General features: G+C 35.8%; 5 protein-coding genes across 6 annotated transcripts; 3 read left to right on the forward strand and 2 right to left on the reverse strand.

Annotated features, from left to right (window-relative positions):
* The first annotated feature begins 16,463 nt into the window (after positions 1–16,463).
* LOC142623484 (protein STRICTOSIDINE SYNTHASE-LIKE 5-like) lies at positions 16,464–21,504 on the forward strand. The gene is made up of 4 exons (XM_075796911.1): positions 16,464–17,033; positions 19,684–19,991; positions 20,267–20,399; positions 20,997–21,504. Exons 1-4 carry the CDS (start codon positions 16,575–16,577, stop codon positions 21,273–21,275), a joined length of 1,179 nt encoding a protein of 392 aa, XP_075653026.1. The 5' UTR covers positions 16,464–16,574; the 3' UTR covers positions 21,276–21,504.
* Positions 21,505–23,149: 1,645 nt separating this feature from the next.
* Positions 23,150–27,311, reverse strand: LOC142623587 (isovalerate--CoA ligase AAE2-like). Its single transcript, XM_075797026.1, has 2 exons — positions 26,886–27,311; positions 23,150–24,794 (listed from the first exon to the last, which is right to left on the reverse strand). Exons 1-2 carry the CDS (start codon positions 27,204–27,206, stop codon positions 23,349–23,351), a joined length of 1,767 nt encoding a protein of 588 aa, XP_075653141.1. The 5' UTR covers positions 27,207–27,311; the 3' UTR covers positions 23,150–23,348.
* An 8,965-nt stretch (positions 27,312–36,276) lies between these two features.
* Positions 36,277–38,878, forward strand: LOC142624091 (uncharacterized). Its single transcript, XM_075797593.1, has 2 exons — positions 36,277–36,799; positions 38,143–38,878. The coding sequence occupies exons 1-2, from the start codon at positions 36,405–36,407 to the stop codon at positions 38,375–38,377; spliced, it is 630 nt and encodes a 209-aa protein (XP_075653708.1). The 5' UTR covers positions 36,277–36,404; the 3' UTR covers positions 38,378–38,878.
* A 1,123-nt stretch (positions 38,879–40,001) lies between these two features.
* Positions 40,002–44,390, reverse strand: LOC142626042 (isocitrate dehydrogenase [NAD] regulatory subunit 3, mitochondrial). Of its 2 annotated transcripts, none has more exons than XM_075799812.1 (4): positions 43,679–44,390; positions 42,594–42,821; positions 41,811–41,889; positions 40,002–40,622 (listed from the first exon to the last, which is right to left on the reverse strand). In XM_075799812.1, exons 1-4 carry the CDS (start codon positions 44,183–44,185, stop codon positions 40,348–40,350), a joined length of 1,089 nt encoding a protein of 362 aa, XP_075655927.1. In that variant the 5' UTR covers positions 44,186–44,390; the 3' UTR covers positions 40,002–40,347. The 2 variants fall into 2 exon arrangements, with proteins under 2 accessions (XP_075655927.1, XP_075655926.1); XM_075799811.1 differs by having other exon boundaries at positions 42,594–42,833.
* An 8,205-nt stretch (positions 44,391–52,595) lies between these two features.
* Positions 52,596–57,471, forward strand: LOC142626313 (serine acetyltransferase 2-like). The gene is made up of 10 exons (XM_075800136.1): positions 52,596–53,083; positions 53,889–54,086; positions 54,177–54,236; positions 54,357–54,452; positions 54,746–54,770; positions 54,873–54,967; positions 56,011–56,177; positions 56,276–56,349; positions 56,900–56,959; positions 57,202–57,471. Exons 1-10 carry the CDS (start codon positions 52,817–52,819, stop codon positions 57,231–57,233), a joined length of 1,074 nt encoding a protein of 357 aa, XP_075656251.1. The 5' UTR covers positions 52,596–52,816; the 3' UTR covers positions 57,234–57,471.
* The last annotated feature ends 3,477 nt before the right edge of the window (positions 57,472–60,948 follow it).

Below are 60,948 nucleotides of genomic sequence, written 5' to 3' on the forward strand. Positions count from 1 at the left end.
GAAATTTTTCTTACAAGCTACAAATTTGCATGCTTGTTTGGTCTTCGTTGTAGGGGAGTATTTGCCATATAGAGCTTAAAGTGAAAAACTCTTTAGTGTTTTGAGTATTTAACAAGTTATAGGGAATAGTGGTTTAATTTTGTATTTATAAAGAATAAATAGTGAATTTTGGATTTAGGTAGCGTTTGCGTTTTACTTACCATGGGACCCATGGCTACAATGCCATGAAATAAACATGCAAAAGTTCCAGCTGAAACGCATGGATGAAAGCTTGAACGCACCGTTTCATTAACGTTGTGCGTGTGCGTGTACTATTCATGGACACAATCTTGAAAGGAAACACGTTGCTACACTTGTACTATTCACTCATCTAACCCACAAAGCAGAGTAAACACAAAACGATATGTTCAGGGCAACGGCTAATTTTCGCATTATTAGGTTTCTTCCTCTCAACTACCATGGTAGAGATGTCTTCAATTTTCTTCAATACTCCGTCCTCTTCCTCTTCCTCTTCAATGAATTGCACCTACCCACCAACTAATAAACCATCAAAACAGAGGAAATAGGGTAAGTGCAAACCCATTACGCGGAACAAACGAACCCGATCCCCTCTGTTCTTCCTTCGCTCAAGCTTATCTTCTCTCCGCTTGGGACGTTTGTTGCCGCCACTATGGGTCTTTGCATTCACGAGTAAGTTGTGTCTAATTTCTCATACTCTTTGATTTGTTGGTGTGTAGTTATATTATTTTCCATGAGGCTTCAATCTGTGGTTTTGTGTTTAACATTTGTGTATGGTTTTTGTGTTTTCCATGACACTAATATGTGGGTTTCTCTCTCCTTCATGTAATTTTGTGTGTTTCTCTTCTTGCCTATGTTGTATTTGGACTATATGTGCGTTTAATTTGCATTTTTCATTTAGGCATGCATAACCTATTATGATATGCATACAAACTGTTTGTTGAAATGCCTCAATAAGTATAGAAGGAAGTTGTAGCAAAAATAGGTAAGGGGAAATCAAAGGACGGTGGTAATGAAGTGAGAACTGGGTGGAAAGAACCAACGGAACCAAAAGCTTTTTGTGATTTGTGTGCTGCTTAAGTCCTAAACGGCAAGAGGAATGGAGGATTTTTTAGAAAGGAAGGGGTTGATGTAGTGATTGAGCAGTTGGGTGAAATGGGAAAAGTGGTGACTTACATGCAATTTAAAAACAAATGGGATCATCTGAGAAAACAGTGGAAGGTTTGGAAGAAGTGTTTTGAACATGAGACTAGGTTGGGTTATGATTCTGTAACTAGGAAGCTTGAGGCTAGTGATGAGTGGTGGACCTGAAAGCTTCAGGTTAGTTCACTTTACATAATTGTGAAAAACTCAACTGTCTACAACTATATTGTGTTCTAACTACCAGTTGTCCACATGTAGGCATTAACCTTTAAAAACAAACCTTTGCTAAATATTAGGTCCATGGAAATCATGTTTGAAGGTACAGTTGCAAAGGGGAAAAATGCATTTTGCACGAGTGGTGAAATACCAAAGGAATGCATCGAAGGGTCTTGGGACTCCACTGATAGCAAAAAATTTGTTGATCCCCAATGTTAACCCTCTGCAAATGTTGACCCAATGGAGGTTGAAGGCCCATCATCGTCGAAGGGCAAGACCGGCAGTGAATAAGGGGAAAGGCTTGACAAGCGATGTCCACCTTTTCAGGAAAATTTGCAAAAAACCAAGAAAAAAGCGTTCAGTTGTGCAAGCGGTGTCCACCTACATGTGGACAACCGGTAGTTAGAACACAATATAGTTGTAGACAGTTGAGTTTTTCACAATTTTGTAAGGTGAACTAACCTGAAGCTTTCAGGTCCACCACTCATCACTGGCCTCAAGCTTCCCAGTTACAAAATCATAACCCAACCCAGTCTCATGCTCAAAACACTCCTTCCAAGCCTTCCACTGTTTTCTCAGATGATTCTATTTGTTTTTAAGCTGCGTGTGAGTCACCACTTTTCCCATTTCACTCAACTGCTCAATCACTGCATCAACCCCTTCCCTTCTCAAAATTCCTCAATTCCTCTTGCCATCTAGGACTTGAACAGCACACAAATCACAAAAAGCTTTTAGTTCCGCTGGTTCTTTCCACCCAGTTCTTACTGTATTACCACCGTCCTTCGATTTTCCCTTACCCATTTTTGCTACAACTTCCTTCTATACTTATTGAGGCATTTCAACAAATAGTTCGTATGCATATCATAATCAGTTACACATGCCCACATGAAAAATGCAAAGTAAACTCACATATAGTCCAAATACAACATTGGTAGGAAGAGAAACACACAAAATTACACGAAGGAAAGAGAAACTCACATACTAGTGTCATGAAAACACAAAAACCACACACAAACGTTGAACACAAAACCACAAATTGAAGCCTTATGGAAAATAATATAACCATACACCAACATATCAGAGAGTACGAGAAATTAGACACAACTTACCCGTGAATGCAGAGACCCACAGTGGCGGCAACGACGTCCCAAGCAGAGAGAAGGTGAGCTCGAGCGAAGGAAGAACAAAGGGGATTAGGTTCGTTTGTTCAGCGTAATGGGTTTGCAATTATCGTGTTTCCTCTATTTTGATGGTTTATTGGTTGGTGGGTAGATGCAATTCATTGAAGAGGAAGAGGATGAAGCATTGAAGAAAATTGAAGACATCTTTGCTATAGTAGTTAAGAGGAAGAAACCTAAGAATGCGAAAATTAGCCGTTGGCCTAAACGTATCGTTTTGTGTTTACTCTGCTTCGTGGGTCAGATGAGTAAACAGTACACAGTGTAGCAATGCGTTTCCTTTCAAGGTTGTGTCCATGAACCGTACACTCACACGCACAACCTTAATGAAACGGTGCGTTCAAGCTTTCATCTATGCGTTTCAGCTGGAACTTTTGCACATTTATTTCGTAGCACTGTAGCCATGGGTCCCACGGTGAGTAAAACGCAAACACTAAAACGCTGCCCAGAAACGCAATCCAAACGCTACCTTAATTTTGGAAAGCAAGACAGTCTAGGGTACAATAATTGGTTTTCGGTATAGGTGAGATTCGAATATTATATTTTCTATTCAACAATAAGAAACTTTATTAATTGAATTAAGTAAAACCCATAAAATGACTTTTGTTAATAGGTGCATTCGCATATTCGTTAAGAAAATATTTAATGAGCTTATTATATTGAGAAGTAACGAAAACAAATAAACTATATATATATATATATAATAGAATTTCAAAAAATAATTATTATCATACTAATAGACTTCATCAATTAACTTAATTGAAATTTAAAAATAAAATATTTGTTTAACTAACTCAAAAGCGACTCCCCAAAAAATATGATCTATTAAAATAACAATAACAATAACAATAACCTCAGTCTTAAACAACATTATGAGACACTTGATAACCAAGCCTTTATTTTATTAAATTATCAAGTAGGAGCCGGCGTGGATACTGGACAGCAAGGAAGTCAATACCGTACTGGAGGCTATACCGGTTTGGCCACCGGTACGATATATTTCGGATACCGGTCAATACCGGTGTATCGTTTCGAGTTTACTGCTATTTTATATATACACACACACACACACACACCAAAATCTCTACAACCATGTTTATAAACATATAATATTTCACTTATATTATAGTAAATATAAAAATTTATCATAAAACATTACCTCAATTCAGAACAAATTATTCATAGTTTTAGACTTTAGTATCAATTAAAAGAAAAAAAACACAATATAAAAAATAAAAAGCTTAGTTGTTCATTGCATACTAAGAAAGCAAATAATACTAATAAGTTAATGTAAACAAATTACAATTATGCCCTTACAAAAATTCAAAAATTACAAAACTAAAAAAAAAAAAAAAAGTTTTTTTCTGTACCGGCCGGTATTGCCCGAAATTGGCCGGTATGATCGGTACGCGGCCGGTATTTTTTTGGGTACAATATAGAAGTGTACCGGTACCGGTGCACTGGCCGGTACGGTATGTACCGGCCGGTACGGCCGATATCGGCACGGTATCGACCACCCTGCTGGATAGTGCATGCCATTTGGGCATGAAATGGTTTCCACCTAAATCATTGTTAAACTACAAAGATTATAACCAATCGTATTATTATTTCTTACCTTAATAACAAATAAATAATTACGACCTTGATATTGACATTGTGGAAAACTTTTCTTAAAAAAAAGAAGAAGAAGAAGAAGAGGAAGAAGATGACGACGTGAAAACTATATACATAATAGGATCTTGCTAACAAGTTAATAAATTATTTTTAAAAAATTTTGAAACTATTTTCATAAAATATTTAAAACAATTATTTTTGTCTTATAAAAAAATTATTTAAAATAGCTCCTATACAAATACTCTAAGCATCTATTAAATTCTTCTCAAGAAAAAAAAAAAAGAAAAAAAAAAGAGCATCTATTAAATAATATAATAAGTTGAATAAAACATACCTCGTGGTCAAACGTTGCGTCATACACTAGAGAAGATCAAAAACTATCTATCCTTCTGTCATGAAGTTTTAAACGAAGGGCGTTTCAAAAAAAAAAAATTAAACCAAGGCTAAGTATCTTAAATTTTAATGAAATTTTTTTTTTAAAGAAACTTTTAATTTATAGCGTCTATTTTTTATGATAACTATTTATTATTATATTAAGACACTTGTGGGGGGTAAAAAGATCCTGATGGGAACATAGGCCTTTTGGGCCGTGTTAAGGAGGGCCGACCTGACCCTGGGTTTAGAAGTTGTTGATACTATGGATCAGCCCATGCGCCGAGGATCCGAGGACCCAGCCGAGGGTGAACTTACCCTCGGATGAGCACCAAAGAACTCGGGATTTCATAGTAAAGGTTAGGGGATGGCACGGTTAAGGCCAATGGTTAAAGGGGGAAACCCTAGAATGCCCCAGAAGCACCGGTGTTGAAGAAATGTCAAAGATAAAGGCTGCTACCTCCACATTAAAGACCCTGCACCTACCACCCTGGCCGCATTAATGGGGAGGTGACACTTGAACAGTGGAAGGGAAACTTCTAGTTACTGTTCAAAGGCACTAAGAAAAGAAATATCTAGGCTAAGGGAGGAGTTGGGGCAACACGTGTATAAAGTATTAAAAAGAAGAGTATTTAAGGGGAGATCTAGAACAGAAATAGGGACGGACTTCTTTGTAACCTGAAAAAAGAAAAGAAAGAAAGAAAGATATAATATAAGAATAGCCCTTGGCTTACGTCCGAGGAGGACAATTTTTGCAATATTCCTTGTTGTTTCCAATTATTTACCACCCTTAGTTTGTTATTTGGTTCCCACCCATTCCTAATCTAGGTTTCAAGCCCACGCTCTACAAATTCGTATTGTTTAAGGCTCATTGGGCCTGAGCCCATAACTGTTCTTGGGTCCAGGTGCAATTGTGCACTTACAATTGGCGCCGTCTGTGGGGAACCTAGTCTAGAAGAGGTAGAGATATTATGGCAGGCTTAGGCTCTCACCATGCAGAGTCACAAGGATCACAACCGGAAGATCATTTCGAACGTCTCGAACATCGTAGGGATCGTGAAGGAAGCGTCCATACAGAATACCCAGGGGCTAGCCATGCTCATGGAGGAGGTAGCACTGCTCACGATGAGGGTTCTAAATCCATGCAGAAGGAAATCAATCGTTTGAAGAGGAAGTTACGCCGTGCTAAGCGTAAGGTTTCCCCATCCTCGTCTAGTTCTTCCTCAGAGAAGGATAGGGAACTTGGCTACAATTCAAGGTCATATTCCCCCACCAGTGCAACATCCTCTGGTGAGGAGAACGACCAGCCAACCCGTAGACGTAAGAAGCTTCGTTCTAGGGGCTTAGGCAACGATACCATGAGTAGGGCGTTGCACCAACTCTCTAAATCTCCGTTTTCACGGAGGATTGAGAAGGGAAGGCTTCCCAGGAGGTTCACCCAGCCCACGTTTACCATCTATAATGGCCGGACTGATCCGGTGGAGCACGTAAGTCACTTCAACCAAAGGATGGCAGTGCACTCCCACAACGAGACCCTGATGTGTAAAGTCTTCCCCTCCAGCTTGGGACCGGTGGCTATAAGATGGTTTAACGGTCTCAAATCGGGGTCTGTAGGCTCGTTTGGGGAACTAACTAGGGCATTTGCTTCGCGGTTCATCACGTGTAGCAGAGTCCCTCGGCCATTGGACTCGTTGCTATCCATGGTCATGAAGGAAGGGGAGACACTGAAAGCATACTCCGACCGATACTGGGAGATGTTTAATGAGATAGATGGCGACTTTGATGAGGTGGCGCTTAATACTTTTAAGGTGGGTCTCCCTACTGACCACGACCTAAGAAAGTCCTTGACGAAGAAGCCTGTCCGCAGCGTACGCCGTCTTATGGATCGTATTGATGAGTATAAGAGGGTAGAGGAAGACCAGCAGCAGGGGAAAGGAAAGGAGAAGGTTATCCCGCAGGAGAGAAGGGATTTCAAGTCGGATAATATCACAACAAGCCGAGGAGGGATTACTTCGGACAATCCGGCTTTGGCAGCACCCCGAGTCGTAAATGCGTGTTCCGAGAACCGGCAGTGCATCGATTATTAGAAAAGGTTCGTAAGAGCCCTTCTTCGGAGATGGCCCGGCAAGATGGCAGGGGACCTGCTAGAAGAAATCAAAACCTTTTACGTGGTACCATCGAAGGATGTGGGCCACACTACCGAGAAGCTGTCGGACGTGGAACCATCTAGAGCGGCTCGTCGGTGAGGGAAAGTTAAAGCGGCACTTGTGTCGGCCGGGCGGGGTTAGTCAAGTTGGTTCAAACAATCGGAGGAACGGTTCATCTCGGCCAGCATTGGGAACAATTAATGTTATCTTATTGGCTCACACAGTAGGGGGCTCGGGTCCGCTAGGGTTATGGCGGTTTCCCATCCGCAGGCCGAGGATGGGGGTAGCAGGCCGAAGAGATTAAAGAGCAGTTTACCTGTCTTGGGTTTCTCCGAGGAGGATAAAATAGGGACTATCCAGCCCCATGACGATGCTCTTGTGGTTACCCTCAGAATAGCGAATTATGACGTGAAGAGGGTGATGATAGATCAGGGCAGCAGTGCAGATATCATGTACCCTGATCTATTTAAGGGGTTAAGGTTGGAGTTGGAAGATTTAACTCCTTATGACTCACCTCTTATTAGCTTTGAAGGGAGGGCCGTGGTGCCGAAGAGACAAATCCGTCTACCCGTTCAATCCGGCACAGAAACGGTTGAGGTAGATTTCATTGTGGTTGACGCGTACTCTCCATATACAGCCATCCTCGCCAGGCCATGGCTGCACGCTCTGGGAGCCGTCTCCTCTACCTTGCACGTTAAGGTTAAATTCCCCTCGGGGGAACATGTTGAGGAAATCCTCGGCAGCCAGGTAGTGGCCAGGCAATGCATATCGACTGCAGTACTTCGTCAGTCAGAAGTCGAGTTATCAACCTTGCCCATCCAGGAGTCATAGCAATCAACAGCTCCGGAGGCACCTGGAGCGATGACGGAAGATGAGGCTGCTTGCGAGGAGTTAGAGAAGTTTGTGATAGCAGATGATCCAGAGAGGTTCTTCCAAGTGGGCATACTTTTGCCATACCAAGAGAAGATGGAGTTGTTGGAATTCCTGAAGGACAATGTAGATGTCTTTGCGTGGGACCCTTATGAGGCTCCAGGCGTAGATCCGAGCTTTATTTGTCATCGTTTAAACGTCAATCCGGCCATCGTTCCGAGGAGGCAACCACCTCGGCGATCTTCCCGAGAGCATTCGAGGGCACGTGAAGGAAGAGGTTCTTAAACTCGAAAGGGCGGGGGCTATCAAAGAAGTTTTCTACCAGAATGGTTGGCTCATCTTGTTGTCGTTAAGAAGAAAAACGGCAAGCTTGGAGAGTATGTGTGGACTTTGCGAGTACGAACAAGGCCTGTCCTAAAGATTCGTTCCCAATGCCACGGATTGATCAACGTGGTAGACTGCTTGTAGGACATCCTCGGATGAGTTTCTTGGACGCCTTCAGGGGTTACCACCAAATTCCACTTGGCGTTGGAGGATCGAAGACCGCTTTCATTACTCCAACGGGAACTATCATTATAAGGTCATGCCATTTGGGTTAAAAAATGCGGGGCTACTTATCAAAGAATGATGACCCGAATGTTTGAACGGCAAGCGGGGAAAAACATAGAAGTATACGTGGATGATATGGTGGTAAGAGTAAGACGGTATCTTCGCACATGACAATTTGGCCGACACCTTCCAAATGCTTTGAAGGAAGTATAAGTTGCGCCTCAACGCCTCCAAGTGTTCTTTTGGCGTGGGATGCGGAAAGTTCTTAGGATATATGATCACTCATAGGGGCATAGAGGTGAACCCGGTGCGAGTTAAGGCTATTCGAGAATTCGGCCGCCTCGGAACCCGAAAGGAAATTTAGAAAGCGGCGGAATGATTCTGCGTTGAACGAGATTTATTTCTCGGTCGGTGGCCGGTGCCGTCCTTTCTTTCGATTCTTGAACAAGTGGAAAGGGTTTCAATGGACCGAGGATTGTGAGTCGGCTTTCCAACGAGCTTAAGCAATATCTATCTCGGCCACCCATTTTATCTCGCCCGAGGTGGACGAGGTGTTATTCGCTCATCGGCCGTGGCTATTCATGCGGTGAGTCTAGTCCTTATAAGGAATGAAAATGGAGTGCAGAGGCCGATCTACTATGTTAGTAAGTCCTTGAATGAAGCCGAGGTGCGCTATTTGCCCTTGGAAAAAGCACTTCGGCTAATAGTCCACGCCACGCGCAAACTTCCTCATTATTTCCAATCTCGTACGTGGTTGTTTTGACCCGGTTGCCGCTCGAATTTGTATTGCGTAGTGCTTGATTATTCGGCGAGTGGCAAAATGGGGAACCATTTTGGGAGCCTTTGATGTTAAGTACAAGCCTCGCACCTCGGTGAAAGGTCGGAGTCCTCGGCGGTTTGGTGGCGAGTTTGCGAACCATTGATAGAAGAAACTTCAAAAGAAGCACACATGGGTGGAAAAATCGAGTTGGTGTGATCACGGATGTATCACCCTCGGTTTGGAGAGTTCACGTGGATGGGGCTGCTAATCAAGAGGGTTGGGTGTTGGGCTTGTTCTAGTGTCCCCTGAAGGGATTGTCTTTGAAAAATCTTTGAGATTGGCCTTCTCGGCTACTAATAATGAGGCCGAGTATGAAGCGATCTTGGTAGGCATGCAAATGGTACATAAGATGGGTGGCAAAGAAATCCATGTGTTCTCGGACTCTGATTAGTGGTCGGCCAAGTCATGGGGACCATGGAGGCTAGAGACCCCGAATGCAAGAATATTTGGCCCGAGGTTAAACGTCGGCGGCGGAATTCGACTCATTTGCCTTAGCTCATGTCTCTAGGAGTGGAAACACTCATACAGATTCTTTGGCTACATTGGCCACATCCTCGGCTCAAGGTCTACCTAGGGTGATTCTCGTTGAGGATTTGATAGAACCTTCTCTTATAGCTGCTAACGCACCTCGCATCCATTTAATAAGGCCTGGTCCTAGTTGGATGGATTCAATCATATCTTTTCTCAAAAATGACATCCTTCCCGAAGACAAAGTTGAAGCAGAAAAGGTACGTCGAAAGGCGCCGCGTTTCTGGTTGTCCGAGGACCAGAAGCTATACAAACGATCTTTTTCGGGACCGTATTTGTTGTGTGTACACCCTGAATCAACAGAATCATTACTGGAGGAATTGCATGAAGGAATTTGTGGAAGCCACACTGGAGGAAGGTCCTTAGCCCATAGAGCCCTGACTCAGGGTTATTGGTGGCCCAATATGCAGAGGGAGGCTCAGGACTATGCCAGAAAATGTGATCAATGTCAGAGGTTCGCCCCTAATATCCACCAACCTGGAGGGGTTCTTAACCCTCTCTCCAGCCCTTGGCCTTTCGCGCAATGGGGCTTGGACATTGTAGGGCCCTTTCCGAGAGCTGCTGGAAACAAAAGATGGTTGCTCGTGGGAACAGACTACTTTACTAAGTGGGTCGAGGCCGAGCCTTTGGCCAATATCCGAGATGTTGATTCCAAGAAATTCATCTGGAAAAATATTGTTACTAGATTCGGTATACCACATACACTCGTCTCGGACAATGGCGTTCAATTCGATAGCAAAGCCTTTAGGCAATATTGTGGTGAGATGGGTATTATAAATAGATACTCTACTCCAGCTTATCCTCGAGGAAATGGGCAGGCCGAGGCCGTTAACAAGGTCATAGTCAACGGGCTCAAGAAGAGGTTGGACGATGCGAAAGGCAGATGGGTAGAAGAGCTCCCTCATGTCCTATGGACGTATCGGACCACACCGCGTAGGTCCACTGGAGAAACTCCATTCTCTATGACTTATGGAGCCGAGGCGGTGATACCACTGGAATCCGGTTTTCCTACTCTAAAGACAAGTTCTTTTAGTCCAGAGAAAAACGAGGAACTTCTAGAGAAAGATCTTGATCTACTTGAGGAACGGCGTGAGGCAGCTATGGTCCAATTGGCTTATTATCAGCAGAAGCTAAAACGAGGGTATGATGCCCACGTGAAGCTAAGGCCACTTGCACCTGGTGATCTTGTATTAAGGAAAGTTGTAGGCACTTCGAAGAACCCAGCATGGGGTAAGCTAGGACCTAACTGGGAAGACCCCTATCGCATTGTTTCAATAGCAGGCATAGGGTCGTATAGGCTAGAGCGACTGGATGAACGAGTTGTACCACGTCCATGGAATGTAAATAATCTTAGAAGGTATTATTATTAATCAAATAAGCTTTTGTCAATTAATATTTCAAAGTTATGGCTAGCTCTCGTATTTGAAGTTACAATTTTTAAGAATCAAACAGAAACTTGGTTAAGTGCAGTCCTCGGATCACAAACCTTGTGGAAATTGATGTCTTGTCATTTGTTAAACAGAACCTTAGTTATGCCGGGTCTTCGGACCTCCTACTTTGGGAAAATTAACATTTGAAGTGATAATTTTTAAGAATCAAACAGAAACTTGGTTAAGTGCAGTCCTCGGATCACAAACCTTGTGAAAATTGATGTCTTGTCATTTGTTAAACAGAACCTTAGTTATGCCGGGTCTTCGGACCTCCTACTTTGGGAAAATTAACATTTGAAGTGATAATTTTTAAGAATCAAACAGAAACTTGGTTAAGTGCAGTCCTCGGATCACAAACCTTGTGGAAATTGATGTCTTGTCATTTGTTAAACAGAACCTTAGTTATGCCGGGTCTTCGGACCTCCTACTTTGGGAAAATTAACATTTGAAGTGATAATTTTTAAGAATCAAACAGAAACTTGGTTAAGTGCAGTCCTCGGATCACAAACCTTGTGGAAATTGATGTCTTGTCATTTGTTAAACAGAACCTTAGTTATGCTGGGTCCACGGACCTCCTACTTTGGGAAAATTAACATTTACAGTTACCATTTTTAAGAGTTAAACGAAAGATTGCTTAATACGTTACTGTTTATTAACTCAAATCGTAAAGTTAATTTCTGATTGTGTAAGGAATGGTCCTCGGCTCTTACATCTCACTAGAAATAGAGCTATGCATTACAAGGGTTTAATCGTTATGTGAGGCCCTCTCTTCTTCTTAATCGAGGCATTATACGAATGAATTAACCATGTCACCTTGTATTAAATCTTTAATAATATACGCATAATTATGTGGAAGTTATGATTGTGCAATCCTTGGAGTTAGATTTTTATGCTTTGAGAAACTTCTGATATGACTTAATGGGAAACTTTTGTAATAAGTACAAAAAGAACAAAGTAAAAGCAGACACCATCCAAGTGAAAAGTAAACGAAATCGTTCTTCATTAATCAAGTTGAATATACATTACAATATATAATTCAAAAACAAAAAAGAATGGAAAAAGAGAAGCCCTAAGCTAAGTCCTAAGCTGTTGGAGGAGGATCTTGCTGAGAGGTACTAGTGCCCTCGGTCTTTCTCAACTCCAGCTCAAAAGGAGTCATGACCTGCTTTCCTTTATCCGCTGTCTTTGTTGGAAGGACGTTGGGTTCCACTATCTGGTTCAAGTCCTTCTCTGCATCCACTCCTCCTTCCTTTTCTTTATTGGAACCGGAAGGTTCTGTAGGATCAGGAATTTGCTGTGTGACCACTGGAGGTAGATCAGGAAGAATTGTCTCCAGGGTAGGAGTAACAGCAGGAGTCCCTTCAATCTCCTGTATTTCTAGGGGAAGCCAAACGTTCTCGGACTTCCTCAAATCCGAAGACTGGGGAACTCCTGCTACGTTTAAAGCTTCCCCCCATACTTTTTGACGCATTCGCGGCATAAGGCCGCGAACTCCTCCGTCGAGCGTTCCTCGGTGGTTGCTACCCCTTCGTCAAAACTTGCCCGCTTGGCGCTTGAAGAGAGAGTTGGAAGGAGCCGGCTTCTTCCTTCATCGCCGCCGGTTGCTCCTCGATCCGAGCACTCCCTTTGAGTACGGGAAAGCTCTTCATCTCTTTCACGAAGGAGCTTGCGCTGTCCTTCTATCTGGGTCTTCATAGTCTTCAAGTTTGACTCGACCCCATTCTTCTCTCTCCTCAAATCTGCCACCTCTGAGGTCAACTTCTCATTCGCAGAAAGGGCTGTGCCCAAAGACTTCTCGGTCTCCATCCTGATTTCGAGCTCAGTCCTCGCTACTTTCCGAGCGTCTTCAATAAACTTTTCAGCTACGAAGACCTCCCGAATAGCCCGTAACAAAGTATGATGAAGTTAGGAATAATAAAAAAAGAAACTTGCCTCGTAAACATTGTTAAAAGTGGAATCTACCTAAAAAAGGGAGGAAAACTTACCAGTGCTAAGTCTCTTTTCAGTGAGAGGAATAGTTGTGGCTGGCCCATCTTTTCCAAAGTCTCCATGTCTTTGGGCAGCAGAAGAGGGCGTTCCAAGACCTCGGCCAGGTGGTGGGCATGGCCTTGTTGAACCCCCTTATACCGGACCGGCAGAGACGGGTACGCCATCCAGCCTTAGGTCGTGGGACCGGGTGGTCGGTGCTCGTCGCACTTCGGCCTCGTCCCCGATTTCCCCAAGTTCGCGAACGGGCTCTACCCTTGCCTTTGTCCGGCTTCGCTGCCGGGGCCGGTGGGGAGTTGTTGGCGTGGTTTCTTGGGGTCTTTAGTAGTCGTCCCCTCATCATCCCCCTTCCTCTTCTTCTTGGGATCCTCGGCCGGCGCTTTGGCTCGGCGGAGGAGGAGGAGGAGGTAAAGCCGGGGGAACTTGGGACGTCCCCGTTTTCTTTTCGCCGCAACTTTGGCAGCCCCGTTGGTAAGGAGACCCTCCATTCGTCCCATGTCTTCTTCTTTGTCGTCCTCGGGAAGGGCAACTACAAACCCCGCAATTCCGGAGGTCTCGTGGCTTCTTCTTCCTCGTCGGAAAGTACCACAAACCGGTTCCCGCGAGGTCTTTCGGTGTCTTCGAGATAGAATTGATCTATCTCGTCGTCAAGTGTGTGTGAAGACACACCGCTCTTCGGAATGACAGTTGTTTGTGAGTGCACGGCAAGGGGGACCGTCGCTATCGCCCGGTTGTACAGAATGGTGTTAGGAGCGTACGGGAGGTCACGGTCTTCCAAAAAATGGGGCCGCGCTACGTTTATCCTCTTTCGTCTTCGGTCGCCCGCAATAATGGCGTCCTCTATCTCCCGGAAGTCTTTGGAAAGGGGGTGTACCCTAGAATAAGATGAGCAGCTCGGAGTTGCAGTGTCTTCACTAACGAACACCTCGGAGCGAAGTACCCGGTTTAGATCCGCGACGTTACGGTGGCTTAGACGAGGACGCACGTGTTGCTTATCCGCAAAAAAGACATCAAACAAACAAACTTGGTCGATTTATATAGAAGTTTAACAAATTTAAGTAAGTGTGAATACGCATTTCTATGTGTATGTGTTAAGAGAAGTTGTGTTGTGGGGAGATTAATCCTATGGCGTCGCACCTGGATCCCCCCACTGAACTGGGCAGTGGAAGCCATCGTGCCAGTTCCCAGACACGATCAAGTAGTCGTCCTTCATGCCTTTGTTTGATTTGGGCAGACAGGAGATTAGCCTAACGGTACTAGACCGAGATTTCATGTAATAACCTACCTTAGAGAGTTTATGGGACTCATATAGGAACACGACATCGTGCCATGTGAGGTTTAAACCCATCTGCTCGTTTAGAGCATCTACACTACCTAGAACTCTAAAGACGTTTGGAAGGCATTGGTCGGGGCACAACCGGTGGTTGCGAAGATACTCCCTCACTACGGGTTTCATTGGTAGGGTCATCCCACCCTCTATGAAGGCTATCATAGGAATGATAACCTCTCCCTCTTTTCTAGAATCAGCCACGGCTGTTGCCGGGCAGTATTCTAACCCTACATCGCTGGGAATATGGTATTTGGCTCTAAAGCCCTCCATCCCAGCGGCGGTATCCACTAGACACTTGAATTTTCCCATTACAGAAAGACGATAGACTAAACTCTAAAAGGGAGAGTGATTGTAGTGATAGCCGAGGACTGTATCCGAGGAGAAAAGGTTAAGAATAGAGAGAGAGCAAGAACTTACAAAGTTGAAGGTACAGGTTTCCACGATTTTCTGTTGTTAAAGAATAACTGTTGTTGTCTTGATGGGATTGATCCCTGAAGATTTAAATGAAGGCGCAGGTTCCCGAAGCGTCACGACGTGCGAAAAGGCGGCCTCGAAATTATATTTGTCCCGCCTAAAATTTCGTGGAGTGATGAGGGCCGTTGGATGTCCATCTCACCGTTGAACGTGAGGGACAAAATGTAACTGGCAGTAATAAATACGCGCGGTGTTCAAAATAAAGCCGCCAAATGGCATACTCTGGGACGCGAAACGATTTCCACACGTGGCATTACTCGCAAAGGGAGTAGAGCAGGTTCTCGTCGGATCAAAACCCTATTTTTCTCCTCGGACGTTGAAAATTAGAGTTTTGAGGGGCTATTGTGGGGGGTAAAAAGATCCTGATGGGAACATAGGCCTTTTGGGCCGTGTTAAGGAGGGCCGACCTGACCCTGGGTTTAGAAGTTGTTGATACTATGGATCAGCCCATGCGCCGAGGATCCGAGGACCCAGCCGAGGATCCGAGGACCCAGCCGAGGGTGAACTTACCCTCGGATGAGCACCAAAGAACTCGGGATTTCATAGTAAAGGTTAGGGGATGGCACGGTTAAGGCCAATGGTTAAAGGGGGAAACCCTAGAATGCCCCAGAAGCACCGGTGTTGAAGAAATGTCAAAGATAAAGGCTGCTACCTCCACATTAAAGACCCTGCACCTACCACCCTGGCCGCATTAATGGGGAGGTGACACTTGAACAGTGGAAGGGAAACTTCTAGTTACTGTTCAAAGGCACTAAGAAAAGAAATATCTAGGCTAAGGGAGGAGTTGGGGCAACACGTGTATAAAGTATTAAAAAGAAGAGTATTTAAGGGGAGATCTAGAACAGAAATAGGGACGGACTTCTTTGTAACCTGAAAAAAGAAAAGAAAGAAAGAAAGATATAATATAAGAACAGCCCTTGGCTTACGTCCGAGGAGGACAATTTTTGCAATATTCCTTGTTGTTTCCAATTATTTACCACCCTTAGTTTGTTATTTGGTTCCCACCCATTCCTAATCTAGGTTTCAAGCCCACGCTCTACAAATTCGTATTGTTTAAGGCTCATTGGGCCTGAGCCCATAACTGTTCTTGGGTCCAGGTGCAATTGTGCACTTACAACACTAATTAATTTTTAGTGTAGGCAAAAATTGAACTCTAAATTTTTTATTCAACCATCAGAGACTTTACCAATGGAGTTTAGCTGAAATCTTATATTTTGGTGAAATCTAACAGAAATAAAGTGTTAAATTTTAAAGGAAAAAGTTTCTCTCCAAACTAGTTTAGAGAGAAACCTTCCAAACTTATCAAATATTTTTATATTGAGTGTGAAATTTAAAAATCTAACCATTGGATTGCATATTCTTATTAAATTATTCATGCTTGCAAAATTTCAAGAAAATTAAAAATCAATTGTTATGTCATCAAATAAATGTTAAAATTTCAAGTTTTTGTAATCTAAAATTGTGTATAAAAAATAAGTTGATTGATTAAATAGTAAATAAAATCCGATTTAAACGAAATTTGATATGCATATTAAGAACATAAGGAACATAAAATTTTACCGTTAGATTTTTAAAATTCACATCTAAAAAAAAGATATATAATAAATTTAAAAAATTTCTTTTCAAATTCAGTCCAACACTTCTTTCTTTATGAGAAATCAAGATGGTGATGTTGAAGTTAAGTTTATGACAGCCACACCAATAAATGGTAATTTGTCATTTTCTTAAAATTTGATAACGTTTACATTTCCAATGGTCTGTAGCTCACCATAAAAGGCTCTCTCACACGTTCACCCTAGTCACTATCATTTGCTCAGAAAAAAGGAAAAAAGAAAGAGAGAAATACGCACTCTCTTCTCTTCTGAGACACAAAAGAATCAGTCACTGAGTTCCACAACCATGGACGAGTCAAAAACCCCCGACTCATCTTCCCTACCCAGACCCTCTAAACCCACTATTACAAAACAAAAAAGCTCATGGCCCTTTGCTTTTTTTGTCACGGTATTGGTCCCCGTTTTAGCTGCGATATTGCTCTACCAACTCGACTCGTTCGACCCGGCTCCTCTGCCACTTCACGAGTTGACTCGGCACGTCATAACCGTGCCAACACAGAACGACCACATGCTCCGAGTGTCTGAGTTTGTGGGTGTGGGGAATTTGATAGGCCCAGAAGATATAGCGTATGATGCCAAGTCAGGAGTCATCTACACGGGCTGTGCTGACGGGTGGATCAGCCGAGTTACTGTAAACGACTCGGCGGCTGACTCGGTTGTGGAGAAGTGGGTCAATACCGGTGGGAGACCCTTGGGAATCGCTTTTGGTCACAACAATGAACTTATCGTTGCTGATCCTGAAAAGGTTAGAACTCATTTGTTAAGATTAAATTTCTACTTTTTTTTTTTTTTTTTAGTCTGAATTATTAAAACTTTTTTCTAGTAATAATAATTATTACTATTTTTTTTCTAGTAATCATTATTTATTGCTTTTAGCCTTGCCTAACCAAACGAAGGAAAAAAAATAATTTATTAAGAGCCCTATAGTGCCCTATATCTCAAATATTCATCTATATTTTTAATGGAGATATACAGTATGTTTAATTTCATTCTGCGATTACACTTTGATACCCTTTCCTTAGTTCTTTCTTTTATTCTTATAACCACAATCCTTTAAGTAATTAAAAAAAACACACACGCACACGTTGTATTCCGATACTTTTTTTTAGCTTTATTTCAAAAAATGTAATATTTAATTTTTTAAAATAAATTAACTTTTAACTTTTTGTTTCATAAGATGTAAATTAGCTACTGAAAATAAGTTATATTCGTGCATAATATGTAAATTAGCTGCTGAAAATAAGTTATTCCCAAATCAAACACACATTTAATGAAAAATTATGATAAATAGGTAATAAAAGTTATGATAGTTTAGGATCTATATATAAAAAGTGTTAGATTTATCCTGCATGAATCATAATTTGTTATCATTTTTATAAAAAAATTATAAAAATGATTTTCTTTAGTCTGATTACAATGTGAATTTGAATTCCATATAAAAAAGAAAGTATGTTTGAATTATTTTTATTCCTTTAATTTATTTAATAATTACTGTTTTTCAAAGTTTCATGTTTTATTTTTCATTTTATCAACTTGATAATTGAGTAAAAATAAGATTTCAAACATTGTATGCTTGTGTGGAAAATAATACAATCACAATCACAATGGCGCTAAATTCAACAATAGACACCAGTCTCGTGGCTTTGCTTGCACGTATTGGGGTTGCTAGCCAGAAATAGATCAGAATAAACGGTACTAATTGAAAGGATCATGGCCCACCACATACTTTTGGTGCGGTGATCATTCCACGAGTATAAATGTTTGTAAGATGTGGGGCAAGAGTTGTGGTTCAAGTCTCCAGAAGAAAGTTTCTCACACATATACACTTAGATTAGATTAGAGTAAAAATTTTATCTTGTATCAAAAATAATTAAAAATATCATAGGGTTGAGATCAGGTGAATATTGCACTGATGCAATTGCTTTTAATGGTTGAGATTGATAGTTGTAAAAAGTAACTTTCAATTTCATTGATTAAAAAAAGTTTTAAAAAAAAACTTAATGAAAAAAAAAAAAATTGTAAGACAAATGAAGTGAATTGTACCGGTACAATAAGAGAGGGTTTGGATCCAGCTTTTTTTTGCTGTGTCCACATTTTGCCCTTTTTTTTTTTTTTCTCTCTACTGCGGGGGACAAGCGTGCAGTGTGCGTGTACTGTGCGCGCACTGTTTACGTACTTTTTTAGTAATTTTTTATTAAAAATGAGCCTCGCAGCACTATTCATACATTTAAAAATTATTTTACTACAGTGTTTTCAGTTTTTAATTTTCAGCAATAAGTTCTATCCAAACAGACCCTAACTAGATCCTAGTCAGGGATCATGTATGGCTGTAAATTTGGATTGTGATCCCAAATGATTGAATAGGATCCAAAGCTGGCAAAGGTACTAATAATTGAATAGGACCCTAACTAGATCCTAGTCAAGGATCATGTATGGCTGTAAATTTGGATTGTGATCCCAAATGATTGAATAGGATCCAAAGCTGGCAAAGGTACTAATAATTGAAAGGACCACGTCGCTTCACATGCTATTTTATCCTGAAAATGTATTATATACTAGATATTTTGGATTGAGATCCATGGCTTTAAATGTGTCTCAGCAAAATAAAAAAACAGAGTCCATATATATGTGCTATTTTTTCTGTGAGTCCATATCAAGCGTGTAAGTACCGCTAACATATTCAAGAAAAGAAAAGTACCAATAACGTATAAAATAGAATTAGTCAGTATCCCATGCAAAAAATTGTCATCCGATCTAGTAAGAATTACTTGTTATAATAATTGAATTATGAAAAAAAAAAAAACCTTAAGTAAGTTGTGAAAAATTTTGTAAAAGAGAAGAAGAAGCTATGTCTATATATAAAATTACTCAACAAATTAAACTAATATAAGTCTTTTTTTAATAATTTTAGCACAAGTTACAGGAAAACTGCCTTGCTTCTAAAAGTGCTCCTTAATTAGTCCTTAGGCTTCATTTGTTTTAATGAAAACCTTATTTGAAGATAGTTTTTTTTTTCACATTTTCTTATATTAGGTAGTATTAGGAAAAAAAATGGATTTAAAGTAAAATTGTATTTTAATTTTTTTTATTTAGCTGAAAATGAGATAAAATTGTTTTATATTTAGATTTTTTGAATAACAACTCGATCTTATGTAAAGCTAAATAAGGAAAACAACTATATCTTATGCAAAGCTAAATAAAAGAAGTTAAGCGATTGTTATCCAATTCATTTTAAGGTTGCTACCAAATATAAAAAAATGAGACAATATTCTATAAAATACTTTTTGTGAAGTGATTCATATTTTGAAAATATTAATGTCAAAACAAACAATGCGTAGAAACCAATGGTTGTTAGGTGTTGAATATTAATGAAATGTGATGTATAACATTAATAGGGCCTCCTAAATGTGACCGCGGACGGTGTGGTGGTGCTGTTGACAGATGAGGCTGATGGACAAAAATTCAAAACAACAGATGCTGTGGATGTAGCACACAATGGCATAATTTATTTTACAGATGCTTCATATAAATATAGTTTAAGTAAGTTTATTTGGGACATCTTGGAGGGTAAGCCCCATGGTAGACTTTTGAGTTATGATCCAGCAACCAAAACCACCAAGGTCCTGGTCCGTGACCTCTACTTTGCTAATGGTGTAGTAGTCACACCTGATCAGAATTATGTGATCTTCTGCGAAACCCCAGTGTATGTTTGCTAATTTCCAAGCTTGCAAGTGTTAAAGTTATTATCAATTTTATTACGAAAACCATACAAACTAAGTAATAATAAATATAATTGATGTCACATCAATAATATGTATTATGTTTAAAACTTTGACACGTTTGTAAACGCTGTGGTTTACTTACTTAAACTATAGGTTTGCTTCTATTGTCCAAAGAGTATAATTACTGCTGACAGCTGAGTTTTTGTTTGATATTGTGGAAGTTTTGATGATTCCAAATGGATTGCTACTAATACAGGAGAAGGTGTAGAAAATATCACATACAAGGCAAGGAAAAAGGAAGAGTTGAAAAGTTTATTGATTATCTGCCAGGCATGCCTGATAACATCAGATATGATGGAGACGGCCTATATTGGATTGGATTGGCAACAGTAAATAAGCTCTTACTTCTTACTCTCTTTTTTTTTTCAAAAAATGGGTTTTTTTTTTCCCTCTCTTAACTGATAATATGCTAGTGAAGTGCAGAAGTTAATTGAGAATCACATGTAAATTTTATTTGAAGTATAGTATTTTAAATTTTTAATTACTTTTGGCATGTAAGACTTTTATTTAGTTGCAGTTGACGCCATGATTTTTTTTTTTTTTTTTGATACCATGAATGTTCATTGCAAGGAAATTCTGTAAGTATGCCTAAAATAATAAAAAAAATTTAATTGATCGATGTTGTGAATATTACTGATTTTACTACATAATAAAAAAAATTCAAACGTTTTTATGTTATATCTTAAAGTGACATCAATTGCATTAATTGCCACCTTAATTTATAAGTTTTTTTTTTAGTAAAATTTGTAATAACTTCAATATTTACCTTCTACATTTTTAACATTTAGGATAGTTCTTATTCAACTACAACACTATCTAGTGTATTGATTCTGAAAGAGGAGACTGATAAGCTTAATTAATATATGAACTTATGTACTATTAACATCTTTTTCATGAGTACTTTTTTGTGTGCAATATAATGGCAGGCACGTACACTTCAATGGGATATAGCATTCAGATACCCTTTCATCCGAAAGATTCTATTGATCATGGAGAAGTACATAGGAAGACCACCAATGGAGAAGAATGGTGGGGTTGTGGCCATTGATTTGGCAGGAAATCCCATTGCTCATTACTATGATCCTGGATTGGCACTGGTTACAACTGGGATGAAGATAGGAAATCATTTGTACATTGGTTCAGTTATCCATCCCTACTTTCTTCGCCTCAACTTGAAACAATATCCTGCCCAGGCCGCCACATGAGCCTAATCCTTGAGAAAATAAGACCGTTGTGCTGCTTGTTGCAACACTATTGAGGGTGCCTCTAAAATAACTCGGATGAAGTGCCTTAGATAAACTGCATTCTACATGGTTCTTGCTAATTGTAATTGTGTTGCTGTGCATGTATGAGACTTGAGAGACTATTAGCGTTTGGCATCAATATATATATATATATATATATAGGTAAAACTTAGAAAAAATTCACTTAGAATTCAATTTTGCATTATATGTCTAAATTTATATGGGGACCACACCATAATTATCTACTTAAATTTGTCTCATGTGTCCGCTTAAGAATTTTAATCTGTGTGTCAAGTGAATAAATAAGTGCAAAATACTAAGAATATAATATTATTGAACTATAAAATTTCTATAAAAAAAAATTTAAAAATTAAAAAAAAAAACTCGATCACAAATACTCAATAAAAATTGCTGAACAACAAAGATCACCACACTTTTTATATTATTAAAAATTAGAAAAAAAAAATTATCATAAGTAGGGTCTGTTTGGATACCGCTTATTTTGCTGAAAATTGAAAACTTATTACTGAAAATACTATAGCAAAATAATTTTTAAAACATAAAACACTGTAGTAGTGGGTGATTGCTGCGTTTTTCATGGATTTGGTGGTCCATGAATAGTATTGTGAGACCCAAAAAAGGCAAAATGCAACTTAATTGCTGGGCAAAAGCACGCTTAGTATTAAATTTGAGTAAGAATTTTAATATGTGACTAATTACATTTACTTTTTTATATAATTTGACTAATTATTTATATTTTATGATAAAAATTGTGTTTAATTTTAAATGTATCTTTACGTATGAATGTGCTACATGCTATTTTATTTTAATAACTTCACTAATTATTTATATTTTTATAATAAAAATTATTTTTAATTTTAAATATTTACATGCAACACATGGATTACATACTAGTTTTTGTAAGAAATAGCTTTCTCGTAGTTGTAAAACTTTTGCAATATACTGCTTTAACTGAAAAGCTCTTAAAACGTTTTGAGTATTTGAAAATTTTCAGCGAATAGTATTTTAATGTTCTGAATTTATAAAATATGAGTAATGAATTATATAAATTCTTATTAAAAATTCCATGTTTCAATGTTTGTTTGTTCTTGTTGTAGGAAGTAATTAAAGCTTCAACAGTAGAGCTTTAGAAGGGGAGTATTTGCAATGTAGTGCTTTTAAGTGAAAAACTCTTTAGTGTTTTGAGTATTAACAAATTATAGTGAGTTTTAATTTTGGATTTATAAAACAGGTGAATTGTAGGTTTTTTTTATATATATAAAAATCCCCCTAAAAACTTCAAGTTTCAGCTTTAGCCTTAAAGTTGTTTTCAATTTTAAGAACCCTCTAAAGCACGTTTAAGACAATTTCAGCTATAACAACTTAAACCCTTTAAATAACTTTTCATTTGAACTTCTCCAAAAGCAAAATCCCCTCGCCTTTAAAGTTGTTTTCACTTAAAACTCTTAAGTGACTATTAGTGACTATGTCAAAGTTCAGTTGACTGTACAGATAAGAAACAGAAGGAGAGATCAGATGCAAGCAGTCCAAGCTAATTGAGTTGAAGAATGTTTGAAGACATAAGCTCAGGCAGAGAGGCAGAGTTTTAGAACAGAGCATTGGAAGACTTATGCATAAGCTTGTTAAACTACTGTTGCAGCAGATACGACCTGTAGTTTAGGCTTAGTTCAATTAGAAGATATGTATAAACACGTGTAATGTAATGATTGGCTACTGGTGTTGGATCCGTATAGTGTGGAGTTAGTTAGGAACTTAGGAGTTAGTTATTTCATTCTTGTGCTAGTTCTGGCATATAAAACCTAATGTACATTCAGTTTTGGTTAATGAATGCAATAGAAAGTTTTATTCAATCCTGATATTCTCTCCAGCTTGTGATCAATTTCTCTTTTTCCTAGCTCTCTGTTTTCTTATAGACTAAAAGAGAAATTTCTTGCAATGATTATAGAACAAAGAATGAAAATTTACATTCCGAGGAGAATAATATGCTTCAACAATTGAAAAACCACGTTTTGGTCAAGAAAGGCTTCCCAGAGCCTTTGCTTTCTCTCTCAGAATAAACTTTTGTGTCTTTCCAGTAGAAGTTTTTGGCAAATCCTCAAAAATGACAGTTCGAGGAGCCATATAATGTGGTAAATGATCCCTACAAAACTTGATTAGTTCTTGGGAATCAACATCGTATCCTTCCTTTAACTTCACAAAGGCACAAGGAGTTTGGCCCCAATGATTATCTGGCCTTGCAACCACTGCAGCCTCAAGAACTGCTGGATGACCAAACAAAACTGTTTCCACCTCAACTGTGCTTATGTTTTCCCCACCAGAAATTATTACATCCTTCGATCGGTCCTTTACTTCTATATAATTATCAGGATGTTTCACAGCTAAATCCCCACTTCGAAACCAGCCACCACTAAATGCTTCTTCGGTTGCTTTCAAATCTTTCAAGTATCCACTCATTACTGTGTTTCCTCTAAACATGATCTCCCCCATAGTTTTACCATCAGCTGGTACACTTGCCATTGTAACAGGATCTTTCACATCCACCTCCTCCAATCCAGGATGTTGCACTCCTTGTCGAGCTTTTAGTTTGTATCGTTTATCAAGAGGTAGAGAATCCCATTCAGGTTTCCATATGCAAGAAGTTCCTGGACCATATGTTTCTGTTAGGCCATATAAGTGAGACACACCAAAACCCAATTCTTCCATTTTGGAAAGAATCTGTGGAGGCGGTGGTGAACCTCCTGTCATTACTTCCACCTTGTGAGGAAGCGGCTTTCGATCACTGATTGGTGAATTTACAATCATGTTTAGGACAGTTGGTGCCCCTCCCATGTTTGTGACATTATGCAGAGCAATGTTATCAAATATACCCTTTGGAGTAACTTTTCTAAGGCATATATTGGTGCCACCTTGAGCTGCCAATCCCCAAATGAGGCACCACCCATTGCAGTGAAACATAGGCACAGTCCAAAGGTAAACCGGCATTGAGCCAACCCCATGTAGAAGAATTGTTGCCAGGGTATTGAGGTAGGCACCCCTGTGACTATACACCACTCCTTTTGGTCTAGATGTTGTGCCAGAAGTGTAATTTACACTAATAGGATCCCATTCACTATTTGGTCGTCTTATCTCAAATCCATTGTGCCCATTTGCCAGGAGACTCTCATATTCATAAGTTTCAGAAGCAATGTGGTGGTCAGTGGGTAATGAGCCATCAGATTCAGCTATTAAGACTAAGATTGGTGGCTTTCTTTCTGTCTTGGCAAGAAGCTTGAGTGCTCCATTAGCAATATCAAGTAACTGGTAGTCTACAAATATGATCTTGGCTTCTGAATGACTTAGTAGGATTGACAACATCGCTGAATCATGGCGTGTATTAAGCGTACAGAGAAGAGCTCCTGCCATTGGAACTGCAAAATGAAGCTCTTGCATTGCTGGGACATTAGGAGCCATGGTTGCAACCTGCATAAACAACTCTAGAGTTTCAACCATGGAGCGGGTGAGAATTTAATGCATCCTAGGGAATTTCATTGGCAAAACTCCATTATTTCTTGCTATAAATTTTTTTAAATTGGCACGGAATCTCAGTGGCAAGCTAACATCAAGCAAGTGGATCAATTTGACAATCAACTTTTCATGAATTTCAAAATAGAAAATGCGTATCAAGAAACTAAAGGAGTAAAATTATGACACGCTTATCAGTTATCAATAATAGTCTTAATCATATCTCGTTTTTATCCAATCATCAATTAATTAATTTTTATTTTAAAAAAAGAAAAAAAGAAAAACCATTTCATTGCAAGAAAAATTCACAGCAAAGTAACCCTTCTCATTTTGGTAGGTAGAGCAAGTAATGCTAATAGACCAAATCAATTCATTTGCTTAGCCCAAAACGAAATCATTCTATACCAAAACAGATATGACATTGGAAAATCTTGAATCCCAAACAAAAATGATAGATAAATTATAAATACTACAAATACCAAATAAAGATTTAGACATCTATTCAAGAAGGGTAAACTTTACAGTGCTGCTGTACCATAGCCCAGAATTTAATGCAACCATATGGCATTGATTATTGCAACATAAACAATGTAATCTTTTGCCAAGGAGAATAAATTCAATCACATGGCTCATTGCTTAATGCAATTATGTTCGTTAAGTTCCCAATTAAATTCAACTACATGGCATTGACCAATCCAACATTTAAGAGCACTAGCTTTGGGGTGTAAACACCTCTATTGCTATTTTACAACCCAAGACACCTAATATCAACTTCATTCTAGTTTGTAAACTCAAAAAAATTTGTCACCTTGCTACAATAAGGTTGCATATATGCAACTTTATTGTTCAAGGGTTGTAAAGAAAAAATAAATTTTTTATTCTTGTGGTCGTGGGTGAAGAAAAAAAGAGAGTGAAAGAAAAAAGAGGAGTATTTTTTATTATTTTATTAGGTAATTTATCTCTATATATCTATACTATTATTTAATGGACTTCTCCTATTTGGATTCCTCATTTTTTTAGTTCAAAAATGCCCTTACACCCTTATGTTTAAGTAGAGACAAAACTAAAAGATAATCCGGTAAAAATGCAACTCTTAAAACATTGTTTAAAAAATAGGACCACTCTCCTATTAATTTTCAAATTAATTTATTCACTTATAAATTAGATTTTTAAAATAAAAATTTTATATATATAATAAAAAAAACGCAGTTTTTTTTCCATAAAATAGAACCACTAACAAAAAAAAAACCTCATCGCACGCGCTTTGCATGTGTGATGAGGCTAGTTATATATTAAAATGATTCAAAAAGTTAATTATTATCTTTTTAACTTTCAAAAATACCTCTAATTTAATTAACTTTTCCTTATTCTAAACATAAAAATGGTTTAAACCGTAAATTGGCAAAAATTAAAAACAAAAAACCTACCCACGGTTATAAAACTACCTCATGTTATATAATACTTACTACATCTACGCAACCAAAACTACTCCATATTCCTTAAAAAAGAAAGCTACTCCATGTTCTTAAAAAAAAAAATTTTAAAAAAAAAAAAACCTACCCAAGTTCCTATTAAATATATATATATATATATCTTAAAAAAAGAGCCCATTACACGCATAAAGTGCAGGTGACGAGGCTAATATTATTTTATTAGGTTGTATGTAAAAATAAAAACCGAAATATTTGATGAGTTGTAAAATAGATTGATAAACTAGATAAATTGATGTTTGAGGAGATAAGATCATTTTTTTTTTTTTTGGGCATCCACCGGATGTTAGTGCTAAAACAATATTATCTTTTTCCAAGGAAAATAAATCCAATCACGTAGTTCACTGATCAATACCAATATTATTATGAAGTTGAATTGAATTGGGTCCCTCTTTTAGGGTACAGGAAAGTTTTGGCCATTCAGAAAGGATATAAATCAAAGGAAGCATGTAACACGTCAAAGTAAATATGGACTCCACAGAACAATGATCAAAACCCAAAATCAAATCAAGGAATCATGAACAAAAAAGAAAAAAAAAAATCAAATGAACCAACTCACCACATCTCCACGGGAAATTCCCAACTGGGTCAGAGCAGAAGCTAGTTTCAGACACCGTTCATGCGTGTCCCCCCAAGTATACTTCACAGAACCATACACAACAGAGGTTGTGTCTCTGTAAGCCTTTGCTGCTCGCTCCAAGAAGCTTATGGGAGTCAAAGGAACGTAATTTGCTGAGCAACGAATCAGACCCTCCATTGATCTCCATGATTCTGGCTCAGAGAAGTGAGAGAATTGGCGAGAGCTTTGAGTGAATGAAAAGTGGAAGTGATTTAAGCTGCAAATGAAGCGAGTCAACGGGTTCTTGAAGAAGTGATTCATAGTTATGAAGAAACAGATGTGAACATGTGATATAGAGTGAGATATTAATGAGCATAAACAAGACTAGAGCTTTTTATGGACTTTGTCATCAAATCTTGATATATTAAGAAAAAACAAGGAAAAAAAGTTTCTTCCCAGCTTAATTTAGTGAGAAATTTTTTAAATTTATCAAATATTTTTACGTTGAGTATGAAATTTAAAATTTTAATTATTGGATTGTATATTTTTATTATATTATTCATGCTTGTAAAATTTTAAGAAAGTCAAAAATCAATTGTTATGTTATCAAATATATGTTAAAATTTTAAGTTTTTGTAATCTAAAATTGTATATAAAAAATAAGTTCATTAATTAAATAGTAAATAAAAGCCGATTTGAATGAAATTTGATAGGCATGTTAAGAACATAAAGAATATAAAATTCAACGGTTAAATTTTCAAAATTCACACCTAAAAAAAAAATATAATAAGTTTAAAAGTTTCTCTCTGAACTAGTTTAGAGAGAAACTTTGTTCAAAAAACAATCTGTGATATGAGTCATGACTGCAGGAAAGTGAAGGATATGTTTAAAAAATTGAGATTAAGATCTGGTGCGTGCAACAGCTGCATTTTTAGAATAGTTTAAGTTGACTTTTTAATCTTAGCTCTTGGAATTCTTTTTTAAAAAAATCAAATAACTTTCTACCTTTTGATTTTGATTTTTTTTAAATCTTGTTAACTTTTTCCTTTCACATCAAAATGACAAGGACAAGATTATTGCATTGGATCAAATTTGAAAAAAAATTTCATGGAAGACAGATATATTTTTTAAGTGAGAAGAAAAAGTTAACAAGATTAAATCAAAAGATAGAAAGTTGAAATATATTATAAAAAAAAAAAAGATAAGTATTTTTATTTATTTTTAGAAGACAAGATAAGTTTTGATTACACCTTAATTTCTCCTTAAAATTGTTCAATTTAGTAGTGGTCCTAGTGGAGTTATAAATAAATAATGAAAATCGCTCAATTTAGTAGTGGTCCTAGTGGTCCTTACATGTCTTCCTTATAATTATTATTTTTTTAAAAAAAAATTTTAACTATTTAGTGGGATATATATAGATGATAGCCAAGCTTTCTCCCTCTCTCTCATGAAATTATTCAGTCTTCTCCCTCTCTGTTTATTCACAAATTCATTGTTATAAAACAATGAAAAGGAATAGATTTAAAAAGAAAAGAAAAGAGGAGGTGATGTCCATAAGTCATTGTTATTAGTTGATATTTAAAATAAAATTTCTCCAACCTTTCCTTGTTTTTTTTTTTTTTTTTTTTGTGTTAAAAAACTTCCTTGTTACCTATTCTATATAGAAAAAGTCTAGATCACACCAAAAGGCACAACTTGGCTAGTTGTGGTACAAGTTCTGGAGAAATTATAAGGTCTTCATGGTGGACAAGTGACGTGGTCTACCATTCCACTTAAAAACTCTCATTTGTTTAAAATTGTTGAGTTAAAATTTTTTTAAAAATAAAAACTGATTACTGACTTAGCAATTTTAAACAAATAAGAATTTTTTAGTAGAATTATGGACAAATAATATGATCCACCAAAAAACTGTATAATTTTTTTAAGTTGTACATTTTGGTAGGGCACCAGAAGTGCACATCCTATGTATCACATTCACATTCAGAGCCAGTGACTTTTGGACCCAGCTGGTACCGTTTTCCAATGAAGACAATGATATACGCATCATATTTTTAACAATAAATGAGTTAATATATTTTTATTAATTCTCTCAGGCAGGGCAGCTCTTGCCTTAGGCAAGTAAGGAGACAGCTGAAGGCCCTCAAAATAAGAAAGGTCCCAAATTTCAAGCAATTATGTTAGTTTTTTATTCTCAAAAATAAAATAAAATAAAATAAATTTTATTTTTGAGAGAATTTTAATTTATAGTGTTCATTTCTGATGATAACTTTTTATCATCAAAATAAAACACTAATCAATTTTTGGTATAGGCTCGGATTGAATCTTAAATCTTTTATAAAAAAAATAATGAATAAATCAAATCTCCTATTAAAGCCAAAAAAAAAAAACTACGAAACAAAAATGACAAAAAAATACAAAATTGGGAAAGAAGTGAGTAATAAATTATATGCATAATATATATTTTTTTAAGAAAGATTAATTCTCTCCTGACCCAGAAGCTGAATTCACTCTCTCTCTCTCTCTCTCTTAACAAGAGAGAATAAAACATAAAAATCCCACACAAAGAAAAGCTCAAACCTCATTCTTTTTAATACACATTGGTGAAAGAAATTTTTTTTTTTAATCTTTCTTTCTATATGCTTTAACTGAATTTGATTTAGTAGTCCTGCATTGATTTGTTAGTTTGTTACTTCCTTTAGGTCCTTTTGAGAATTTGAGACATTTTCCCAAGTTTGTTTGCTGTAGAGTTTAGATTGTTTTTATTTGTTTCTTTAATACTGATAAGTGATGTGTCTAGTCTGCCTTGGGTCTTCCTATTTATGGAAGATGGGTAATGGACCTCTTTTATTTGGTTCACAGTTGGGACGGACCCACAGGGGGGCCAAGGGGCCCGGGCCCCCTGGCCCCAAGGAAAAAAAAAATTAGGAACCCCTAACCCCAAAAAAAAATTAATGGTTATATTTTTTAATTTATAGTCATGCCTCATTCTTCCAAAAACTTGGACTCCCTCCCTTTAATTAGCCTAACCCAACTAGCAACTACCCAACTCAAAAACTTAATAAAAACAAAATTTTAAATAAAAAATAAAAAATCTCAATCAACCTAGTATTAGAGTACTAGTATTAGGTGTTCTAAATGGTAAACATTTAGTATTTAGAACACCAAATACCAAAAACAATACTATACGAAACATTTCAAATGGTATATTAAAATAGTAAAAGTACGTTTTGGTTTGTCAAAATAAATTTTTTTTGCAACAGTTGATGCTCTTGAGAAACAATATTATTTTGTGTTTTTTTTTTGTCTTTGTTGGTAAATGATTGCATCTTAATGTATTAAGAAATAATGATTTTGTGTATTGATCTTAGTTAATAGTTTGTTAGTACTATATGGATACCTATTTGGATTTTTTTTCTTATACTTCAACCCCCAGCTTGAAATCCTAAGTTCACCCTAGTTCACACCCTTCTCCATAGACCACACATTTCATCATATTAAAATATATTTTTTGGGGTTCAAGCAAAATCCTTTGTCCTTTTAATTTTTTTAAAATAAATTAAGTTATGTGGAAAATAAAATATGAAATAAATATATAATTAATTACTACTAAATAAATTTATAGTTATATATTAGATTGATAAAATACCTGTTACAATTGATTTTGCAACAAAAATATTCAAAATAAAAATTAATAAAATCACATCTAAAATAGATAATGTCACAATAAAAATTATATGGATTAATCATATTATTTATTAAAAAAATGTTAAAGGAGCTTGAATACAAAATTTTAATAATTTATTTTGCATCTAAAAATGCAAGAAGAATATATTTTAAGTAAAAAAAATTATTTAAGTAATATTTAAATATATAAAGTGTCTAATTTTAATTTTTTCCTTAAGTTCCAAAATGCCTAAAGACAATCCTACTCATAAGAATAACTAGGATAGAGACATTCCAAGGATAAAGTACGGATATGTGTTATGTATTAATTATATGCTAGGACCAGTGGACCATTGAATAAGAAGTCCAGTTATGAAATATTTTGAGTTTGGTTACTGTATACTCTCAGAGTCAAAGTTAACTATTTATTTTACCGTACTCTTAGTACAACGATCATTCTTCAAGTATAAATATTTGTAAGGTATGGAGATAAGGGTCGGAGTTCAAGTTTGTAGGAGAGAGTTTCACACACATATACACTTAGATTATGTTAAAGTATAAATTCTATTTTGTATATATAAAAATAAATAAATAATAAAAACCGTCTATTTTAAGAAACTTTTTATGAGAAATTGAATATGCTCACAAAAAAAATTTATCACTTTTTTATTTGAACAAAGTTTAACTACAAAATTAATTGTAGTTTAAGGTTACAACCTTACTCAATACCATTAATATTATTACAGATTTCGAAAATCTAATAATTGGATTTCATGTTTTTTAGGCTCTTAATACAAATATTAAATTTTATGTAGATCGGATATTATTTACTATAAGATCTATAAGATTATATTTTATGTATAATTTTAAATTATAAAAACTTACAATTTAAACAATTTATTGGTGACATAGTTATTGATCTTTAATTTTTTAGAAATTTTGTAAGCATGAAAAATATAAGAAGAAAATGTAATCTAATGGTTGATTTGTTAAATTTATCTCTAATAAAAATATATTAAGTAAAATTGTAATCTTAGACTATAACTAATTTTGTAACTACACATTTTTTTTTTATTTTCCTATAAAAAAATATTTTAAAATTATTTACTAATATATGTGTTAAAGATACGCAATAGTAAAAGGCATATTAAAATTGTTGCTACTATCTTTTTTTTTTTTTTTTTTTTTGTTAAATAAAAAGAGAAGGTCTTTCGTGTGTGATTATCAACCTCACGCCACGTGTGGTAATTGTTGCTATTATCTATGTGATAAAGTACAGCTATGGCCTATGTGCTCTGTATTAATTGATTGCTAGAGCCAGTGGATAAGAAGAGAAGGCCTATGTGCTCTGTATTAATTGATTGCTAGGGCCAGTACTGGATAAGAAGAGAAGGCCTAAAACGGTGTACTTCCAAAGTCCATTAGTACTATCTCTTAAGTTTTGTCTTCTTCGCAATTGGAAAATGAAAATTACGGGTCCGTTCATATAGAGTTTATTGTTAAAAATTGAAAAGTGAAAATTGAAAACACTGTATCAAAATAATTTTTAAATGTGTGAATAGTACCGTGAGACCTATTTTTAATAAAAAAAATTCTGTAAGGTGAAGTTTGTGAGTCCCGTAAATAGTACACGGATCCACAGATATGCTGAAAAGTCAGCAAATGCGGTTACTGTTTATGCACAGTAGCATGAACAGTAGCCGCTGTCCCCTGACCAGTGCATCAGCAGAAAAAAAAAAAAAAAACAACGCAGAATCGTGGACGCTGGACGCTGACCACTGTATCCAAACTCAGCCTACATCGGACCTACTCCAAGTATTTTTAAAAGATGATTGATTGTTACAGTCACTCTGTAGGCCTCGACCACAAACTCGCGGCTGAAAGACCAACACACACGCAAAAGTGAGAATGCAAAAGTGGTTTTAATTTGAGAAAAATCCAACCCTCCTAGTGAGAGTCTAAATCTTCTGTCCCATTTTTTCTGCTCTATTCTATATTTCAGCAATAAAAACTAACTATGTGTTCATCTAATTAATTAAATAGTGATACATTCAATGATTCTATCATTGTAGAACTCTCACGTACTATTATGGATGAGATATTACGTATGAATTTGATTATTTAAGAAAAAATGTTCTACGTTAAATAGTAATGAACAAAAGTGAGGGATTAACCTAACATATTTAGGTTTAAATCTTTAAATTTAAGTCTTTTGGCTCAAGTGGCCGTTCATATACAATATATCAAATTAAATATTTAATTAAAGGCTCTTCAAGATATTATTTTTTACAATGAATACTATTATTGATAAATTTTGCTCCTTCAAACCAGGTTAAGCATCATATATATCTTATAAAGATAATGTACTTTATTCTCAAATGACAACCCGGTATAAAAGAAGAGAATATAAAATACCAATGAATGAAAAGATATTTAAGTCATAAAGAACTTTGTACAACTAGTTGATATTTTTTGGCATTTTATCATACAATGATTCTATTATTGTAAAACTCTCACGTCCTATTATGGTTGAGATATTACGTATGGATTTGGTTATTTAAGAAAAAGGACATTCTACGGTTACTTAGTAATGAACAAAAGTGAGTGATTAATGAAACATATTTAGGTTTAAATTTTTAAATTTAAGTTTTTTGGTTCAAGTGGCCGTTCATATACAATATATCAAATTAAATATTCAATTAAAGGCTCTCCAAGATATTATTTTTTCCGATGAATACCATTATGAATAAATTTTGCTCCTTCAAACCAGGTTAAGCACCATATCTTATAAAGATAATGTACTTTATTCTCAAATGACAACCCTGTATAAAGGAAGAAAATATAAAATACCAATGAATGAAAAGATATTTAAGTCATAAAGAACTTTGTACAACTAGTTGATATTTTTTGGTGTTTTATACCGAGATATTCATTATTTAAATCTTTCATTTCCTAATTATTGAATTATCAAAAAAATGAAAATAAAAAACTACCGCATTGATTGCCTTTTGTGCATCCAATCCATGCAAGCCACGCAACCCATGGCCATATATAACATTGATCGCCCGCACCAAACAAGGATTTCTTAGGTAAGCCAAACCTCAAGAATTGCAATCCAACACAATCATCTAATAGTGACATCTTAACTAATCACATTCACAAATAACAAGATTATAAAAGAATCCCAAAGAAGAAGAAAATGGTGGGAAAGAGAGGGCCTCGATGGAAAGTCTAGTCTTTTTTTGAAAAGACTAGTCACTAGTGAGTAGTTGGCTCCATTTGTTGCAAGCATGGTGTTAGGTTTTGGACTTAAAAACACTCATCATTTGATGAGATCCCTATTTCTTAGCTGGACTGTTCAATCAATCAGTTTAGTTTGATTAAATTATTGCCCATTAGGTTTAGAGAGGATAACCTTAATTACTAGTTAATTTTTATCTTAAAATAAATGATTTTATTGAAAAGATAACAAATCAAAATACCTTGCTAACGTTACCATATTCACTCTCAACTTTGAAGAAAGAAAGATCACTCAGGCCTTCAGGAGGGAGCTTCACACATCTATACATTTAGAATAAATTAAGGTAAAAATTCTATATTGTAAAAAAAAAAAAAAAAATTAGAAAGAGAAGGAGAAATATGAGAAAATGGGCCTGAACCGGTTAACAAAAAAGGGCCCAAATAGTGGAAGGAAAGCATAGATAATAAACAATAAATCTATTATAATCTGAACAACACGAAGGAATATCATTTTGTTTTATTAATGTTATATATGAGTTAGGTAGGCCCACCAATTTGGCAAAGAGCTCCCAACAGCATAATAACAAGGCCCATTCATTATGACCGTACAAAATTTTGTAGTATTCACTGCCTGCTGTGGGGCACGGACAAGTGTTCTGTATCCGATGTCACATCTTTTCCTCGTAATTCATCAAAACGTCTTTTGAAAAAAAAAATTTATATATATATTTACAATTTTATTTTTTTCAACATTTGAAGTGACACATTGGATTTTTTTTTTTTTGAAAGGGTGACACATTGGATTCATGTATGATGTAACTCCATTATCAATTTTCAATAAAAAAAATTTCAAAAATAGATTTGTGAACATAGTACATCATCTAATGTTTTCCTTTAGTTTAATGAACCACTACATGTGATGGTTGATTTGCTAGCTTTTGATTTTGTAATAAAATGGTTGTTGCTTAGTTTTATGTTATGTTAACGAAAAAAAGAACATAGTACACCATGAAATAAATTCTGTATAATTTAAAATTGTAACATATTTCTATCTTTCCCTTCAAAGAATGTAATATATTAAACTATTTGAAGTGACAAATTAAACAAGGATGTTTGGAAGGATAGCAAATTAAATTCTTAGTCCATATTAAACCACAAATGCAAATGTTGTTTCACTTAAATGGATTGAGATTTCATTTGTTGATATTGACTGAGGGCTTAATATGGGTTAAATGATTAATTTGTTATTTTGAAACTACACCGTTTAATTTGTTACACTCCTAAACTATATCCGTTAGGATGATTCTAAGACATTAGCTATCAAAGTTGAATAAAGACCTTATGACCCACATTAGATGCTTCCAAAATATTAGCTATCAAAGTTGAATAAAGACCTCATGAATCACATAAGACGATTCTAAGATGTTTCAATGTGTTTACTCCCAACCCCGCTAGTAGCGGATTGGTTTATCTGGACTTTAATAGGTAACATTGCTGGTCTTGCTGCGTCTTTTACTAGTTTTTATTTATTTTTGGTCAAATCTTTTACTCATTATTCTTTTTGTTGGGTCAAGAGAATTTGTAACAACTTTGCACATTCCACGGCTAAGTTAGCTTTTGTTTCTTTACAAGCTTTATGTTTCAATAATAGCAGACTATCATCTACCTTGAAAATGGCATGTAAGGTGTAGTAGCTTTCTTTAATTATCTAGTTTCATCTATGAAATATCGCAGCTTATCAACAAAAAAAGGACCTCATGAATCACACCAAGTCTCAAAATCACTAGACCAACTCTTTTGATTTTTTTTTTTTAGTAACTATTCATCCTTTATCATAGGAGAGAGTTTTTTATGGTGTGAAGTTTATTTGTGTAATTTATTAAATATTTGTAATAATTTGCTATTTTCTGCAATGCTAAATACAAGAAAATGCGATTTTTTTAATATTTGTTTTCAGAGAAACAAAGGTGTTTTATTTTCTTTTTTTGAAGTCAAAGCAATAGGATTGGGCGCCGGAAGAAAGTGCCTTATTAGTTTTCCAACTTGAATGGTGATAGGGTTTTGGGAGAACAACAAGAAATCAAAGTTTTTTTTTTTTTTTTTTGTGGTGGTGGTGGTAATTTAAGAAAAAATTATAAAATAGTCTCTTTTAAATATTAATTATTTAATTTGGTGTTATTTGAAGTTGATCGGGAGAATATAGCATTTTCTATGAAATTGTGTTTTAGAAATGCAATTTCAACAATTAAAAATATTTATTTTCAAAACATAATTTTAAAAAGAAAAATTAAATCCCCAAATAATTTCAAAACAATATCAATTTAAATAATAATTATTAAATTTATGTATTTTCGTTTTCTTTATTTTTTTTGGTGATAAAGTTGATACTAAAACCCCTACTTTCTGCTCACACTGTCCTTGAGAATAGTCCAATAGGGTGGGCCTCTCTCAAGCTCCGTATTGCTTTAACATCATTCTTCTCCTCTCTCTCTCTGTCTGTGGTTTCCTTTGTCTTTCTCTTTGTTCTCATCCACAAAGTTCCCAACTTTCCCAGAAATTTATTTCTCCTTAAAGACCCCAAAACACTCTCTTTCTGTGGCACTTCGTAACTTGTCAATGGCTAAAAGACCGTTCAAGAAAGAAGAACAAGAACAAGAAGAATGTTCTGACCCTTATGAAGATGGCGAAGAAGAAGAAGTAGAGTACACTAGGAAGAAAGTGATGATAAGGGTAGTCTCAGCTAGGCAGAGAATGAGCTCATTGGTACCCTTAATGAGTTATAGTAGTGATAGTAGTAGTAGTAGCAGCACTAGTACTAGTACTTGTTATGGTAATATTATTGGTGGTAGTGATAGCATTGGCTCATTACGTTGCCAAGCTGATGAGTGTGGTGTGGACTTGAAAATGGCCAAGACGTACCACAAGCGTCACAAGGTTTGTGAGCGTCACGCCAAGGCTGCTGTTGTTTTAGTCACTGGTATTCGCCAGAGGTTTTGCCAACAGTGTAGCAAGTAAGTGTATATTGTTATATTATTATATTAAATTTATTTCAAAGTTTGCACTTAGAAATCAAGAAGAGCATGGTTAATGTGTGTGTGTGTTTTTTTTTAAATGCAAATGTCAAATGGGTATATGTTATTTTTCCTTCTTTTTTGTTGAATTGCTAATTGTAGTGAATTGGGTGCTCCTTTTTTTTTGAATGTTATGTGTTTGATTATTTAGTTTTATTGACCTTTTCTGGTTTGTGATTTTTTAGTTACATTGAGGCATTAAAAGGATGACAATGTGATAGCTCGGTCTGATGATTTAATAATAAGTGAATTGATCTGCTTGCTAGTTAATCACAAAGCTTGCAATTTTAGTCGTGGGGTTTGAGTTTTTAGTTTAAGCAAGTCATGAATTGTTGGTGTCTTTTGCTGAGCTATTTACCTTGTGTTACAGATAGTGTTAAATTACCAGACCTGATTAATTTGAACAAGTTTTGGGATTTCACCATAGCTATTACTCTATTCACGCTTAAACTGAAACCTTGCTCGGGTTATGAAAATTTTTGTGAGCTTTTAGAATGAAGATAACAATGGATTTTCTTCTGAAACCATTAAAAATAAAAAAATGTTACTTTCAGATAACAAGTAATTTTTATTTTAATAAAAGTTGTCAGCAGTTGCAGCGCAACAGCCTGAGTCCTTCATTTGAACAATTGAGCATCAAAGTTGTGTAACCTTTTATCTTAACAAGAACATTTTGAAGAATTTGTATCATACTTACAATTTCTGTGACAAAAAAAAGGAAGTACCAAAAGATATCTTATATGTTTCAAGATCATTTGTGACAGCTTGATCTGCAACTCAAGAATCTGTACTACTGCTTTTTTTTTTTTCTTTTAATCTTGGCTGAGGGTGCGAATAGGTTGGTTGTATTCAACAAATAGAAATAATAATATTATAAGCCGATGTTAATCTAACTGGTTGTCATGTAGATTCCAGTGGTAGTGTTAATTTTTGTTTTTCAGTTTGTTTCCTTGGTTAATTACCTTAGTATTTCTGCTATCCATGTCACAGTGTTTTTGTGAAATTCAAATCACTTCAAGAAGCTGGATCATAAGTTCAATCTTTCCTTCATGTGTCAGAATAATAGAAGCATCTGCCTTTTGATTTTCCCTTAATAGAGAGCATGACATAAGATCAGAATAGAATGGAATAAATGAATTCATGTGGCAAATCCTAACTAATTTATCGAGGATCCATAGCTGACCCCGAAAATTTGGGATTAAGGCTTTGTTGTTGTTGCTGCTTTTTTCTTTTCTTTTTCCTCCTACAGTTAAGTATATGATTGGGGTTTGAATGTGGTCCAGGTTTCATGAAATTTCACAATTCGATGATAACAAAAAGAGTTGTCGGGAAAAGTTGGCTGGTCACAATGAGCGGCGGAGGAAAACCTATGCAGACCTTCAGGCAGAGAATAAACAAAAACGACAAACTTCCATTATGGGTGGTGGCTTGCTGAAAGCCATGAGGTATTCGAATTATGGTGAAAAGAGTCTTCCAGGGAGCCCCAATATGAAGCATTGTCGAATTAATTTTAAATGACTGCAATTAGCCTTTAACTTTGTTTTGATAAATGCATCAACCATTCCTCATGTATTCTCAAAAACAACAACCACGAAGCCTTTTAGTTTCAAAATTTTGGGTTTAGCTATGGATTCTCATGTTTCTCTTTGATTGGAAAAATTATTATTTTATGCCTCGAGGAATTGAGCCTACTCAAAGTCAAAGGATACCAATATGTTTTGAGCCTAGAATTGCAGTTAAGGTTAATGCCATAGAATAGTTAGTCTTTCTGTCTATCTCGTTATTGCCTCCTGTACAAAGTTAGTTTATGATGGCATTCTGGGTTGATATCATTAATGGGTAATTGATGTTCTTTCCTTTAGAATCAAGTTGGTTGTTTATATAATTAGAACCATTTTGCTTTCTTTGTAGTGGCTTCTGCAGAGCAGGCAGCGCCTGTGGCCTTATAATGTGAAAAGTTCTAGAGTAGATCTTTGCATGTATTCGTGATTTATAACAATCATCTTTGTTTATCTTGCACTCAATGGCTTGATTTTAAGTTAGAATACTATAAAACAATCAATCGTTTGGATATTCCCCCCTAGCCTGGGCTGAACTTCTGCATCATTCCAATTTCGTGGTATGTCCTCGAACTTTCAGTTTTCCACTGGAAAATTTGCCTTCATGTCCCTTGTTTATGCGCAATCCAATCAATTATGAGTCCAATTATATTCTATTCAGTCTAACCAATCCTATCTTGCATGTCAAATGAGCCCTAAGGCTCTGTTTTAGGGATCAGAAAACCTACATATCAGGCAAGGAGGCTCTTCTATTTTTAGATGGTCACAAGGCTACTTCCACTTGAAGACTGAGAGAGTATCTCATGCACCCGGTGCATGGGACATCTCTTTCACTGACAGGTAGGCCCACAGGTGTGGGGCCCACCTGTCAGTGAGAGGGATGGCTTATGTACCGGGCGCATACAAGATTTTTTTCCCACTTGAAGATGCTCCAACTATTATTATTTTGATAATTTCATAGTTGAGGTGACGGATTTAAACCTTAGACCAAAAGGTGCCAGTTAAGCTATAAGCTATAACACTCTAGGTGCCACCATTTAAAGTTGAATGCAAAGAAAGCTGTCCCTTCGAATGGCACAGTAGCATCCACATGAGGAAACCTCATTATTGGAAAAATATCCATCTCCATCAAAACAAAAGTATTTATATCTACATTCTCCTGTTGAAGTTTCATTTTTGATAAAATGATAATAGTACCCGCATCAAACATCCCTCACTCCGACTGCACATCAATAATTATAGAGAAATAACTAATTCATTCGAGATTTTCAAGAATAAACTAAAAATAAACATCTCCTGTACTTGAGAATATTATCAGATTCTCAATAAATCAAACAAAGACGTCACTACATTCTCAGGCATCCCTTCTTATAGAACTGGACTGGAAAGAATTTGGACCTCACAAACCAAACACAACGTATATACAATTAGAACACACAGCAGCTTTTAACATTCTCTATATAGTGATTCATACGATCATATCTTATCTTGCACTTTCATTTATTTCAAGAACTACAGAACTTGTAAACAATAAATTTAGCAGATGTCTGTCATGAATAAGATTAGCAAATTTAATAGAACCATTTCTCTGGTCAACCTTTCCCAGATACCATACTTGGCCCTGATATATTAAAATTAGAATACAACTGAGTTCATCACATCAGAGAATTGAAGTATATGATCACATTCTGATTATTTTCCCCTCAAAAAAACACCATTTTTCATGTTAAAATTGCTATTATTTAGACCAAAAAAATCATTTTAATAGTGATTAAGAGGAAAATGAATCTAAAATGTTTATGAAGATGAGAAATAAAGAATACATGCAGGAAAGAATTCCCTGCGAAATCGCAAAACTGTTTAGCAGCGGTGGAAACAAGTATATTCTCAGTCAGTCGAAGGCAGAGGTGGACACGAGTATGTTCTCAATCAATCCAAGGCAGCTAGGACTGCATCAACAACCTCCTGGGTAGTGCTCTGTCCACCAAGGTCTCTTGTTCGGTACTTGCCCTCTTTAATTACTTGTTCTACAGCATTTTCTAATCGATCAGCAAATGAAGGAAACTGGAGATGTCTCAGCATCATGGCAGATGAAAGAAGCAGGGCCACTGGGTTTGCTTTCTTTTGCTCCACTAGTTTGTCATTGCCCACGTTTCCTGCTGAAGCGCCTTGCTCAAAAATAGCATGATCAGCCCCAACATTGCCTGCAACAGTATCCATAATTGGTCAATCACAAGTAGGCGTGCAGCAAAATAATATTGGAACACATGACGTAATATTTGTTTTTCTGCATGTGTGGATTAATTGGTCCAATGCTTCTTGGTATAGGGTTTCACTCTTATAACCACGCTGATATAGATGGCACTTTCTCCTCCAACAATAAGAGGTCATTACCTTAAGCTCCATTTGGTGTGTTTATTAACTTACCAATTAAAAGAACTCCAAAAAGAACAGGACAACAAAACTCATCTCTTTTAATGCAAAATCAAACAAACAAAGACTTCGGCATAACTAGAGTTTAAAAAAGAAGATAATAAGCCAGAATCTTTTCTTTTTTTTTCCTTTACTTTACATTTTAGTAGGCCTACAAGAAATAAGTACATATTGCAAGAATATGGTCAGGTTTTACTTGACTAACAAACTTGAATATGCCCTTATCTTTAAAAGGGTTCATTTGCTCCACTCGCTGTCTACTAAACGAACTCTAGAAAATTTTACAGTGTGTAGGTGGCTCTAAGAATCAAACTATGGTTTTGGTCTTTTCCAAATAAAAGTTGAGCTGGAAGAGCTTCCAGGTACAGTTTGGTAAGCACTAGCATATATTTTTGAGCAATTGCAGAAGGAACAATATTTTTCAAAACCTTTGGTTTAGAGAAAGGAAAGGAGGAAGGAGTGAAACTCCAATATCATGCTTTTGTTTCTGTTCGTTTCTTTTTCTTTGTCTCGTGAGTAAATGATAATTTCCATGTATAAGTATCTAAAACAAATGCCAAAGGCTATACAGCCTATACATGTATTAAGAAAACACTGTCCATACATAATCTACACCTTTGACAGCAGTTACTTCCTACAACATTCAGGTACTGGCACATTACATTTTTATATAACGAATGAACCTATTGATGGAGCCAACTATGCACCAGAAACTTATGAATTGACTGTTACTGCTCTCCTCTCCAATCTTAATTTGATGGAGATAAGCTCCCTCTCTCTCTCTCTCTCTCTCTCTCTCTCTCACACACACACACACACACACATAAAAAATTAACTTGATGTGGTTTTTAGGCAACCTTACCCCCAATTTAATTGAACAACTTCAACATTATGATTGAAAAGCAGAAGGCAACATATAAGAATATGTGCTCTGAAATTTTAAATATACACAGACTTACCTCCTGGCATGACTCCTGTGCCACCAGCAATACCAGCTGCTGTATTTGCTACTAGATTACCATAAAGATTGGGTGTCACCTGCAAAATTTAAACCAACCTGCATCACCTAAAGAATCCTTTTTGCTCGTTTATAAATAATAATAATTAAAAAAAATTAAAAAAAAAGGGGAATGACTAAAAAGTGTCAAGATAATCAGACAACATTTGCAGAGCAGAAGAAAACCATAATCAATTCAGTACTTACACTCCTGCTGCATTAATTCTTCTCATTTGACAGCAATTTAAAAAACACCTAGAGATCTTATCCCCTTCTATAACCACCATGTAACACACTAGCTCTTTCGAAAACATTAATAGATTTCATGATCTAACCCCCCCAAAACAACTTCACAACTCACAATCTTATTGCTTCCTTGCTGGCTCAAAAGATGCTCTGTTTTAGAGGGAACCAGAAGACCTGAGTAGAAAAGTGATACATCACACCAGCCTATCCCTCCACATAATAGTACATCCCTATCTTTTCCACCAGCTTTAATTTTCAGTTAATTTCTCTTGCATAATTACCTTGATCACATATCACCAATTAAAACATATACAATAAATTATACACCAATAAGATTTAGCCAATAACATGGGCTTCTTACAGCAGGTTTACAATTAACAAATGCCAATAGACATATACAGCAAACAAGCATAGACGTATTGCACACTATTCTATAAATACTTATAAAAATATGAAGAGGGTATCCAAGCAAGCCCCATCTAGTAGTAGTTTCACATACCATGACATCAAATTGCTCAGGCTTTGCAACAAGTTGCATGCAGCAGTTGTCCACAATAATCTCATTGTACTGGATCCCGGGATATTTTGTGGCAACCTCTCGACAAGATTCTAAGAATAGACCATCAGCAAGCTTCATAATGTTTGCTTTGTGCACAGCAGTCACTTTCTTTCTATTGTTCAAGTAAGCATACTCAAACGCATACTGTGCAATTCTCTCCGAACAGAACTTCGTTATCACCTAGCAAAAAAATTAGCATGAGGCACAAAAATAACTCCCAACTATTTAAAAATAGAGCAATGCCAAGGAGACAGGGCCACAACTTTTTTCCCAACTTCTTGAGGTGACAAGGTATAATCAGTGCAACATCTTTTCACATGGGCACACCACTAATAACAATTTTCTCAGGAGTTGGGACACTAAGAGCCCGTTTGGTATGTGGGTTTAAACAATAATTTTCAATTTTTTTGGAAAGATGTGTGAGTGAAAAAATGCGTAAAAATAAGTGTAATGTTGTTTAAAAACTGAAAACATGTGTTTAAAAATATGTACCAAACAGCCCATAACATTTTTCACAACTATTGCGGTAGACTATTGTGATTAGAATAACATCACTCTTGTCTGGGTTTAAGACTAACGCACCAATCATAATTGGGCTATGTCAGCAATTATGACCAGAACAGTGAAAACATGTTTTGTTCTTATACTAATTGAAAGTTTTGTGTCACAAGGTTTATTGTCCTATACTTAAAAAAAGTCAAAAATTCAAAATCAAAATATTAGGTGGGCTTAATTTTATTTATTTATTTACTTTTATCGCATTCATAAATAGTAATAGTAAATAAATAAAATCAATCTAATTCATAAAAAATAAAATCAATAAAAATAAGATTTCCACTCCTCTACAAAACTGTAACAATCTGAAAGTGACACAAAGTTTCTATCATAAAAACCTATACTTGAAAATGAAATAGCATTCAACTAAGCTCAACACAGTCAAAATTAAACCAACAAGAACTATTATGAATCAAATTCAAACAATTCAAAACCTAGAGAGCTAAAAAAGCATTAAACGAAGAAAATACCTTAAGGCTTTCAACAACGCCAGGAACGACCTCGTGCTCGAGACCTGAGTACTCGCCCTCGGTGTTTTCCCTAATGACAACGATATCGACGTTCTCGTGGCGCGTGGGGAGTCCAGGTAGGTTGAAGCAATTGACGAGCGAAGCGTAGAGATCGAGCTCCTTTCTCAGCTGCATGTTCAGCGAGTTGACTCCACCGCCCATCGGAGTAGCCAGTCCTCCTTTCAAGCACACCTTGTTCTTCCTGATCGAGTCCATGACTTCCTCGGGGACTCTCTTCATGTCGCCGTGCACGTCGTAGCGCTCGAAGTAGATCGGCGCGTGCATCGCCTCCATTACCTGCTCCACCGCGCCGGTCACCAGAGGTCCGATCCCGTCGCCCGGGATCAACGTCACGGCGCGCGGAGCTCCGTCGCCGGGTCGGGGCATGTAGGTCACGGATCGGGTCTGGTTGAGGATCGGTGAGTTCGAGAGGAGTTGTTTTAGAACGGGTACGGATCTTCGGGCCATTTTGGGTCCACGGGTTCGGGTTCTCTCTCTCTGCTTGTGTTTTTGAAAGGCTGCGCCAAATGTAAGCAGAGAAGAGAGAGAGAGAGAGAGGAGTTTACTGCGAATTACGACACTGAGCGAAACTTTATGAAATTTATGAGGAGTATCTATTTTCAGAAAAATTAAAATTCACGAGAAAAAAATGGTAAACGAAAATGTTCCCGGAAATATAGGACATCAATGCTGCGTTTTGGAATTTCATATGTGGATGGTGGTCCAATTATTGACTATTCTTTTTTCTTTTTCTTTTTTTGTCTACATAAGAAAATAAGGAACCTTTGAAATCAGGGGCAAAAACCCAAAAAAAAAAACTTATGTTGGTTACTTATGTTTGAGCATTTGAGGTTTTTTTTTTTTCAAAGTATTCATCTTGTTATATTCTTGTGGGTCATTAAATACTACCATTCAAATTCAAAATTATTACGAAAGTATTTCAATTTATTAAACTATGTCATTTTGAAGGTTGTTTAGTACATGTCAATTTAGTTTAATTATAAATTATTGGGTAAATTTCACTAATTACCCCTGAGGTTTTGACAAAAAAACAAAATCCAGAAGATTACAAAATTGACAATTTCAACCCTTAAGCCCAAATGGACTCTAACACCGTTAACCTCAGTCCTCTCATCTCTTTCTCTTTGCTCTCTCTTCTTCACACTAGAAACTCTCTCTCTCTCTCTCTGTCAAGCTCAAGCTAGCCATAAGGTTTCAAACTCAACAAAGGACCAAAAGACAATCAAACACAGATCAACCCAAACAAACAACCATCCAACATCAAACCTCAAACATACCCAGATAAAAAAACATTTCAAAACAAAACCAAGACCCATAACAAAGATCAACCCAGCTATTGTCGCCCACCACAACACCACCTATCACTATCCACTCATCCTCCTCAAACCCAAATAGTTCCAACCATTGTTATTAATACCGTTTCGGACCCCGTTTCGGTTTGTCTAGTGGAATGGAATATTTCGGTACCGGCCGATTTCGGCGTACCGTTTTAAGGTGTTTCGGGTTCCTAAAAATTAAATTATATATATTCTTGTAAAACATAAAATTGTCAATTCTAATAAATAAATAACTAAATTTCAAATAATACAAATCATTACTCATTACATAAGCCCATAATAATTAATAACTAATAAGCCAACAAAATTTATAACATAATATTAGCCATCAAATAATAATTTTTTTTTTTTTTTTTCCATAGGCCAAATCACGTACCGGCCGGAATTCACATCTCGGCCGGAATTGGCCGGAATTGGCCGGAATGGCCGGAATGGACCGGAATGGCCCGAAATTTGGCCCGAGGTGGAACGTTAAGTATCTCAGTACCGGTTTGCATACCGGAACGAAAAATTCCGGCCGTTCCGGCCTGAACGGAACGGAATCAATAACAATGGTTCCAACTACCCAACATCATATGATTCACTGCCAAAACCCAAACAAACCCAAATCAACAATTTTTTTTTTTTCAAAAAAACCCAAACCCATGACGGTGAGCTCTGCCAAATTGGGATCTTGCAACTGCCGATCACCACCACTCATTGCAACCCACAAAACTTTGCTCAAACCAAAGCAAACCCACCTCGCCAATCCAAACCAAAATCCACAAACCTCCACTGCCAACCCACCACTAATCCAAACCAAAATCACAAACCACCACCGCCGACCCACAACCGATCAAAACCAAAATCATAAACCTCCATCGTCGACCCACACCAAAACCCGCGAACCACTGCTAAGCCATAGCACGACATTGTTGCTCAAAGACCACAAGAACCAACACCGATCCACACTGAAACCCACCAACACCAATCCACACCAAAACTTACCAAAACTACTTACCCACACCACCACATTGTCGCAAAGACCACGATAGAGAGAAGAAAGGAACGTAAGAGTCAAAAGGAGGTTTGAGAGTGGAAGAAGGATGAGGGAGTTAGAGAGAGTGATGAGAAGAAAAGGTGAGAAGAAAGAAGGACTTGTGTGAGGGTGAGAGAGAAACTAAAAATAAATAACGGCGTTAGAGTTCGTTTGGTCTTAAGAACTAAAATGATCAATTTTGTAATCTCTGGACCTTCTTGGTATTTGTCCAAATCTCAGGGGTAGTTAGTGAAATTTACCCTAAATTATTTATATTTTTTTCCTTTTTCTTTTTTTTTTTTCTTTTTCTATATCAAAATACTTTACATTGTATATAAAACTTACCTTCATTGAAATCCAAGCATACCTAATACCACCGTCTTCTTCGAATGCTACCAATTTGTGATGACAATTTGTTGTTGGCACAATCTCAAATATATAATGAGTGGTGACTCTGAATTTTGGACAATAACATGAGTGGCGTTTGGAATTCGCAGGTGATTGGCTGGTTGCCACTATCATCTTTGAACACTTTCACTTTGTAGTCTTGCATAGCAAAGAATGAGTGTTTGGAGTAGGTATTTGGTTGATTTGATAAGTGGTTTTGGTGGGCTGATGAAGATTGATGGGTTCATTATTTTAAGAGGGAATGTGTGGTCGACTGCAATGGCAATAAAGATTCAAATGGAAATTAAATATGAAAATATCGGTTTCACTAATGTCACTCATGAAGATTGACATGAGGACAAAATTGAAAACAATACCATACTTGATGGATGAAAGTGAAAATTTTTATACACAAGAGACTAGAATGAAAGCACCTCAAAACATAAAGAGTCAAAAGTATAATTTGATGTACTTTTATTTTATTTATAATTTTGGTAGGGCACATCTAAAGTCCATTATAGCTATTGATTTACCTAAAAACAATGTTAGAGATATAACAATTTTACTTTCTTTTTTCGTAATACGATAAGTCGGCAAGTTGTAATGTTTGAGGCTTTTAGCAACAATACTTTTAGACCAACTCATGACACTACAACATTAGCAATAGTTAGTGAAAATTGTGTCATAAATAGTTACTACTAGTAAGTCTATTGTAGGCAACTTACTGATAAAAAAATTACACTTTAACAAAATCATTAATTAGTCAGTAATCTGGCAACTCTCAAAATAGTAGTTGCTTCCCATGTCGAACTTGAGAAGTGATTGGATAGGAAATCCATGCAAATCTTTTTAGTCCCTTTCCACTGTTTAAATTTATCTATCTTCCATGTCTTTGCTCTACTTCGACTCTTCGAGGACCTCAATCAACAAATTCCCACCCCCACTCACGAACTCATTGTGAACATACTTTTTATGGGACAAAAGCTAGGCATAATATGTATAATTTACTTGCCAAATCATTAAATTATAGTCACTGAAGACTTGAAAAAGTTGAAAAGGTTCCCTTATAGTTTATCATTCACTTTATTGTCACTATTGTGAGCTCAAGATTTTACATATGTTAAAACAACAATTAAAAATTAAAACCATGGTAAGAGGGTGTCATTGTCATGTCACGCATGCTGCATGCAACATAAAATCGCATGTTGAAGATGAGACCTCACTTTAGGGTAAAACTGTAAAAATAAAAAATAAAATAAAAATATATATGACTTTCGTTTTATTTATTTATTTTTGGTAGTAGGATCTAGGTTTTTAGGGAGTTTATTTTATTTTATACTATAGTATGTTTTTTAATTATTTATTTTGATTCTCAAGATAATAATTATTGCCTTCTGTGGGGTGTCCGAGGACTGAGAAGGACAAGGAGCATGACGTTCCTCACCAAACCATTTTTAAAGTGCCTCAGATCTGAGAAGGTGGTCTACCCGAGTAGAGGATGGGAAAGAGGCATGAGGTCTTACGAGTGCCCGAGGAGGAGAGGTAACATTCTAGGGGAGGAACAGTGGAGTTGTAGGAAGTTACCTGAAAGGATATACCTACCACCCCTGTATTGAATGCTTTGTAGCAAACTTATACGTTGCATTAATGAAGAGGTGACACTTGAACAGTGTTTTCACAGCTAACAACCCCTTCTACCAACTTCAGTAGAGCCTTGATAAGACAAGTATTAGAGGGAGAGTTTTGGGACGTACACATGGGAGGTCATGATGCAAAGAAGTAGGATATATAAGAAGAAAGAAGTTCTAAAATGGGGGGACTTTTTGAATGAAAAAAGAAGAAAGAACAGTGTACAAACTAAGAAAACCTAAGAAAGACCTATATAAGAACACATCCTTGGGAAGGACTAAGGATAGCTTTTTTACTTATTTGACTATCGTTTTTCCTTAACTGTGACCAGCATCATTAGCCTAAAGCTTAATGTACAATTGTATTGTGATTACCTTCACATCTTAACATTAAAACAATTCTATATTTTGGGCTTGGGTTGAAGTGCAAGGCACCATTAATCTAAATGGGCTTAGGCCTCCAACTTCAGTTCTTACACCTTCAATAATGAGAGAGAGAGAGAGAGAGAGAGCTTAATTTAGCAAATTTGAAGAGCAGAGCAGTGGAATCATATTCGTTTGGATTAATGAGTTTAGGTCTAATTTTGAGCTTTGTTGATAGGTTCGTCCCAAAGTTGGTCGAACTTAAGAAGTGATTGGATAGGAAATCCATGCAAATCTTTTGAGTCCCTTTTCACTGTTTAAATGTATCTATCTTCCATGTCTTTGCTCTACTTTGACTCTTCGAGGACCTCAATCAACAAATTCCCACCCCCACTCACGAACTCATTGTGAACATACTTTTTATGGGACAAAAGGTAGGCATAATATGTATAAATTACTTGCCAAATCATTAAATTATAGTCACTGAAGACTTGAAAAAGTTGAAAAGGTTCATTTATAGTTTATTATTCACTTTATTGTCACTATTGTGAGGTCAAAATTTTACATATTTTAAAACAGCAATTAAAAATTAAAATCATGGTAAGAGAGTGTCACTGTCATGTCACGCATGCTGCATGCAACATAAAATCACATGTTGAAGATGAGACCTCACTTTAGGGTAAAACTGTAAAAATAAAAATATATTTAGCTTTCGTTTTATTTTATTTTTTTGGGTAGGAAGATCTAGGTTTTTGGGGAGTTAATTCTATACTACAAGACGTTTTTTAAATATTTCTTTCGATTCTCAAGAAATTAATTGTTGCCTTCAATATGAGAGAGAGAGAGAGCCTAATTTAGCAAAGTTGAAGAGCAGAGCAGCAGAAACATATTCGTTTGGATTAATGAGTATAGGTATAATTTTGAGCTTTGTTGATAGGTTGGTTCAAAAGTTGGTTGGGCCGGACAGCAAAGTTTGTCCATTTTCTTGAGTGGACAAGGATTGGGAGTTCATACATGCTGACCAAGTGAGAAACTTCAAGGCTTCTTCCTTCTTTTTTTGGCTGGTTGTAACTTGTAAACGAACTATAGGAGATGGGTTCAAGTTTGCTGTGCACATTTTTCTAACCAATGATTTTTATAAGATCTAATTGTGAAATTATTAAATATATACTTATGATAATGATTAATAAATATGTATTATGATTGTATTTATATATGAAAAACTACTCATTTTTTTTTTCATTTAAAAAAATATGATATAGTAAGATTCTAATTGAGTGTTTAAATATATAATATATTTTAAACAGGATTAAAAAAATTAAAATATTAATGTGTAAAATTGTGAGACGTCAACAACTTATATGACAAAATATTACGAGGTCAATCAAAAATTCAATATCTTAAATTTTATATATATTATATATATTTATAATTTTGGTATTGTTCAATGATTAATTATTTAATTGTCATTTGCAGAATAGTATTATGAAGAACAAAAAAAACTACTAGTAAGTAACAAAACTAAATACAAGGATCGACCTCAACACACAAAACAACCAACAAAGTTCACATTAGTTTGGTTAAAATAATGTATTATAAACTCAGTTTAAAACACTAATATTACTATTTTCGTGTGTATTCTAATAAGTATTATTGTTTACTTAAAAAAAATTAATATTTAATCCATTTCTTCCAAAAGAGTAGAGTAGCTGCTTCCCATGTCGAAGTTGAGGAGTGATTGGCTAAGCAATCTATGCAAATCTTTTTAGTCCCTTTCCACTCTAATAACTTTATCTATTGTCCTTGCTCTTCCTCTACCTCCCTCGAGGACCTCAACACACTTTATATGGGACAAAAAAAAAAAAAACTAGGCACCATACTTTATGTGGGACAAAAACTAGGCATAATATGTTTAAATTACTAGCCTACTCATTAATTTAATAGTTTCTAGTAATTTTTCTTTGAAGGAATATTGTATTAAATATTTTAGTCTTTGTTTTTAGGTAGGATCTGGGTTTTAGGTAATTTTTTTAATAATACCAAATGTGCTTTTTTAATTATTCCCTTCAACTTCAATGATGGAAGAGAGAGAGAGAGTTCTTAATTTAAGCATCACAAAGTGGTAGAATCAGATTCTTTTGGATTCGGATGAGTTCAGGCCTAATTTGGAGCCTTGTTGGCAGGTTGGTTGGGCCAGGCAGCTGAGTGTGTCCATTATTTGAATGGACAAGGATTGAGAGTTCATTCTTGTGGACCGGGTGTGGCTAAACTTCAGGCCTTGTTCCTTTTTGGCAGGGTGTGTGTGTATAATAAATAAATATTATCCACATTTATAAATTCCATAATGTTCAATAAACAATTCCCATCTGCAGAATATAATAGTATAATGAAAGATCTGAATCCATATAATAATAACATAATTATTCAGGTGCCACTTTAATTCAATTCAAACCCAGTCAATTTGATTATGACAATTTTGTCTATTAGGTCACTGTTTGCTTACATCAAGGACAAGCGTTTGCTTGTATAATTCATCACCTTTAGAATTATAATTAAATATGATATCCACCGAAACACAATGAATATCCAATTCTTTTGTTCTTCTCGACAAAACAAAAAAAAAAAATCTTGTTTTTTCCAAAGAGTTAACAATGTTAGAAAATTGACTTATTACCATCCCCCAACTTAGAAAAGAAAATAGAATAAGAAAAAAAAAACATAGGTTGAAAATAACTTAGGTTGATCCAGGGACGGACCTAAGTGGGGCTAGACCCAGGTGGGGCCCAAGGGGACCTGGCCCGTGGGTCCAATTTTTTTTTCTTTTCTTGTTTTGGTTATAATATATATATATATATATATATATATATATATTTTTTTTTTTTGTAGTTTTGGCTATTTTTCCCAATAAGCCTAATTAGCTTTACTCAAATAGCAACTATCTAACTCAAAAAGTCAAAAACTTAACGAAAATAATAAAAACATTCATAATAGTGATTGTATTTTGGCAAAAAAAAAAAAAAAAAAAACTATTACTACCAAAGAACCAAAAAATCATGTGTTATTGGAGAACTTAAAGCTAAATTTTTTGCAACTACAATAAACTGGTATAAAAAGTAGTTGACTATAACAAGTTGTTAAAAATAAAATACAATATTTTTTAAAATTATAACTGTTCCTTCAATTAAAAAACTCAAATTCTCTCGCTTTCCTTTATTATTTTAATGAGTAGTTTAATTATTTTAAATGAAGTGATAAAAAAAATAGAACATTTGGTATTGGATGTATTGTTAAAATAAGGTGTAAAATAGATAAAATAACTTTTTGAGGTGCTAAAAGCTAAAAGTTTTAAACACCACCATTGTAAATGCTCTAATTTCAACAAAAACAAAAAATTCCCGGTTAGCCTAGTATTAAAAAAAACCATTATTTTATTTTAGTTTTTAATACTATATGGATGCTTATTTGAATTTTTTTTTTATTTTAAAAAAGTTTATTTCAGCCTCGCTAACTTAAAATCCTGGGTCCGTACTTGGTTGATCTTGGATGCTCAAACCATAGCTATATAACATAGGATTGAACTACATTTAAGGGTAAGACTTTCATTCAATGCTTAAATGTATTGGATGGGATACAAGACTAACATGTGATCATTTTTAGACACGTGTCATGTTTGTATCATATCCAATGTAATTGATGCAAGCTAAACCATAAATGCATTCATGTAATTGCAATGACAAATAAAATACACAATTGTTATAATTATAATTAGGAAATATAATAATGTTTGTGTTGCATTGCCTTATATGCGTGTCAATATGTAAAAAACAACAACAAATAAAGTCTTAATCTTGAAATTTGAGATCAAACTATGGAATCTCCACACATAAGTGATTTATGTAAATAAACTGCACATGAAATTTGTCAATCATGTTAACATTACCTTTTTTAGATAGTGGGTTTGAAAATTCAAACCTAATCTTTGACAATAAATGGTAACAAATTTGAGTTATGGGGCTTAAAAATGAGAACCCCACCATCCATCAAGGAGGCAAAAGGCAGCCAAGAAATGAGATACACAACAGAAGGGCCCAAATTAAAAGCACCGGCCGAGCCGAATGTGAACCGTCCATAATGCATGCTTATCATGACGGTCGCAAAGTATATCATTTTCTGTGTCATTTTTTCTTGAAAGTTGAGACTATAAGAAACGCAGCCGTTGGAGAAGCCATACCCCAAAATAAGGACCACTCATCAGTCTCACACTAAAGTCTTTTCCATGTTTCTGAGACCATAAAGGTTGTTTTTATTTTAGCTCTGTGTTTTTTTGTTGTTGTTGTTGTTTAACATGGCTTGTCTGAGCGATGAGAGCTGGGTTTCTCTTCCTAAAATGCTCTCAGAGCGGTTAACTCTTAGAGGTGGTGACCAAATTGAAGAGGAGGAGCTGAAAAAGAAGAGCTTTGTTGAATCTAAGAGGACCCAATACCGAATAGAGAAAGTTTTTCCGTTTTATGCATTGGGGATATCCAAGCCTGAGTCTGACTCGGTTGTTGATTCGGGTGACCCGATTGCTGACCCAATTTGGGACGCTGTGAAAGAAGAGGCTAAGTTGGAGGTACTACTGAGCTTTTAGTTTTAACCAATATTGCTTTTTGTTCATTTTGTTTTTGCCTTTGTTGGGTTCTGAGTGATGGGTCTTCTTTGGTTTATGGTTTAAGAAATTTGGCAAAACTTAGATACCCAAATAAATTCAACTGACTAATGTAACAGAAACAGAAACAGTATTAGTTTTTTGCTTTTGGAAGGAGAATTAAATTTAACCATATAATTCATTGGTCAATGGACTCAGTACAACCACATGGTTGAAAAAAGAACAGCACTTAAGAGTACCTAAAACTATGTTTGTTTCATTTTGAAGAGAATATACAGCTTTTTTTAAAGCGTCAAAATTTTCAAGTTCTCTTATACAATAAACAAAATAAGCCGAATTAAAGTTTGACCCTAAGAAATTTGGAGCTGTTGCATTTGGTTTGAAAGCTTAGTTTTATTTTTCTGGAATTTTTTTTTTAAGTAGGATTGGTGTTACTTTAGAGAGTGATTTTTTTTAAGGTTGTCATTCGGTTATACCATCTGTTTGACTTTGGCTGGAGATATCGTTTTAGGTTGAATTTTATGGTATTTGGATAGCCTGGTTTATGTTCACCAATTTGTTTAACTAAAACATGGGTAGTGATTTTTTCAATGATGGGGTAATAGCACTGATTTGAAACTGGGTTCTCTGAAATCTTACTTATATGGCCTAAAGTAAGATTTGATTCCTAATTATTTTGTAGACACACATAGAAACATAGATAATTAGGATTTGGAACAGTGCTTTGTTTAATCCATCCTTATATATTTGTTGACACACATTACTGCAGGCAGAAAAGGAGCCGATTTTGAGTAGCTTCTTATATGCCAGTATAATGTCACATGATTGCTTAGAGCAAGCCTTGGGGTTTGTTCTTGCCAATAGACTGCAGAACCCTACACTGTTGGCGACTCAACTGATGGATATATTTTTTGATGTGATATTGCATGACACAGGTATTCAACGTTCAATCCGCCTAGATATGCAGGTAACTCAATCAGGGTTCCAAAGTATATGAGTAATCTTTGTTATGGAATAGTAAAATATGTCTTAGCATCTGGAAATCTTCTTTCTACAGGCATTTAAAGATCGGGATCCTGCTTGTTTGTCATATTGCTCAGTTCTGTTGTATCTTAAGGTACTTCTAGAAAAGATCCCTTATTTTGTTGCAGTCATTTGTTGATCTTGGTTGTGAGCTATGTTGTGAGAAAAAGAAAAAAGGTACACCCTTGATGTTGTGAGCTATGTTTTATTGTAGGGTTATCATTCTCTGCAAGTGCATCGAGTAGCACATGCATTGTGGAGCCAAGGACGCAAAGTATTGGCGTTGGCACTACAAAGCCGAATCAGTGAGGTAGTTTGTACTTTCTTTGATGATACTTGATGAGTTATTTACAAACAAAGAGTAAATAAGGATACTTTCTTAACTCCACAACATTACCCTCCACCTCATTATTAAGGAAGGAGGAAGTACCATTTGAGCTGAAGCTCATTGGCAAGAAAAATGAGTAAGAGAAAAGAAAAAGAAAAAGAAATGAATAATCTTTGATGAGCATCATCCTGTTTTAAGATTCAACCCCCCTCTCACCCCTTTATCTTATTTTCTGTCTATCCTCGTTTAATTTGTCAACTGCTTTTCCTCCTCAGGTTTTTGGAGTTGACATACATCCGGGTATGTTTATTTCTACTACACTTTCTATGCTATTCAAAATTATTGAGTTTGGCAGTATTATGTAATTGTAAAGGGATTTTAAGGTTTTGCTGTTTTGGACAGCTGCAAAAATTGGAGAGGGAATATTATTGGATCATGGTACAGGTGTGGTTATTGGTGAAACTGCTGTTGTGGGAAATAGAGTTTCATTGATGCATGTAAGTCAGTTTCATTCTCTGTTGTGTTCCCATTATTTGATGGGAAGAAAGTTCAGTTATCTTTGTTGCAAGCAACCTAGTAGTTTATGAAAACACATTACTAGGTGTAGGTGTGTGTGTGTGTGTGTGTTTTTTTTTTTTTTTGTGTTGTTTGTTTACTTTCTAAACAGTTATTTCATCAGAACTTCTTGTGAAGAATTGGGAGATAAAAGAAGGTAATATAAGCTTTAATATTTTCACATATAGAAATGTCTGTTGAATGACTTCTTGAGCATATCATGCTTGAAATGAATAGTCAAGACTTTGGTAATAACATTTTTTTTTATGACTAACTCAAGAATTCATCAATGCTTGAATCATTAAGAAGATCTAAATTTTGGAGTTTTTTTGCTATGAAGCAAGGAAATTATGTTGAATTTTTGTCAAGAAAATATTAAAATTTATTTAACAAAGGATATGTCAGAAGTTTTGAATGCCCCAAAAATTTTAACTTTGTTCCAATTAAATTGCAATTTTCGAAATTTCTGAGTTAAAATTTCAATTTGTAACTAATTCCTAGAAAATGATCAAAATAAATCTTTGTCACATGCCATTGTATCTTCATGTGGTTGCATCAGATATATACTTTAATTTAAGTAGCTAAAAAAATTTATTTGTCAAGAGCCTTAAAGTTCAGTGGCATGGTTTGCTCTCCTTTATGAGGAGAACTAGAGTTCGAATTCCCCCTCCCCCTTGTTGTAACAGTTCAATTATTTTATATATATGTGTGTGTGTGTGAAAAAAGGGCATAGCCGTGGTATACAGGAGGTATATACGAGATACACAAAAGCAAAGAACAAAATGAAAGCTTGGATTCTAAGATGAAAAAAAATCCAAGAACTACAATAAGGATACAGAAGTGAAACCCCTCATAGTCCTTATAAATGGAAAGAGAGTTGAGGAATAAAGACTTCAACCCTATTACTGTGAATTCATTTGCATCAAATACTTTGGAGATTGCATTTCAAGATCAAATTATTCTTATTATAGAAAAATGTTTTCAGGGTGTAACTTTAGGAGGAACAGGGAAAGAAATTGGTGATCGTCATCCAAAAGTAAGTGATGGTGCACTAATTGGTGCCAGTGCAACTATACTTGGAAACATAAAAATAGGTAAAGGTGCAATGGTAGCTGCTGGTTCCCTTGTGTTAAAAGACGTCCCTCCACACAGGTAGAAAATAATTTCTGATAATCGGCAGTGTAGTTGTTCTAATCATTATATTAGTTTTGTAATAAATATATAACTGATGTTTTTTTTGGGGTTCCAAGCATGGTGGCAGGAATTCCGGCCAAAGTGATTGGATATGTAGATGAACAAGATCCATCATTGACAATGAAGCATGGTATGTTATTTATATGTGCAAAACTTGGATGTATTTTATCTTAGAAGACATGAGCAACCTTATTTAAACAATTATATTATTAGGCTGCTCCAATTATCTGTTTCAATGCTTGTCCTAGAATCTGGAAGTCCTATTGTTGAAGACTAGTTGATTTGTGCTAAACAAACTTAAAGGAACCTTTAATTACCTTTCTCACTAAAAAAAAGAAAATCTTTATCAAGGGATTAGATTGGTACGAAAACCTCACCTGGTCCAAAAGATTGACTTCATAAGTATTTCTAATTCTTCTAAAGCGATATATTTGTGTCCCATGTTTGATTCTGAGAGGTATAGAAACAATTTCCGTCAATAAAGTGACTGTTGCATCCATTTTTGAATGGATAATACATGAATGTCCTGCTTTAATAACCTTGGCTTTCTATTTTTTTGTTGTCAAATTTAACATTTTCTATGTGAAAAAAGATGGGTTAATTTTACATTTTTAATTTTTTTTATTTATAGTAAGTACCTGTCCCGTATCATTTATTATTATGCCTGTTGCTATGCGCAGATGCTACCAAAGATTTTTTTGAACATGTTGCTGATAATTTTAAGGATGGAAGATCAACTGGTTAGTACTCCTTACTGTAGTTTCTTAGTTCTGAAGAAACTTCAAATCTAAAGCAGACTATTTCAAATTGTAGACTTTGCCTTTTCATGTGTCCTCTGATTTGGTTTTATGCTAATAAAACAATGGTGGCACTCCTATAACGGGGTTGGCTTACCTCCATGTGTTGTGTATTGGAGGCAGGCACAAAATGTGTGTGCCTTTACTCAAAATGTATTATTAAATTATTGTGTATGATTTTTCAGGAGGGCAGGGGTCAGGATCGGGAAAGAAATGATGGAAGCACTTAAGAGATGTGGCTAGGCGTAAATGTCATTTGCCAATGGCAATGCAATTCATGGTCTGTGAAGAAGCAGGGGGACAGGGACAAGGGTTTATCATTTCCAGAATGTTAAATACAAGCACAATATAATGCTCCTATAACTTTGAAATGCGATGAGCAATTTGTAGTCCATTGTAATTTATGCTGACACATTGTTGAGGTTCCCAATATCGCAAAATTTAAATATCTGAAAGTGAAGTTACTTTTATCCTCCCCCACCACCCTCCCTCTGTTAAAACTGAAGCACCAGGTATTCAATTCTTCTTTCCCGTGCATAAAATCAGGGAGAACTAGAAGTTTCAGATACATGTACAACAAACTATGCCAATTGCTTTCAGATTAGAGAAATAAACTTGATATGCTCCATGGTCAAACTTCGAATTGCATTTATGAAAGTGATGTGTACCAGAATCCTTAAATTAACGGTCAGCATCTTATGTGGGGATAAAGGGTGACCAAAGTCACCAATGACCAAATATTCTAAATGGCTCCTGTAATTTAGGGAGTGGATCCCACCTGTCTTCGTCAATTATGCTTTTATTTTCTTTTATAGATTTGGACGGAGATTTGAATTTGCATTACAATTGAAAGCGCCAAAAAAAAAATGCTAATTGAGTTATAAGAATATGTTAATTAAGCTATAAGATTCTTAGCATAAATTATACTGTTTGGAATATATATATATACATGTCTTACTTTGTGTTCCAGTTTATGCTCTACTAATCACAACTCGACACGTATTTGGCTTTTTCTTTTTCTTTTTTTCATTTTAAACTTTGATTATTTTATAAGGGAACTCAAACAAATTATGTGGCAAGTTGTGATTAATAGAGTATAAAGTTAATCACACAAAGTAGAGTAGATAATTTTCATTCTAAGGTAACCATGAAACTTATTGGCAAAGCTGCTGATTCATTTATTAATGGATATAGGTTTAATTCCATGATACAAATTTTGCATTTTATAAATTAAAAAGATAAAAATGATGTCATGTTGATTAAAATTAGTTATCGCTTTCTATTTGGTGAAATGAGATTTAAAACCAAGTTATAGTGTATGTAGACATGATTCATGAAAAATAAAATCTTCAACATGAAATGGACAGAAGAAGAGGATTGACCATTCTCCAATTCGTATTCCCCAAAAGGTCAATACATAGAACTCAAAAGAAATTGGACCCTTGTAATTTCAAACTTTTTATCAAATAGAAGATTGTGGTGGGCCTTTTTTGTATCTTGTCGTACTATGACCCAATAATTATGGGGTGGGAGAGTGGGGACTGACTTAATTGAAACTCACCTTAAGCCAACTTGTGCACAAGTTAAGACCTCTGGTAGAGATCTTAGTCATGTGCCCACGGCAGGGGATGCTGTAAAAAAAAACGCGATGGCATAATACAATAGGATAGTTAAAACATTCTAACTAAAGTGCTTGCTACTGACCAAAGACAATGTTAAACAATTTTGCAACAGGAAAACATGATAATATGAGTATGGCATAAATAAATCAGCAACAAGAAATATAACATTAATACTTAAACAAACATGATAAAAAGAAGGAAGGGGGGGATTAGTCTATTAAACTTGGTTCCTCAGCAGATTTAAGTCTAAGAAGGGAACCAATCTTTAATGTGGGTAATCTCACAGGAAAATCCTGCCATAGAAATTAACTAGTTTGGAAAATAGACCTTAGTGGCTTAATCCTAGATTCTTAACTTGTTAGAGAGTAGGCTATTGAGAGAGAGAGAGAAGTGAGTAGCCTATTGGTGCATGCTCTCTTACTCCTCACACTCCTATTTTCTCACTTCTCTCTCTACTCTCTTGTTTTATCTTCTCTATTTTCTTTGTTTTCTATGTCTCTGTTTTTTTAGTGTTTTCTCCTATTCCTTCTTGTTGCCGTTGCTCCTCCCCCTTCTATTGTGCACGGCTAAGGCTTTTTTATACTACTTGCCATGATAAGATTTATCGTTTTACCCCTCAACTACTTTTGGTCTGTTGTAGGTATCATTCTCGGACTACCTACTGGTCTGCTGGCTGTCCAACTACCGCCACTACCCTATGTTGGCCACACCACACTTCATTTCCAGACAAAAGTTTTTTTTTTTAATTTTTTTATTCTTGCTCCCCATGGCATTCCCATCCGAATAAGAGTGAAGATTCTCTCTTACTAACTCCTATAGCATGCATCTAGTGATTCCAGCTTATCTTTGTCTCTTTTGGGTGGCATGTCATCCCAGCGGGACATTTCCTCCAAAAGAGCTTAAGCAGAAACCCTAGAATAGGCTTCCCCCATCTCCCCCATCTCCAAACCACACCCTCTCTTACCTCTGACCCATGATTTACCACTCCTGTATTGGCCGGGTACAAGTGGGTAGTGTCTGAGCCTTGTGCGTGCTCTACTCCCATATAAGTCCATTACTTGTCTGGTGTTCATGCGTTTGCCATTGCCTGCGGGTTTGTTTGGTCATGTTGCGTGTTCTGCTGCTCGTTTAACTTTTTGTGGCGAGGATGAGTTATTGGGTCTTCATTCTTTGCATCTCATTTCTTTTTTGGGTTGGGTATTGCTTGAGTATAGGTCTTTTCTTCTTTAATTTAGTCCTTGTCTCCTTTTGCTTTTGGTTTGTGGGCTAACTGGCATTCCTGCCACGCCACTGCATTATTTCTGCCATGATATCATTTAACTTGTGTTTGCTGGGCTTCCCCTAGACTTGCCATGTATTATTCCTTTTCTTAGTTTATGTTGTCCAGCATTTTTGCTGTGTCAGTTCTCATATCATCTTGGGCATCCTAGACCCATTTCATTCCCTTGGGCATCCTTAGTCCATTTTATTCCTTTGGGCATTCTCGACCCGTTTTATTATTTTCTACTTATTACATTTCCATGAGTTTTTGCTAAATCTTTTGGGTTTCCCCGGCCCAGTTACCATATCCTTTACTTTTGAGTTTATTGGACTTTGAACCAATCTCATTTACTAATCCCTTTCTTTGGGCTCCCCTGGCTTGTCTTTGCTTGCTTTCTACTTGTTATGATTTTCATGGGCTTACTACTTCCTTCTTTGGGGCTCCCTTGGGCCCATTTGCTTTCTTTGGAGCCCTTTTACTATTTTGTGGGCTTGTGTACTATTATTCATGTCATTTGGGCTTAATGGTTTTCTTACTTTGCTACTTCTTCTTTCTTCACATCTTTTACATTGTTGGGCTTCTTCTGTCATTGGGCCATTTTGTCAAAATGGGCATCAATAAAGATATGATATGATTTGAACTTATAAAGTCTTTTTCATAATATTGCTTTCACCATCAATCAAAGATACTAGTAGGTCTTCCCATAAAAAAAGAAAGATAAAGAAGAAGAACATACTATTAGGTTTCTTTTTTTACGTAGGTGACATTCAATCTTAGGTTCCCTATTTGACAACAAAATGTATTAACCTTTCTTATTTTTATTATGCCTTTTTTTATAAAATCAAATTTCCTTTTTAATTATCAGGCTACACACATTAGAGTCCAGCGCTCTCCCTCCAAAAATTTCTCCTCTTTTTTTGTTTGTTGATGAATAGAAAAATTTTATTAGCAATTGACAAACAAACTACAAATAGAACAGAGTCCTCAACAAGAGAAAACTCCAAACAAGGACACCGACCAACACCAACCCTCCCAAAATTTCTCCTAGT

Source organism: Castanea sativa, chromosome 2 (assembly GCF_040712315.1).
Source record: "Castanea sativa cultivar Marrone di Chiusa Pesio chromosome 2, ASM4071231v1".
NCBI classification, from domain to species: Eukaryota; Viridiplantae; Streptophyta; class Magnoliopsida; order Fagales; family Fagaceae; genus Castanea; species Castanea sativa.

Coding starts and splice junctions, on each gene's coding strand:
- LOC142624091 (XM_075797593.1), top strand. CDS start 36,405: ATGGCTAAAAGACCGTTCAAGAAAGAAGAACAAGAACAAGAAGAATGT. Junction 36,800..38,142: donor TTTTGCCAACAGTGTAGCAA/GTAAGTGTATAT, acceptor AATGTGGTCCAG/GTTTCATGAAATTTCACAAT.
- LOC142626313 (XM_075800136.1), top strand. CDS start 52,817: ATGGCTTGTCTGAGCGATGAGAGCTGGGTTTCTCTTCCTAAAATGCTC. Junction 54,087..54,176: donor CAATCCGCCTAGATATGCAG/GTAACTCAATCA, acceptor TTCTTTCTACAG/GCATTTAAAGATCGGGATCC. Junction 54,237..54,356: donor CAGTTCTGTTGTATCTTAAG/GTACTTCTAGAA, acceptor GTTTTATTGTAG/GGTTATCATTCTCTGCAAGT.
- LOC142623484 (XM_075796911.1), top strand. CDS start 16,575: ATGGACGAGTCAAAAACCCCCGACTCATCTTCCCTACCCAGACCCTCT. Junction 19,992..20,266: donor ATCTTCTGCGAAACCCCAGT/GTATGTTTGCTA, acceptor CTACTAATACAG/GAGAAGGTGTAGAAAATATC. Junction 20,400..20,996: donor ATTGGATTGGATTGGCAACA/GTAAATAAGCTC, acceptor ATATAATGGCAG/GCACGTACACTTCAATGGGA.
- LOC142626042 (XM_075799811.1), bottom strand. CDS start 44,185: ATGGCCCGAAGATCCGTACCCGTTCTAAAACAACTCCTCTCGAACTCA. Junction 42,834..43,678: donor GCGTTGTTGAAAGCCTTAAG/GTATTTTCTTCG, acceptor TTTTTTTGCTAG/GTGATAACGAAGTTCTGTTC. Junction 41,890..42,593: donor CTGAGCAATTTGATGTCATG/GTATGTGAAACT, acceptor TAAATTTTGCAG/GTGACACCCAATCTTTATGG.
- LOC142623587 (XM_075797026.1), bottom strand. CDS start 27,206: ATGAATCACTTCTTCAAGAACCCGTTGACTCGCTTCATTTGCAGCTTA. Junction 24,795..26,885: donor GAATTTCCCGTGGAGATGTG/GTGAGTTGGTTC, acceptor TTGTTTATGCAG/GTTGCAACCATGGCTCCTAA.